Source organism: Chelmon rostratus, chromosome 10 (assembly GCF_017976325.1).
Source record: "Chelmon rostratus isolate fCheRos1 chromosome 10, fCheRos1.pri, whole genome shotgun sequence".
Lineage (NCBI taxonomy): Eukaryota > Metazoa > Chordata > Actinopteri > Chaetodontiformes > Chaetodontidae > Chelmon > Chelmon rostratus.
In genome coordinates this window covers 9,832,731-9,901,025 of record NC_055667.1, presented here as the reverse complement: position 1 = coordinate 9,901,025, position 68,295 = coordinate 9,832,731, and the positions used below count along the sequence as shown (strand labels likewise).

General features: G+C 43.0%; 3 protein-coding genes across 5 annotated transcripts; 1 reads left to right on the top strand and 2 right to left on the bottom strand.

The window, feature by feature from the left end:
* The first annotated feature begins 17,644 nt into the window (after positions 1–17,644).
* gnat2 (guanine nucleotide binding protein (G protein), alpha transducing activity polypeptide 2) lies at positions 17,645–24,840 on the top strand. Its single transcript, XM_041946019.1, has 9 exons — positions 17,645–17,952; positions 21,487–21,529; positions 22,056–22,197; positions 22,348–22,505; positions 22,648–22,776; positions 22,885–23,014; positions 23,111–23,264; positions 23,423–23,634; positions 24,000–24,840. The coding sequence occupies exons 1-8, from the start codon at positions 17,847–17,849 to the stop codon at positions 23,611–23,613; spliced, it is 1,053 nt and encodes a 350-aa protein (XP_041801953.1). The 5' UTR covers positions 17,645–17,846; the 3' UTR covers positions 23,614–23,634; positions 24,000–24,840.
* A 1,178-nt stretch (positions 24,841–26,018) lies between these two features.
* gnai3 (guanine nucleotide binding protein (G protein), alpha inhibiting activity polypeptide 3) lies at positions 26,019–41,991 on the bottom strand. The gene is made up of 9 exons (XM_041946768.1): positions 41,391–41,991; positions 32,891–32,933; positions 32,249–32,390; positions 31,998–32,155; positions 30,609–30,737; positions 29,516–29,645; positions 28,773–28,926; positions 28,150–28,357; positions 26,019–27,067 (listed from the first exon to the last, which is right to left on the bottom strand). Exons 1-8 carry the CDS (start codon positions 41,506–41,508, stop codon positions 28,167–28,169), a joined length of 1,065 nt encoding a protein of 354 aa, XP_041802702.1. The 5' UTR covers positions 41,509–41,991; the 3' UTR covers positions 26,019–27,067; positions 28,150–28,166.
* Positions 41,992–44,429: 2,438 nt separating this feature from the next.
* Positions 44,430–51,494, bottom strand: gpr61 (G protein-coupled receptor 61). 3 transcript variants are annotated; one of them, XM_041945823.1, is made up of 2 exons: positions 51,460–51,494; positions 44,430–49,345 (listed from the first exon to the last, which is right to left on the bottom strand). In XM_041945823.1, exon 2 carries the CDS (start codon positions 49,092–49,094, stop codon positions 47,676–47,678), a length of 1,419 nt encoding a protein of 472 aa, XP_041801757.1. In that variant the 5' UTR covers positions 49,095–49,345; positions 51,460–51,494; the 3' UTR covers positions 44,430–47,675. The 3 variants fall into 3 exon arrangements, with proteins under 3 accessions (XP_041801757.1, XP_041801759.1, XP_041801758.1); XM_041945825.1 differs by having other exon boundaries at positions 51,346–51,464; XM_041945824.1 differs by lacking the exon at positions 51,460–51,494 and adding an exon at positions 51,357–51,453.
* Between the last annotated feature and the right edge of the window lie 16,801 nt (positions 51,495–68,295).

The window sequence follows — 68,295 nt, the reverse complement described above, 5'->3', positions numbered from 1 at the left end:
TCAACATGTATTCACAGCGACCAAAACCGTCTGCAGGAGCTCGCTGTCAGCGGGCCTTCACACAGCAGCGGAGGTCTGAGCTCAGCGGCCGTTTGTGCCTCACGACACAATGGACCATTCAGGTGGAGAGCCCATCAGCACATACACCGGCGAATACCCTCCATTGTTGCCATCGAACAAGACTCAAGTTTTACACAAACCCAGTTGTCATGGAAAGCCGAAGGGAAAGCGAAGGGGGATGGTGATTGAAGAAACACTTGGGACAAGGGCGGCAGTGAGTGGACGCAGCGATGAGGAAAACAGAGAGGGTAGACATTCATCTGTGAGAAACAGAAACAGTGAGGAGAGACAATGTCTTCACTGCTGTTCATCCCCCCCCCACGGTGTATATTTAGTAGTCTGTCTGCAATGATATTAATCTTTCCCTCGAAACTATGCACCTGTCACTGAAATATTTATCATCCTGCTAAATATTTCATCCCGTGTGTGCTAGAGTGTCAGTGGGCCTGTTGCCTGCCAGTATTTATACACCATACACACACAAAGAAGGTCAAAGAGGGCGTGCTGTGCGATAGCTGCACTCTGTGTCTTTGTACTATTGTACCCCATCTAAATTAAGTCTGACTTATTTAACACAGCTTGTCTGAGTCTGTGTGCTCTGTGGGGACGGTAAAGGAGACCAGCGAGGCCAATTAACTGGGCCGATTAGGACTCGACAAAAAGCTTCATTAACGGCATGAAAACACTCGGCGAGGCAGGCAGGACCGTAGCTATAAAGAGAAAAGAGGTGATGGTGTAATCGCTGCCCGGGCCACAACTCACCACGTGTTTATCACCTTCTGCTTAACACTGTCCAATCGACACATCCCACTCAACGCGCTGAACGAGTCTGCCTGCACCACAACACCACAAGTGTCTCGGACTGACATACTAGAGCGAACACTGAGGGAAACACAAACTTCCTCAGTGTATAAATATTCCAGTGAGCTCATGTCTTGACCTTTTAATGGCTGAATAGACGAGCTTTGAGTCTTGGTCAGTTAAAATCAAACAAATGACACAGAACTAATGATGGAATTGAATGTACATGGAGATTATTTCTACCTAAATAATATAAAGGAGGAATTAAAGGAAGTGTTATTTTAACGTAATCAGAAGAACAGTTACATAAATTAGGACCCTCATACAGTATTGTATTGAAAATTGACCTTGAGATGTTTGGTAGGATAAAGATTAAGTGAGTCAATCTATGACTTCGTTCAATTTCAACATTGACTGACAATTGGTTTAGTTAACTTCCTCAGTCGGTGAATGGGCTTCAGTACTGAAACTATTATTTGATTACTTGAACCACAGAAACTAGTCTGAAAATCGAATATAAGTTATTTTCAGATACTCAACTCTCAGGATTTGCTGATTTTCTGGTATTTTATCATTGCAATCTTAATATTTTGACATTTTCTACAGCTGGAGAAACAAAACAAGACATTTTAAGACTTCAAACAGGTATGAAAGGAAACATTGAATACCGGATAGTTTACAGATGGATAATCAGCAGACTAAAAGATAAAGAAAATGGCCCAGCTACAAATTCTAATGTAAATGAAGAAACATGTCATCTGCAAACACTGTGGAAGACTGGACACATTTGTTAAATCATATATATGAATAAGAAATAATACAATTGTAGGAAAACTGCCCTCTATCCAAAGCAAGCTTGAATCAATAAAAATGAAAATAGTGCTTTGCCAAGTCCAGCCACAGATAGATGCTCCTCTGCTGATAGGAAGGAGGGTGTCTATGTTATGTGGTTGCCAGCTAAGATGTCATCCCTGCTGTCGGTTTGGGGCATATCAATTTGTCGTGATAACAGCGGACGCCGGCGTGGAGGACAGGAGGCAACCAGCGGCAAAGACATCCATGCTGGGCCACAGCAAAGCTGAGCCTAGCCAAGCCTGCCGGGCCCGGAGCTAATCCCCTAATGGCTGCTATATTTGGATCAGTAGCATCTATGGTTACGTAACAACTCATCTCCCCACAGTTGGAGTGCAAACCACTCAGAAATTAAATTCAGCCATGTTTCACTTCGACATATACTACATAATCTGGCTGGTTGAAGATTTTATTGATCTAATAGGCGCAGGAGGAGAGCAGCTGGAGGGCTTAATGCAACATGAGTGAAACAGATTCTCCACACGCTACCAGATGTCTAACATAAAAACAATCAAAGACAATACAACACCACCATCGTTCCACTGAGCCTCAAAACGAGGTCAAATAGTATCATCTTGCCGAGGGACTTCCACTGCATGCATATTTCAACAGCAATACAGAGTCCTGACTCCGGCCTAACTCCAACCGAATGCTGCGTTGAAAAAGGTCCTGGGGGATGAGATCACAAGTCATCTGAAGTCTGCAGGCCAGAGGGGAGCAAGAGGTCAGGGTCAAGAGACTTCCTGTGGAACTTCATGTACAGCACTGCATCTATGTTTTCTCGCCTTTGTAAGAAAACCTGTCATGTCTTCTCAGAGACGAAATCCCTGTCCTGAATGGAATACAACTTCAGCAGAAACATACACACAATTCTGAATGATTAGACTTAAATATCAAGAGATTCCCTTTCCCCTATCCCCTCCGCTCTCCTCTCTCTCTCAGGCAGGCCATGCATCATCAGCCACTGTCTACCTGCTTCCATTGACTATGCAGATTTGGTATTCAGTCCACAAGAAACGCCAGTGACTCACAGCCTCTGTGGCAAATGTTCACATAGTTACTCACAGCTCACATGTGTCAGTGCTGCTGAGAAAGGAGGAATACCAGGGAATGACTAATGTAAACAATGCTGTGGTGGAGGTCTTAGTGAGATTGGGTATCCTCTGAAATTTTTCAGTACTAGTGCTCATACATCATACTGTCAGTACAGATACCAAAAATCATCTTTCAACACATCATGTTGAGGAATATAATGTTTTTCTGCAAAACCGTTCATTTATTTTAACAAAAAAGGCAAAGGTCTCAATTATTAGACGTTGTCTAAACACAAGCCAGCTCTCAATATTTGAGAGTTTTTTATATTTTCTGCTTTGGATGCATTTCCTTCGATATTAAGAAAACTGTCCAAGTTTAATATGTAGCCATAGTTTTGAGTAGCAGAATTATTTGATGGAAGCAGTTTGACTCCCACAACTAACACACCTGTAAAATCATATACACAAAATTAGATCAAACATAACTGAACATATTGAAAATTGCAGTTATCTTATGCTCCAGTGTTTCACAAGGAAACAGGGAAGACACACAGTTCAGCAAAACAACAGTTCAACCTGGCTGCTCACTATCCTCTCTCATGGGTCTCATGGGAGAATGCAGCAGGATCTAATGACACTCCTGCTCCTCTGATGGATGCCTTCTCCTCCAGCTTCTCTCACTGGGTCTGCATCAAACAGCTGACATCTCACAAGATGTGTAATCAAAGTCTTTCTATGGCCAGACTTTGCAGCTGCGTGCTGGTGTTCTGGTAGAAACTATGCTCTGTCCTGTGTTTCCTTTACTGCTGTCAGCCTCCTCACTTGAACCATAAAGAAATGCTAAAAATATCAAGCCAAGATGCCCACTAGCCTTGAAAACAACCCTTTCGATCAAGTTACAGGTATAGTCAGCACAACTTATCGATCTGCTCTGCTTCTTTGTGCACAGTTGCACCATTACACCTTCCCCAAAAGACAAGCAAAAGCTCGTTTGTGGGACAATCAATCGACACACATTCTCCTTAGACAGCACCGCTCAGGGCTATTACACAAAGCCGTCAAGGGACAGGCAGAGGAGAGTGGCAGTGAGTGTGAAAGAGGGAAAGAAATGGGGTGGGGGGAGGGTTAGAGGGGGAGAGAGGAGAGCGTTATTTGTGCTTTTGCACAGGATGAGGGTAGTGGAGCGTACCTGTCTCCTCACAGCCTGCGTTAACCAGCAGCTAGCAGGGCTGAGCGGGGAGAGAGAGACAGAGACAGAGGGAGAGAGAGAGAGAGAGACGGGCTGTCCTGGCAGGGAGATGGAGCATGCCAAACAGCAAATGGCCCAGGATGCCGTCTGCTGTCCTCTCAAGATGGGTTAAACGTGATGGGAGCGAGGGATGGAGAGAAACAAGAAAAGTAACGCTTCAAACACTCAGTCTAATGACAAAACTGGCAAACACACACACATATACACACTCACAGAGTCAAAGAGTCATCTCCTCTATTTCCTTAATCTGTCCCTGTCATACATACAAAGAGCTGGTCCAGCAGATCCATGAACTCCCCCCTCACATCCCAGTGTGTGACCCCCCTCTGCTCTATGTGCCTTCTGGTTCAGGCCAGCTGTCGCTGCACTAGCTGCCTCTGGAGCTGATCCTCCTCATTTAAATGCCTCTGACATCTATGTGGGACGTACCACAGGAGGAGGAGGCGGGGGGGCACGCAGCCTACATCACCAGTGGACGTGGGCTCTCCTGCTGCGAGTTTCTCTCTCAGCACCCCCCCTCTTATCTTTTTTATCCGCTGTGCCTTGTTTTGAGGAGACCATGTGTTCGGGATGTTTGTGTCATCTGCGTGAGAATAAAATGGAGCTGCCTCAGCAGTGAGGTTTGAGATGTTATGGTATGTTTTTTTTTTTTTTTTTTTGCCAGCTGAATTGCAGCAGTCTGAGGGAGACGGCTGTCTAATAAATGAGACCTCGCCTCCATCTCCTCTCACATGAATGAAATTAAAGGGCCAGCACGTTGTCCCCATTATGGTTGCAGCTTTCTGGATGATGCTTTCCCATGCTATAAACACAGACCTGTGTGTATGCTAAAAATGCTGGAATAACACATGAATGATTCAGTGTTCTCATGCAGTTTCACAACGAACAACAGAATTTCCCTGCATATCATATCTCTCTTCTTATCATGCTATTGCACTGAATGTAAATTTGCTCTGGATAACAGCTGCATGTTTAAACAGCAAAACAATGTCATGAAAAATGTGAATATTCTGGACAGGACTGCAGTTTGCTTTGGCTTTGTGTGAGAATACATTCCATGAATTCAACTCAGAGTAACATCTGGATAAAAATGATGAGACATTTCCTTAATCTGACCTTTAATTAAGTCAAGAGAATATAAAAAAAACATCACTGTATTGTTCGCTAATTGAGCTTTTCAGAACGTGACATAAGCCTTGTAAATGAAACTATGTTGATTGAATCTGTTGTTAGCTAAGAGTTAATTAATTTGCAACCAGTGAGTAAAAGAGGCCTTTTAAGCTCAATCAATCATCAGTTTGTGTTTGCGCCGACTATCTTATCTTCTCTTGCTCAATACTGTCTAGAGTTCAACTCAAGTTGCCTTTACTTGGAACAGAAAGCTGAATAAGAAATCTTCACCTTTTTTAACCCTAACACACAATCTTATTTAAGCATTAGTGCTATTTTCTTACACTTTTATATAAGATAAGATTAGCCACATTGTTTTTTGTCATGGAATGTAACTAAAATATGTCTCTCTGTACTTACTGTACATACTGAAGATGTGAATGTTTAAAAGTGTGTCTCAAATATCTTCTCTCATTCTAAAAAAATGCAAAACAATTTCCTAAAACAGCATGTTTCTGTCGTTTATAGCCAGTGTTACTCCAACAGAATTATAGTAGCATAGTATATAATATAGTAATAGTGAATTTGTTGGGGATTAGCAAGACTATATATATAATAAAGCAACCTGTCACTTAGTGCAACAGTGTGGCTCTATGATTAGTTTTAAATGTGTTTTTTGGAACAGTGGAGCTTATTAGGATTTGGCCACCCAGGCGATACTTTCATTGTTGGTTTTGGTCTTTTCATGGAATTTCTTGACAGTAATATGAAGATACAGCATCATCAGACTTACCCTTTAAACAACCATTTCAGAAGCGGTTTTCATCATCCAGTAAAAACAATGTGCATAGTCCTCTTCTATGAACACAGGCATCCAATCTGAATGTCCATACAACTCCATAAAAAGCATGCATACAGGTACAACTATATGGAAATACAGTGTAAATATAAACCAGTGGCTAAAAACATCCTGACTGTCAGAAAATCAAATAGTGAAAAAAAAACAAAAAAAAAAAACACAAATTTTTGTCCTCTTTTCAAGCATATGAAGAGAGCTGCTCTGAAACTGGAGCAATCCAGTTTGAAGAGCACAGCTGACAAACTGGACAGAAAAAGTGGCCCGACTGCAAACAAATTACCACTCAGCCCCATAAGGTTAAAACAGTGTGTGTTTGTTCAAGGCACTCAAAGTCAAAATTGCTCTCAAGAGGATTAATCAAACTGTTGTGGCCCCTGGGGGAGCACAATAAGCAAGACTGCTGTTGATTCATCAGTGTGGCTGCATTTGTTCAGACCAGGCTCCCTCTGATGGTCGGACGCTGCATCACACACACATCAGCACGAGCTTGTCGTAGTGTAAAGCATTCAGTGAAAGAACAAATGAAAACATCTACCCAACCTAAATTCATTCAGAGCACAATCAGCAGCAGTAGACGTACACAGACCATAGTGACAAGTCCTCACCATGCTGAATGGTCCCATTCAGAGTATATATTGTTATATACAGTATATTATTGGATTATTGCTATTGATACGCTACCTTGTAAGTAGTTTTTTCATTTTGTGGTATAATATAAGTATAAATATTTCCCACTGAAATGTAGTGGAACAGACATTTAGACCAGCATCAATTTGAAATATTTATACAAGTACCTAAAATTTGTCCTTTGGTACTTAATCAAAGGACCCAATATATTTCAGCCATTTTTGATTTCATGTAAGATTTGGTCCATAGCAACGTGCACAGTACCTTTCAAACAAAACTCTGGCTCGCCACAGGTCGATGTGTTGCGAAGAACAGCTGGCATCGGGTGCTTCTATATCTACTGTATCACCACACCATTAAGTATGAGCAACAATACAACAAAGAGGTGGTTCCACCCACAGGGCACAAGTCCACAAGACCTCTAACAGAGCAGATGTTGGCTCATATGAGTAGCAGAGACACAGACAATTAAACTACAGTACATAGTGTAGATGCACATGAGCAGTGAGTGACTGATGGTTATCAGATGAGGGTGTGTTGGGGCGGGAGTCCCAGACCCCCCAGGTCAATCATTAATTGCAATTTGAGCTATTACTGGTGTAGATTGCATCACTGTGGGGAGTGACAGGGCTTAACATTTAACCTACAGGGTCTCTCTCTCCTGTAATTACTGTATTTCTTCATGTCACAGACCCTGATGCTGGGGAATGTAACAATGACAGGGTGTGACACAACCGACTGAGGCGTGCACACGATGTGGGCGAAGTGCAGTGTGTTCAAAAGTCCATCGTCAGCCTACCGAACAGTATCGATGATCATTTTAAATGTCAGTCTGATTGGAGACATGGAAGTGTAGTGATGTGAACTATGATACTATAACACTGACAGGAGCATTTCTGTGGCATAGCGAGTACTTTAGCTACTGCTAGTACTTGGAAACATTTAGATTTCAAATGACAAATTGACTTGTAATAGAGTATTTATCTACAATTACTCAAGTAAAGGATCAGAATATTCTACCACTGCTGTCCTGGATGCGGGAGAAGCTAATTTTACAAATATCAAGTATCAAGGAAAACAACGGACATACAGTATATTTTAAATATACATATTTTTTTCAAAACTACACATTTATCATGATTTTATGTACTCTTGTGAGTAGTTATTACTCACTATTGTTATGTGTATGGTTGTGTTTGAAGAGTTGTAAAGGTTACTATTATTATCATTGTGTTGTGTATGTGTTTTTCATATATATACTATAGTAATAGCTTGCGGAGTACGAAGCTTTCATCAGTAAGCAAAAGGCTACTGCTGCATAAACGTCTTCTCGTGTGATTTAAACGGTTCAACAAGTGTGAAACAGTACAAGGCACAAAATAGGCTAACTGGTGAGTGGGTGGTGCTCTAATCTCAGAACTAGCTTTTTCACAGCCAGAGAAGTGAATCACCCACTGCCGCTCCTGCTGAGTTCACTCTACAAACCCTGCAATAATGTGCTAAACATGGACAAAGCTGCGCCTCAGCTCAGAGCAAAAGGCTGACTGACACACATGCTGCAGTATATTACAGTATGTGCATATAGGGGGTCTTTAGCCTTTAGAGAAAGTCAGGCTGTAAGTGATTAAAACTCATTCAGTGCTGATGAGATACTGCTGCAGCCGTCCACACCTATTCCGCTGCGCTGTGCTGATTGATCATCAGAGAGCTCATTAGACCGGATAGAAAGTTCAGGATTCTTATTAGAGCAATCTAACGAGATAAAGACTCTTAACTGTTGAGCAGGAGAGAGACGTCAAAATGTCACACGATCTATAATTCATGATCCTGTGAAATGATCCTGTTTCTGCTGCGCTATTTACACAGACTGTACTGTACAATCTGCCCTAAACTAGATTAGTGCCCTTTTCAGGGGGAAAAAACAAAACAAAAGAAGATGAGTCACCTAAATGTCATCTTTGCTTACTCAGACGGTTCCCTGGATGCTTTAACAGCATAAAACGTGAACGCTGTCTTCATGTGCTTCTGCAGAGACTCTCTAAATCAAACCCCAGAGGCCTCAGAGCAGAATCACAGCTGCACAGTTGGCCTTCCCTCTACATCAAAAAAACAGAGATCTGTCTCTGTCGAATATAAAGGCCGAACTGCCCCTCATCCTTCCACTAATTATTCCTCCCAGTCTGAGACTCAATAGCAATTTTTCATAACAGCTTGGAGGCTGTAAATGAGGGTAATCACAGAGAACATCCTCGCAGGAGGAGGGCAGGCTGGTGAATCACTCAGACCTCCAGCTGCTGTGTTTATTGTCAGGGTAACAAATCAATCTCTGACTGTCTTGAGAGTCATTGTAACGTCACAGCAAGTCACTGTTGCCCGTACGTGTCCTCAGTGGAAACATGACCTGAGTGCAGCAGATCTTTGAAGATACAGTGTATTTTTAAGGCAGCCTTTGTACATATTATGTAATTCTAATGTTTAAAAAAATCTGCCAATAGAGGAAGATTATATCATCTACTTCCAATCCAAATAAATGTCAAGATATCGAGAATCACGTGTCATTTTCTTGTCATTACACCAATCTGTCTTGCTCTATCTTGTTTTTAGGATGTTAATGTTCACAATTGGATATTTTTTCTTGCTTAATTAAAGATAACCATCTTTAAGGCTGAATATGACACCAAACGAAAGATATTTCCTCATTTCTAACCAACGACGTGACATGAAGACAATGACACTTCTGTGCTGCTGTATAAGAGCATCAGCATGATATTAACATAATCTGAATGAATGTGTTTTATATTCCAGAGAAAATGTGTTCAGGTCGACACAGAAAGAACAGAGGGAGGGGTGGTGTCTCGTCATATGGTCATTCTACACTCTTTGTAGTTTGGATGAAAGGCTGATCAGTGTGCGCATCAGAGTGGAGGCTAATCCTCTCATTCAGCGGGGGATCAAGTCCTGAGGTACCAAACCTACATACTCTCTCCAGGCCACATGCTGCCATCGGGCGCAATGAACAACACTGGCATCATGTTTATGTAAGCAACACATCGATGCTCTCAAGGGAAAAAAAAAAGAAAAGATAAGAAAGGCATACGTTTAGGTTAAACCTGCTTCTTCTTTTTTTCACTTATGCAACATGTTTTGAAAGGATTTCAAAAGCTAAAAGGTCAGGAGCATGAAAAAAATATGAGTTTTCACCTGGCAGCAACAAGTTATGCAACATTTCAGCAATGTCAAAATTGTTCCTGAGCCTGCTGCAAATTAACATTGAGGATCTGACTGATGTGTGCATGTATGTTGTGTCGTTTATGAAAAAGAGTAAGCCTGACAAGAAGGGATAAAAAGGGAAAGCTGGATGCCTGCACGCTGACATGAAACTGCAGGGTATGAATGCAGAAATCCCCCACAAGCAGAGAGCATCCTCTGCTACACTTCCCTAATCAACAGGTTTGCATTTTCCCAAACTACTCGCAGAGAAAAAGTACTGCGCTGTGTGTCTCCTTCTCTCACTGATCCTCATAAATAACCGGATATATAATTGTTCAAAGAGTCTGGATTCATGTAACAGTGCCCAGTCAAGAGCCAGAGAACCTCAGGCTCCGCTCATGTGAGAGTCCTCCTTCTGTTTCAGGACCAACACACTCAAACCATCCTCCCCTCTCCATCCCCAGGCTCCCTCCACTCACCTGTGCTGGCCGTGTACTGCAGGCTGCCCCGCTTCCTGAAGGGGGAGAGGGGCTTGCTTTTGGCCCCGGCTGCCGTCCCGGGGGGCAAGTTGGAGGACATGTTCCAAGGCGTCGCGGTTCAGCTTGGCGAGGAGAGCTGAGTGAGTCAGTGCTGCAGAGGACAGAGCGTCTGAGAGCCACAGAGAGAGGAGAGGAGAGGAGGAGAAGGAGGAGGAGGAGAGTAGAGACGGAGCACAGATGCCGGGAGCTTGAGGGGGTTTGGTTGCAGTCGGCCTCAGTGTGTGTGTATGTGTGTGCGTGTGTGTTCTACGTGCCTGTGAGCAGGGATTTCCAGACTGGTTGGTCCAGCGTGGGGCTGCAGAGCATCCCTCTGCAGAGAAACAGGTCCCGCCCCCACCGAAACGCTCTCGTGCCTGAGCTGCAGCGATGATGGAGGCTCACACGTACAAAACACACACACGCACACACACGCACAGTATAAAAAAAACACACACAGCAGCGAGCAGTTCTGCTGTTGCCATGACAACCGCAAATCTATGAGTGGGCAAACCAATGGGGAGAAAAGTTGTGTTTACAGTAGAAATTACATAGTAAAATTAAATGCTACAAACAAAAGTTAGGGAAATCTTTGTGAGCAGTGGACTTATCCAGAAATAATAATCATTATAATAAGAATGAAAAGAAACACAGTCACTATGGTGAAACTTAAAAATAAAACAATATATAAAAATTATTCACAATCCATTTCTCGCTATGTTTATGCACTCATTCATGGTTCCCAAAGGATGGATCCTACTGACTTTAGTGGTCACCTGACTTTTCCTCTAGCGCCACCATCAGGTCAAAATGTGTTTGCTACTTTGGTTCACGGCCAAATCTAATGATATTACCATAAGCCTCAGCTGTAGGCCTACTTTTTCTTTAGTGCTACTTAGCACATTTTAGCATGCTTACATGCTCAAGATGGTGAACAGAGTAAATGTCAGCATGTTAGCATGTTTTTGTGAGTGACCTAGCAGGCTGAAGTTAGCACTGCTGTGCTGAAGTGCAGTCTCACAGAGCTGCTAGCATGGCTGTCGAAGGAAGATTAGATAATTATGATTGTCCAATTTTCTATCATTAGGTGGAAGAAAAGAAGCATTAAGTGACAAAAGCTGATGAAAAAGCTATTTAAAAATATTCAGCGATCATGCATGTATATAGTATTCCGTTTATCATCACACAAGATGAACAGGAGCAACAAATCCTCATAGCGGAGAAACTGCAACCTGAGAATGTTGCTTGAAAAATGATTTAACGATTAATTGATGACTGAAATAGTTGATTAATATTCTGTCGATCGGCTGATGGACTTTAAATCATCATAATCAAACAAAAGAACATACTCAGTGACCCAAACACCACGTAATACTGCCTAAGCAAACCTTGAAAATTTGCTGCACAATTAAAGGATTCAAGTATTGTCAAGAGTGATTAACATGACGTCAATGGAGGATGTGTTGAAATTCATGTTTCATTCCAGAGAGACTATAAATGCAGATGAGAGCACGGATGGAAATCAGTCAGACATCCTTCTCTCCTTTCTACAGGATTTCTGGGTTTTACATGACAATGGCTCTCTGAACACAGACCAGAAGCTCACTGATAAACATCACAGGATGATGGAGACTCCATGTCTGTCCAGTCCTCATATAATCACTTGCAAAACAACCAGATGCATGTCAGTGTCACCTAAAGGCTTCAAACCACAGATATGTAAAACAATGACTATGTACAGTTCTCCACTTTTAAAAATAGAAAAGGAGAAACTGGCAGCAAACTGATTAATTTTGTTACAGTTGAAGACTGACATTTAATAAGAGCACTGCAGCAGAGCTGTGTGAACCGTGGAGCCGGCGCCCTCTTGTGGGATTTAAGGGGAAGTAAGTGAAACTGCACCACAACACCATACTGCAGTCTGTAAATCTTAGCATGACAGGCTGCACAGTGACATCACTGAAATGGTGGCACAGAGCTCACAGCATTAAACAGGGACAAGGGTGTTGTCCCCAGCCCCAATAAAAAAATAAAGACACTGAAAGACCACAGTGAATATATCCCCAGAATTATTATTCCACATATAAATCCAGTAGAGAATTATAGTATGTATGATTCGTTTTTTTTTTTTTTTTGCAGGTCAGTGTAATATTCATGATACTCAGTGTAAATTATACCATATTTATGAGTAACAATGGTCGTTGATGATTGGCTCAAATCTAAATGATAAACATAATGTCTCATAGGGAGAAACCACACTGTCGAACCTTTATTGTATATGAAGCAGAATTTAACCAGAGGCAAAGATTTCAGTGCTCACACATATTTCTACAGCTTTCTATTCCTGTAAAGTGTGTGTGTGTGTGCGTGTGTGTGAGTGTCCCCCGACATGAAAACCTGACTGACAAAATAAAACAGAGTTAAAAAAGAGTTTTAATGGAAAATGAAAAAAATGTTTATCCCGCTAAAAGCCATGTTATTACAGTAAATAGACTGATACATCCAGTCAGTATTTTATGTTAAACACAGTCAAGCACTTAGTGTCTTCCCTCAGAATATTATGCTTATTTCAGGCTCTGCACACACACACACACACACACACACACACACACACACACACACACACACACACACACAGACACACGATTTATGGCATCGTGATCATTTTACAAACGAGACAAACAAAACCTACATCCTCACATCCAAACTCACAACCACCCACATCCGCACCCACTTCAGAGAGCAATTTCATGATTTCTCTATGTATACACATGGCTCTGTTATCCTCAAATGTCCAAACATGAGACACTTGAGTGTCACAATGAGTGATGGATTTTTAACCCATTTCTCAAGTGAATCTGTTTTTTATCCAGGAAGCAGCAGGAAATGACACATTTACGTTTGTTTTGGACAACACAAGAACTATTTTTTATTATTGACATGTTATCTTGTTTGAAGCCATAGAATAATAGAAAGCAACAATAATATAGACATGTAGTCATGTTTGGTTCAGGTTGTACAAACTGAACAAGGACACGTCTACCATCTTTGTTATTAAAAAACAGAGTCAAGAGCACCTTGGAAAGCAGGTTTCTTATTGAACAGATGACAGAATATTTATTCCATCCAGAGGGTTAAAAGAGTCTTTAAGGATTAAGGGTTTTTCAAAGACCTCCAGGTCTTTATCTTTAGGAAACTCAGCTGTGTGACTTACAGAGGCACAAACTGAGGCTAACGTCAGTCATATCAGCAGATGATCAGATGATACGAGACATGCAGGGTCACTGAGGGTGAACGGGCCCAAACACTCGCAGTGAGCGATGTTGAGGAATCCAGAGGAGTTTGTGGTGTTTTGTAGGAGAGCTGAAGCTGATGAGATGATGGATGACTTCTAATGCGACAACATCGTCTCCTGAGGACACTCAGAGGGAGACGGATGTGTGGGTGAACAGGCTCGATCAGAATTTCACTGCGGTTTCATGCAGCTCAGTGATGGAAAGCTGCAGACAGCTTAAGACAGAGTGGTGACACTAATTGAGGAGTGAATGGATGAATGGGGACGAGGAGTCTGATGTTCTGCATCCATGTCCACTGTTGTGCACCATGACTGCTTTTCACTTGTTGCCTCTGAAGTTAATCTGTCTGTGGTTAATCCCTTTTCAGCTGCAAGGAACGTTTACGTTGACCTTGGACAGCTTCCTCTTCAGGCAAGGACACATCTACACATGCAGCCACTGAAGAGAGTATTAGGAGAGAATTTGGATATTGTTCTTTTTACTGTAACGGGGAGGATGAGCATCACTGTGCAGACAGCAGGGAAACACCCTGCATACAGAAGGAGGCCAATCCATTACAAGATATAAACAAACAACAGTTGACTCGGAGATGTGTTTTGGGTTGTGGGAGGAATGAAGGTGGATGAAAACAGACAGACGAAAGAAAGACGGTGTGAAGTGAGGCATCATAACTCTGTTATTGCTTTGCAGTTTGGATGAATTGAACTCAGAAGTTCTAACTGCGTTCACATCTGCACACAAAGACCATATGAAAAGTGTCCATTTAGCTGTGTAATGCATAACTGGAAGTAAATAACAAATAATGCAAATAAAAATGCTCACAATCAACCTCTTTTTTCTGCTTTCGTTGATTAAAGGTTGCTTACTTTTTGTTGACACATATAATAAATATGTAATTATAGAAATGGTTCTGTTTTTTCTTGTTGACCATGAAGTAGGTTGACATATGTTTTGGAAATTTGAATAAAATCTTAGAAAAACGAGAAAACATGCTTCATAACAGTCATTCTGTACGATTTGTCAGAGTTAGTGGTAGTTATAGCTGCAAAATGTTTTGTGTTAGAGGATGAACAGTGAGCATCACAACATGTGTAAATGCTACACTATGGTGTCACCAAGGTTCGTCCATGGGTCACCAGTGGGAGTACATTTGTTTATTTTGCAGACTTGCAGGAAATCTAAACCACATGAGCTCATCTGTGGGTGGGAACCTCTCGTAACGGAGCCTACAGAGGCTTTATAGAGTAACATAACCACATGTGACACCAAGGAAAGTAACGAGGGTTCATCTGCATCTCTCAAACTCAAATTCATGTTGCTTTGTTCCTGTCAGGGGAATGAGAATAATAATAATAATAAATTTAATATAATTGATTCAGCAGAGATCTTCATCAGACAGCTTCTACAGCACAGCCTCACTGAAGGTCAGCTCTTTCTTGTGACTGTAATGTGAGATGTTTAAGATTTGTGAATGAATCAAGGCTCAGTGTGATCAAAAAAGCAAGTGTTAGTGTTTTCCTGATGTCGACAGCGAAGTCGGGCCTCCAGCTTGACCTTCTTGAGCAGATAAATTTGAGAAAGATCTCCATCCTCATTCATCCTTTCTGGATAATATTATGTTGGTAAAAACACAAGTCGATCAGTTTCCCCGCTCTCCATTGCACCCAGAAAGACGACGTGTTAAGCCTCTGCCTCTCGAGTTGATCTGAGGCTCTGTGAGTAATCTCATCAACAGATCAGAGACGCGGGGACTGAGCACAAAGCGGGCCTACACCATCCTCCACCTAATGGGATTGGCCGCCATCACTAGATGTGCTACTCTGATTAGCCTGCTTGGAAGCGTTCGGGGATTTAGGAATGGAGCATCCTGCCCCGGGCAATTAGCACCACGTTCTTAGGCAGAGTGACGTGAGTGTAATCTCAGGGCAGAACTGGACTCTGTCATGGTGCTGAGGAGTGAGCTGGTATAAAAGGGAAAGTGCTGTTTGGTTTTCTGATGCATTGTTTGTGGATACAATGTGTGCGCCTAATAATCAAAGCTGTTTTTAAAGGATTTTGAAACAGATTCTGGAGTGAAATCATATATTTTCCCCAGATGGGCTTTAATGCTGGACTTACACTATGGTCAGAAAGTACTTTCACCTTTTGAAATAGGAAAAAAAAAGATCATATAAGGAGGATTTAAAATCTCTTGAAGCTACTATGAAACTTCCTAAAACATCACTCACGTGTCACATTTTGTCTTTTCAGAGGTCCCAGTCTGTCAATCCTTTAGCTGTCCTCTGAGCCTATTTGACCCTGACGTCACTGAACTGCATCTCGGACTGTCTGGCTGGCCGAAGGACAGACTCAACTTATGTTAAACCTCCTCCCCCTGCAGCAAACCTACAGAGAAAGTTCATATGGGAACAATATATGCAAAGTTTACAAAAGGCTTTTTAAACAGCCAAGATCTCCCATCGAGTTCAGGCTTAGCAGTCGAGGCCTTTAGCAGGTTTCATGTGATGAAAAAGCTTTTATGCGGTGATGTGGGCGACTGTGTGGTCCTGGGTGTGGCTGGACTGACATCTGCTGCTGAAGCAGAACACAGAAAACAAACACATCTGCGATCGCTCCGTTTGGTCATTAAGCAGCTGCCTGATTTCAGCCATATTTCAACATGACACACCATGACCACAACACAAAGACACCAAGCCTCACAGGACTGAGGACGTTTCTGTCTCAACATGCTTGCAGTCACACAACACACGGGTGCTGGTATTCATATATCTTGTAGCCATAAAGGTTTTGTCATATTCTAAACAAAACCACACTTTCCTGATTGCTACGCCAGCAGCACACAATCAGACACACCGACCACCATATAGACCCTTGCAGATACTAGTTTAAAGAGGCTACTGACCAGGACACTCTAGTAATCAAAAACGATTAATGCATTGATCACGCCTCTAAAATGTGATGTCAAAAGTATGTACCATCAAGTGGAAAGTAAAAGATGAATTAAAAGCTTAACCACTATTTTAAAACGGAGGCCCCAAATGCAGAACATGCAAATCAGCTGCTTCACCTCTGCTGGTTTCTGACGCACTTTGTTGGCCAAAATATACCTGTCTTCTGACTGATTTAGTGACCTCAGATACGGTATCTCAGCGTAAATCCTCCAGCACGCAGGGCGGGCACATCACAGTCCTGAAGACAAGGCCCACTGACCTCCACCTATCACCTATCAGTGTCTTCCTGTTCCGAGATCAGCTGCTCCAATCTGTCACCGTCTCAAAACTCCTGCTGTGGCCGGAAGAAAGCATCAACGTTTTTTGAGATGATTTCAATCTGACACAAATGATGTAACTTGGGAAAAGCATTTAGGTCATGTTATCGCTGAGAACCCACTAAACAGCAGAGTGCAGTGACAGTTACTTTATTTAGCAGGCAACACACCACCTGGGATTTAAACGTCTTAACCATAAGAAGGTTATGAGGAGTTAATGCCTCCCTCCCTGCTCCGTCCATGTGACTGGCACAGAAGTCAAGAGTCCAGGCAGGAAACGCAGGAAGGATGAAGAGAGCAGCCTGTGCACACTGACTCCAAACCACTCATCTATTCAAATGATGAAGATGACATTTTGATCTCAGTCAGATCTTTGTCAGGTCACACCCCCAACCATGTATACACCAAGAGGCTGGCAGGTTCTGTGATCTACAGTGTGTGATGTTTTCCTAATGAACACACTGTCGGAACAGTCTTTTCCAGTGTTTTTCCTATAGTCACACACATCTTTAGACTTTGTGTATATGGACACTTTAAATCAATTAATTCCAGCTGGACAAACTGATGATACCAATGACTCTCACTGAGCCTGTATATCTGAGTGTGTTTATTTTCTCCTTTTCTTTACATCACTCATTATTACCCTCATTAGACTAATTGGATTGGCTGTCCAATCAGGAAGAGGCACCTCCTAAGTCAGGGTTTTAAGCAAAGGGAATTAAGAGGTGGATCTCTGCTTGCTCGAGCTCCTGAATTGATTTGATCCTTGAGAGGGTCGCATCTGATCATCTAATCGAAAGAGGCCAACGAAGCCAGGAAGGCTCAAGCACCTCCCTCCCAATCCCCTTCCGCTAGGAAATCGCCTTTCAGCACGATTAGTGTTGCACCCAGTTCTCTGCAGCTGCTCACAGACAACCGTCAAAATTTCCATCCTTGAGGATCTTGAGTTTGCGGAGGAAGAAAGCATGGGTGCGGGAGCAAGCGCGGAGGACAAAAAGTCTAAGGAGTTGGAAAAACAACTCCAAGAAGATGCTGATAAGGACTCTAAAACAGTCAAGCTATTACTGCTTGGTAAGTGGACTCAAGACGGGCGGTTGCATCAAGTTTTCATTTTATTCCCAGACTGCAGGTGATGCAAAGTGCTCAGATTGACGGGTTTTTAATTAAGAGTCAGAATTTTACAAACTCTGACTTTTACATTTCCATCTGTGATTGAGGAGAAGTTTCTGTGGAGGTTCAGGTCTGCAGAGCAGGGCACAAGTCTAGTAGTCAAGCCAGCAGTCAACATGTGCAAGTGATAGATTAGAAAAGCTCAAATGCATGAAAGAAAATGGTTTAATTAGCTTTCACTGAATGCTGAAAGGTAAACAGTTGGTTTTAAGTTTTAGGATGAGAGTAAGTTTATGTTACAGATCATTTCATTCATATCGCTGTACTCATAAGTTAATGATGGGAGTTTATTGACTGCTTTCCTGCATATTGTTCAGATCTTGGATATGAGCCATCTGATGTGTGCTAAAGTGCTTTGACACGCTCTGCCAAGTTAGATGTAAGACACGGTCCCATCTGGGGATTTGGAGGCTGCGCAGATGATTGGTTTCTGAATAAAACCCTACATTAGTTTATTAGAAAGATGGGGACTGTTTAAGCTGTTTAAGCAAAACTGAGAGGGCATTAGTGAGAGCAAAGCAGCAGCAGAGGGAGATAAGAGAGATAAGTTTGCAGGTTGAGCAGTCAACACAGAGATGGAGCTCAAAAAAGAGGAATATATCTGAAATTTGCACTGCAGAACTGCAAAGTAATTATTTGCCTTATTCTAAAATATGGCAGAAACTAAACATTAGTAACAGCTTTTCATGTTAACTGTTCATGCACCGTATAAATCCTGCACAGACATGTGCTTGTTCAGATGTTTTAAGTTGTGGTTTTACCATTACGGTGAACTATTTTAAAGAATCCATAGAAAACCAATGAAAGCACTGGAAGCAATTCTTGAAATATCTGACAAATACATTCAGTCTGGAGAAAAAGTGGCCAAATGTACTTGTATATTTTCTTGGCCGTGTCTTAGAATGAAGAATGACTTTTCAATTCTGATGGAAGGACACTGGTGCTTAAAATAATCATAGCCTCTGGTCTAAATGAATCACAGCACAGCAGTGATATGTCAATCCGATTAGCTAACTGGTTTAGTGCAGATCCACTTGGTGAGGTCTTTGTTGATCCCTCAACTCACACATACAGAATAAAATGTCTTTTTATTACCATTTCAGTGGTAAGAGCAGCATTCACAGTGTCAAGGTGCTGGAGAGCATTTGGATGAAAATCTCGGTGACAACGTTAAACGAAAAGTATTAAAAAGGAAAGATTATTGCTGAGTTTATGTTGGATGACTTGGAATTTGTGTAAGAAATACAAGAATGAAAACAAGAATGCATTGATCAATTAGGATCTGGAGGGGAAAAACTTTGTGCCTTGCAAGTAACCAGTCTTTGCAGAACATGGATCTCTGTGCTGCTGCTCTGGTGGCGGACGTTGAAAATCATGTATGAATGATTTTAATATAAAACCTAAACCTGCCAATTAGTGCACTCGTATAAATGCAGAAGTCTAATTTTAGTTTTCACAATTTTGAACATAAAGTAAATACTATTCAGACACTTAATATTTACTTCCAGTAGATCTACAGAGGAGGTGCTTCTCCAGCAGTGAATTATCACAGATCAGACAGTAAGGAGAGCGCCCCCTTGTGGAACTCTGCAGGATTGTATTTGACCTAAACATGTTTGCAGCTCATTTCGGTGGTTAGCTCATTGTGTGCAGGTGTACTGAAACATCAATGACGTGTTACATGTTTCAGATAAACTTTGAAACTCCTTGGATGAATAGATAAAAACTGATTTTGCAAAGGCTTCCGTGAGGAAGTGAGACCAAAACACCCTGATGTAGTTAATTACAGGGAGCTTACAAAAGTGTTACTCTGCAAGTTTTCTGCCTTTCAGAAATCTGAGCTGTTCGCTCTGAAGAACAAGAAAACTGCAGACACCGATTGTTCTCCAACTTCATTAACTGAGATGGTTCAAAGAATATTTCCCCTACAGTTCGCATGTCGCAAAGGAAAAATGTCTGCACCATTTCAACTGGTCAAATCTGTATTTTCATAGGAAGGTATTCTCCCTTAATCTCCAGAGCTCCGTACTGAATCACAAACCTTAAAGATCTGTTGCAACATCTATCCTTACATCTATCCATGGTATCTTCTGCAGGATAAACATGGATCTAGAGATCCCCTTTAAAGTCCAGATATAATGTCACTGCAAAGCCTAAAGGCTGACTGACGAAAGAGCGCGAGGAGAAGAGAGGGGGACTGTTCATGCAATCATTACAGCTGATGAAAACCAGTCATGATACTGTGACAGTGCCATCTTGACTACCTCTGCACAAATTAGCAAAAACAAACATGTTATTGACATACTAATGACTGCTAGCAGGAGAAAACCATTGCTTTCTCCTTTGACACAGCCACGTGGGTGAAGGCGTGGCCTTGTTAAAAGCTCAGCGGTAAATCTGTGGATCTCAGCAGGACAGCCAGCTTTGGTCTCTCTGTGATGTGATAAATTTCTTCTGTCCTGAGTTAGCTCACGGTGCTGCAGACAGCCTGATCTGCCTGAAAGCTTTTCCAATCCAATTGTGACATTAAAATTGTACATGTATGCACAGTCCACGTTGTGCACGTGTGTAGCACTGTACACACAATTAATTCAGGAAAGCTGTTCCCCTAAAATTAAATTCTGCTGCTATCTCGACTGCCTCCGCTCAGAGCCTCACTGTGATTTGCTAAAGTCTGGAGAAGTCTACCAGCACGACAGAGCTCAGTGGCATTTGTCACAGCATGAGGTGTCCAAAAATCGGAGATTACTTGCTTATGGAAGACCAAATTAGACAATTTTATAGCTCAGTAAGATTGAGAAGCCGAGAGGCTTGTGTAGCGAGGAGATTATGTTGTTTCTGTTGGCACAGCCTTTAGCCAGCTCAGTGTCCTCGATTAAACCATCACAATGATCCACATGAAACTGAGCCAGAACACTTCAAACAACTTAATGACCACCATCATTTCACAGAACAGCTGAAACTAAACAGAAATGAACGCAAACATTAAAATGTGTCCTCTGCACCGCCACAGACAGCACCGTCTGCTCACCTTCACCTGTATTTCTTCCTTGAAGGTGAAGTTAAATGCCTCACATGTATGTTTCACTTATTTGCTCTGCTTGCTCTTTTGTGCATCTTTATGTGCCTCTGTTCTACTTGAATTGTGAAATCTTTGGCTGGAACGAGAGTTGCACAAACCACATGCCACTGAGTTTTGTTCCTGCGTGCTGACGGCAGACCCCACCCTGGTTGTATCCAAACAGACAGAAAACACTTTGGGTCAAAGCGTCATGATTTGTGTCTATTTTGGCCAGACTGCTCCTTTAAACCGACAGCATCACCAGAGCACATTCTTTGGCTGTTTATGGCTGACAGTGTGTTTCTACTCAACGCCATGTCAATGAGAAACACAGCAGATCTGGCGTCGTTGCTAACCTTTTTCTTCTCTTCCAGGCGCTGGTGAGTCAGGGAAAAGCACCATCGTAAAACAAATGAAGTAAGTACAAAAATAAGTGATAAAATCTGTGTCGTCCACACCACGTCAGTGGCAATCAACCACAGTGCAGCTGAACCTTTGTTTTTTTTTTTCTTTTAATCTCATCAGTCCGGCACACAGCCAGCAGGCCAAAGCTCCCTCTTCTCTGTCTGTTTCTCTTGCAGTGAAGCCTTTTACAAAAGGTCAACAGGGCAAACATCCGCTTACTCTGATTTGTCAGCACTTGTTTTGTGCAGTTAGTTGGCTGCATGAGCTGAGTGAGGTCAGAAACTCGCCACAGGGTGGCGCTGTGTGCCCTAGCTCCGGTAGTGATCCAGGTGCTGTGCTGTATGAACTTGAATGGAAAATCCAAACTGATCATATAATTCCAACATATTAGCATTTCTCTTTTATTGTAATGGTCATAATATTTCTAATACTATTGCACAATTTCCTACATACAGCTTAGAGGATTAATGCAGCAACATATGACAACGTTTTCCTTGAACTAAAACGTGTTCCCCACTACTCTTTCACCTGTGTCCAGGATTCTGCATCAAGGTGGTTACACAAAAGAGGAACAAATGGAGTTCAGAGCTATCATCTATGGTAACATCCTGCAGTCCGCTCTGGCTATCATCAGAGGCATGGAGATGCTGGGAATTGATTTTGGCTCACCCTCTTCTCAGGTCTCATATGACACTGAAACGATGTTCACCAGACATGATTAACTTGTAGAGTTCATTTTCACTGACGTAAAATCAAATTATAAACAGTTATTTAAAAAAAGCAATGTGACGTTGCTGATGGATCTTTGCTCTGTGTGCATGAAACCACAGGAGGATGCACAGAAGCTGCAGAACTTGTCAGACTCCATTGAAGAAGGCACAATGCCTGCTGAGCTGGCTGAAGTAATCAAGAAGCTGTGGAAAGACAGTGGTGTCCAGGCCGGCTTTGAAAGAGCTGCTGAGTACCAACTGAACGACTCTGCTGGCTAGTGAGTCCACGTCTGCTGCCGACACTGATACAGTAGCTGGGTCGCATGTAAAATCAAAGAAGCAGCTAGCTAAACTTTTATAGATGAAGACTGTTTCATAACTGAGGCCTGATTGCTGTACCATTTGTTCTGCCATCATCAGCTACCTCAATGAAATGGAAAGAATCTGCAAGCCAGACTACCTCCCCACCGAGCAGGATGTGCTGCGATCTCGAGTCAAAACAACTGGTATCATTGAAGAACAGTTCTCCTGCAAAGAGTTGCACTTCAGGTAAGTCACAAAGAGGCCTCCAACAAAAAGTCTGACACACTGAACCTTACAGCAGGGTTATACCCGTCGACTGACTGACTCTGTTTTGACTTTGTGTACGACGAACAGGATGTTTGATGTGGGTGGCCAGAGGTCAGAGAGAAAGAAGTGGATCCATTGTTTCGAGGGTGTGACCTGCATCATCTTTTGCGGAGCTCTCAGCGCATACGACATGGTGCTGGTAGAGGACGACGAAGTGGTGAGTTGAAACTCCGCTACCCGGTTGTAGAGCGTAAGACAGACGCGTGACCTCTGTCAGTAACTCACCCTCTCTGTCCCTCTCTGGCCTTTTCAGAACCGCATGCACGAGTCGCTCCATCTATTCAACAGTATCTGCAACCACAGATTCTTTGCGCTGACCTCCATCGTGCTTTTCCTCAACAAGAAGGATCTCTTTGAAGAGAAGATCAAGAAAGTCCATCTGAGTATCTGCTTCCCAGACTATGACGGTAAGACCAGCTGATGCTGCTTTAAATATATTATGATGTGATTATATTAAACGTACATCATGTCAGCTGACCAACAAAGTGATGCACATGCAGAGAGTTTGATGTGTGGATCAATTTTACACCTCATGGGTCCGCCCCCCACCCTCACTTTCTTTTAGGCCCCAACACATACGATGATGCCAGCAACTACATCAAGACGCAGTTCTTGGACCTGAACATGAAGAAGGGCGTGAAAGAAATCTACTCCCACTTGACCTGTGCCACAGACACGAAGAACGTCGAGATCGTGTTCAACGCTGTGACAGACATCATCATCAAAGAAAACCTTAAAGATTGCGGTCTTTTCTAAGCAGCTCCAGAGTGAAAAGAGGTGAACACATCGCATCACTCCCGGGGACTTTGTTGACACAGAGTAACAGGGTCCAGATGAGACAGACCCCTGACAATTTAACCCTCGTACAGCCAAGTGACAATGATAACATGAGCTCACACAAACTGAAGCCAAACAGACAATTTAGACCTTTTGGGTCTGCAGAGGATGAGGAAGATAATGAGAAACAAAAAGTAACCCCAGTAATGGTTTGTGATAAGAAATCGGCTCCTCCCAAAGCTGCAGAACAAGCTGACTTTTTGTATTTGAGCACAGCCCAGCAGAGTGTTCACCTTTTATACATGATTTAAAGTGATTTCAACATGTCTGAGATTGATTTTTTGGATTTTTTCTCTATTTTGCAGAACTTCCTTTCCTACCTTAACCCCTCACACATTGGCATTAACTGAGAAGTGTACTGAAGGAGCTCAGAGGATCCTCAGTTTGTCGTGTTCATGCCATCGAGTCCATGCCAAGTCCTGGTCCTTGACTGCTCCTAGCACATCACCGTCTCCAACAGTTCATCTCTGCAACACAGTGCATGTCCGGCTGGGTTGAAACAACTATCAAGTCACCGTATTGTTGTTGTGGACAAACAGCTTTCTACAAGATTCTTCAGTTTTTCTCAAGTACAGTATTTGTCTCACGCCAGAAGCTGCTGGTTTGAAGGTATGAAGATGAAATAGTTGCTCATTCGATCCTCGTCGCTTCCTTTTGACTACTGTGTTGTGAGTAATATCTACTATTAAAACGAAGCTCTGTAAAATAATAAGCCGATAAAACCCGGGGGAAAATATTAATATTTTGAATAGCAACATTGCAACCTTGTTCTTGTTTTTGAGTACAGTAGTCTCTGTGGTCTTGATATTTAAACTGTAAAAAGTTGCTGAGAAAATATCTCAGATATTCCCAGTGCTTGCAGTGTATCCAGATTACAAACCAAATTGTACATGTATCTAATCTAAATAGTGTTAATGTATTCAATTCACTTTACATTTAAATGTGATGAATAAATTTCAGAAGGTCAAACATGGTAGAGGAACTTTGTACATAAGAGTAGATAATTCAATTTATTTTGAAAGATAAATCTATATGGAAATATACGAGAGAGAGGGAAACATTAGAGGGATGATGATTTATTATGAAAAGGGAATGAAAATCTACTGAGTATGTCCTTTCTTATGAAATGTAGAGGCATGAAATAAAGATGCATTAACTTCACTTGTGTCTCCTGTTTCTTTGCTGCAGCATCACACTGTCAATCACTGAATAAGGTCCATCGAGTTGTAGAAACAGGTCTGTCTGCGCTGAGCGATAGCCTCAGGCTGTTACTTGTTGGGGACAATGCTGCTGTTATACAAGTTCCCTGTTCTAGTCAGAGGGGAAATGGCAGCGTATGAAAGTTCATTAACAATAAACCTACTGACGAGAAATCGAGATTTACTACGTACAGACCGATTTGTCAGCATCCAAGGACCAAACGGGGGGAAATCAGCAGTAGAGCCTCTTCTGCTCTTTTTGCTTCTTACCGTTGAGGCCGTTTCAGACAGAAATTACATTTAAAAATAAAGAAAAAGCACAGGGTCTAAAAGATAAATGGAGATAAATGTCATCAGAAGACCTTAAAGTCTAGTGAGATTATTTTTCTTACTGTCAACAAATCACATGAAAACACCAAAATCAGTAATTAATTTCTGAACATTATTCTCCTAAGTCATAGACCTCCATTGTTGCCCAGAACTATTAAAAACACATCAGCGGTTGACATGTTCCTATGATGAACTTGGCCACTTCAATCCACATCGTCACGCAGCCATCACCAGCACACCTAACGTGTATTAATCCGCAGCTGAAAACAGTCTCCAATTTGCTAAAAACTGCAGTAGCCAGCCAATTAAACTGTACACTGGTGACTTGTTTTTAAAGATTCACATGTTCAATAGGAACAAATGGGGGCTTGGGGCTGAGAGAAGGACCAACACGCTGCCTTTTTAATGAGATTTGTTGAGAAAAACAAAAGTATAGAATGTCACCAGCGTTATCTTTTACACTGAACATGCACACGCTGAGAACTTTGGGCTCAAATGCTGCTGGACATGAAGTATTATACTACAGAGACAATATACATGGTAGGACGTTAAGGACATATTGTGAGCAGTGGTGTGTGCAGCAGCTGGAACACAGCGAGAACTCAGCTCAAGCATACAGATGTGTCTCTGAGGTCTAAAAATACTGCTTCCAATGTGCATGACCTCCTTCCTGGCGTGTTTTAGGTGAGACTGGCCCTTTAGGAATCTTCACAGTGGAAAACATCTGGTTGGCATTGCCTGTGGTAAGATTTTCAAATTGGTTTAGAGTTTAAAATTGAAGAAAGGGAAGACAACGTTGTGCCATCATTTAATGATGTTACAGTGAACCAATACAACTACAGAAATGTAAAGAGAGGCAGACATGAAAAATGTTAATGTTTTCTACCAGGAAATGACTGATCTAAGCGTAAATGTACTCCACTACAGTATATTACAGCAACAGACTTCCCCCATATTATGTTTAATGCGTTTATATATCTTCACTGATATCCATAGGATTAAGAAATGACCTTGAAAAAACAGGAAATTCTATATTGACCACCACTGAGTGAATATTAGTTATATTCAAACTCCTATGGAAAAAAACCCAGAGGGAAATCAAGCTCTCCCTCCACAAATTGATGCAGTGATGTGTCTCATGTATAAAAATATTGTTCAATACTATGTTGAGTTAATAATTAAAATAAGTGTGTAGACAGCCGTGTTGCTACTGAGCTCATTAGACTCTCGCTAACTAATTGCAGACCCAAAATGTTACGTTATATACATTAAAACTGCTCACGCAAAACACTTCTCCATACATAAGTTATGGCATTCACGCATTCAAAAGTGGAAATGCTATATAATTGCAACTCAAAGTATAACAAATGCAAATATTCAGTAAAAGCGATGTGATTCTGACTTAAGCTAAGACAAGATGCAACATAAAGAAAAGTGAACAGACTTTACATGTCAGCCGTGAAACGGTGAATGCAGTAATGTTTGTCTGTTTTGGTCCATGTGCACATGACAAACTATGAATGTGTCAGAGACATCAGAGGGGCTTTACCTGCCAGCCCCTGAGTGATGGAAAGGTCTTAAATATGATTGGACTCCACAGAACTCACAGTGATCATTTCACAAAACGTCCCCCCACCCCCCAACTTATCACTTCCTCCCAGTATGCTCTGAATCGTAAAATCTGTTAAGACAAAAGTGATCATAGTGTCAAGTCCCCAAATCGTTGAATTTAGGTCCTGCATGCAGCACGGCCACGAGCTCAGTCCTTAGTAACACCTACTTTCCAATTCGTCCTCTGCAGATAAGACATACCAGCCCAGAAGTCCTGATTCCCCCCCGGACACCTGCAAGGAGATAATAATCATTAATATTTATTGCTACAGGAAGTACTGACTTCACACCATGCATCACTATGAAAACATACCCCGAAGAAATATCATTTAAATTTTCACTCAAAAGATGATTTAAAATACTAAAATGTGTTTTTAAGACATGCTTTTTCAGATTGTTCTCCTCAGCCTGTCTGCTTTGCTAAAGTTAGCATGCTAAAATGCACACAGCTAGCATGGGAACATATGAGAAACATGCTGATGCTCTTACAGTGACATTTAGCATGTTAGCATGCTAATGTTATTGTTGTTCGGTATTTCAGTGTTTAGCATGCTAGCATGTTAGTAGTTTTCCATTCACGCACAAATACCTTTGTGTGTTTATGTTAATCCTTTAGCTTGATAATATTTAGCACATTAGCATTTTTACATGCAGGGAAAATATCTCTGCCTTAATTTATACTATCTTGTGTAAAATCTTAGCTTACGTATGTTCATTTATAGTCTGCTTTCATGTGTGCAACAGTAAAAAGTCAACCATTGTTTGCTATATTTAGCCTTTGTTTTATTAGCACTTCTGCCACTGTTTTCTAGATGAAGGGAGCACATTAGCTAAATGTAACTTTGTAATGTCCAAACTGTCTTTAAGCTATGTTTTTCCTTTTCTATGTCACAATGCTGATTCTGGACACATCATGACAGACCACGGGAAAGGTGCTTGCTGGTGACTATCTGATGATACGCAGAAACCAAATGGCCATCCCAGCATGGGGGAGTGTGGAAGGGAACACCAGAGTTTAAAAGATTTAAAGGTTCTTAAGCATAGAGTAAATATAGTACACAATTGTACACAATAGTGCAATTTTCTTGTAATTTTTCTTTCTTCATTGGAATTCATCCAAAAAGCTTTTTAACTGTCTGGACCAAAGTGGACCCAACAGACCACTGTCATCACATGAGTGAAATCACAGAGGAGGCTTGACTGTTGTCTCTGGAGTGGTGCATTTGTCATCATGCCATTCTTCTGTTGGGTTGACAGCACCAGCACCACCATGTTGCCGCATCTCTGCAGTGCAGGTGAATGTCGGTGTGCTGACCTGCAGGGCCTGAAGCTTTAGTAGAGTCCGATCTCCCTCAGGTTGATCTTGATGATGACGTCGGTGACGGCATCGAACACAAACTGCACATTCTTGGTGTCTGTGGCACAAGTGAAGTGGGTGTAGATCTCCTTGGTGTCCTTTCGTTTATTTAAGTCTTCAAACTGGCACTGGATATAAGCTGCAGCCTCCTCATATGAGTGCCCACCTGCAGGAAAGAAAAGTCAGTAATATTTTACATGAAACAATCCCGCATGATCTCAGCTCAACTGTTTTTGCAGGTTTTATTTCATTCTACTGGTGCTTTGAGCTTGCTTTGATTAAAAAGTGGAAAAACTGGTGAGCAAAACATTTGAAATGCAAACATAGGCACTCTTATGGATGATCTTTGAAGGTCATTTTTTGCACAGAATGAAGAGGCATTTTATATTTAAGGCATGTTTAACATACGCTGCAACCTCAAAACTGGCTCTTTGCAGCAGAAATAAACAGTATCCTCGAGGCTTTAGGAAAAATAAACTGACAGCAAGATCACACATTTCCAGGAAGTTGCTGCTCAGATACAGCAGATAGATGAATATTTCCTCAACGTGCGACTAAACACAATCTGACATTGGTCTCACCAGAGTATTCGGGGTAGCAGATGGTGAGCGGACTCCTGCTGATCTTCTCCTCAAACAGGTCCTTCTTGTTGAGGAAGAGGATGATGGAGGTGAGCGTGAACCACTTGTTGTTGCAGATGGAGTCGAAAAGCTTCATGCTCTCGTGCATGCGGTTCTGAGGAAAGAGTAGATGTGAACTTCCCCATAACTGGCCTTTTCCACAGAGGACAGTTTGATATGCCAGAGCAGGAAAAGCGCAGGTGTAACTAATCAAATCAATGAAAAATGAACTGCTTTGGTTTCAGGGTGCTGGGGAGCGCTCCAAAACTTGACCTGGTGGCAACTGGGCGTGCTGTCTAGTCCATTTGAATTGGAAGACACAAAACAGCACATGCCGCTCATGCTGGCCTGAACTACAGGCTCAGTGTGGCACACAAATGAAAAATCACAGTGGCATCATAAAGGGCACAGACTAATAAAAACTAATTTCACACGACTTGCAGTGGCTGAATCCAAATGGAAAAAATGCTGGTGTGTCTCTGCCAGCACTTACAAGCTATAAAAGCAGGTCCTCTGTCACACTGTCATGACTTACTGAGCCATTGTTAATATTATTAGTAACATCTGTGGTTTTCCTGCTATGACAAGTCAAAGCATCCACAGCGAAAGAGGCCCATCTGAATATTTTCAACAGAAAACATAAAATCCGCTCTCAACTATATGTACAAACAGGGAATTAAAAGCACAGCGTGTCCATCACTGACCATCTCCTCATCCTCAGCCAGGACGAGGTCGTAGTCACTGAGCGCTACACAGAAAATGATACTCGTGACTCCCTCAAAACAATGGATCCACTTCTTCCTCTCTGAGCGCTGACCCCCGACATCAAACATCCTGCAGAGGCACACACACAGAGTAATGTCAAATGAACAGTGAGTGCCCTAATTTTAATTGCAATGTCATTTGAACTTCAGTGGACGAATGTCCTCATAAATCCAGGACAGGAGAACAAACACGGACACATGTTTATATGTGTCGCCTCTGTCTCCACCTGAGGCCCTCAGAGGCAAACTGAATCTATACTGAGCTGTTTAACTCACACAGAAATGAAATGAAAGAACGCTGTGTGCTGCAACACCAATTTAGTGATTACACATTTCCAGATCCTGAGCGTTTTTTTTTAACAGGGTTACAAAGGCAGGCTGGGGAAGCTATTAAGTTATTGTTTCACCAATATTTATAAGTACAAGAGCTAGACAAAATAATGTAAAAGGACAGAGGCGATGTAATTACATTTACTGCTACAAAGCTGGGTCATATTAGGCTGAATGCCAGTCGGCAGCATTTGTGAGTTATAAAAGAGGCTTGAAAACCAGCATTTCTTAAAGCCACATGAGGCAACCAACGGAGTTCCAAACAAGCCCAATGCAGGTGCATCAAGAAATCCTACAGAATTATTGAGTAAGATGAGGATAACATGCAATAAACACAGAGAAAATGTGCCCACTGGCTGGAGAAAAACCAGCTTGTGTATGGATATAGGATACAGTATGGAGAAAGCTGAGATACTGCACATGCATCTTAACGTGATCCACCTCCATACATGTCTTTGCAATTAAGAGTCAGTTACTTCAAAGTCATTTTTTTCTCATGTTTTCTCATGGCCAAATATTCAATATTCACTATTTCCTACCACAGTAATAACGCACATTTTAGGTCCAGACCTCCTGGTTGGAAAACAAAGCTATGTCTTATAATGAGGTCATCTAGTTAAATCAGGCCATCACTGTAAAGCACAAAAGGCACAAACAGCCCACCTGAGGCCTTCATGAGCAGATAAATCACAGCTATACTAACTTGAAGTAGAGATCTTTGAAGGTGAAGTGAGTCTCCACGATGCCGGTGGTCTTCACCCGCGTACGCAGCACGTCCTGCTGAGTCGGGATGTAGCCCGGCTCACAGATCCGGTCCAGGTCATTCAGGTAGCTGAGCGACAGGAAACATGGGTGTGTGAAGGTGAGCCCAGAGCTGATGCACACGTGACGGCACAATTTTAAATTACGTGCAGCAGCATCTGCAGCACAGGCGGCTCCCAACATGTGTTTCATGAAAACAGATTAACACCATGTGTGAAATTAACATAACACAAAGCAACAGAATGTTTTTCGGCCACTTGTGTCTGCTGAAGTGGAGGCTTGCTCTGCAGACAGACAACCGAGGACTCCACAGAATGATACTAAATATGGGCTCATATTTTGGTGCGTGATAAACACTGGCTCCTTGTGGGTTGAGTAAAAACAGACTAACTGCACTGGTTGCGCTTGTCTCGTAGTGTGGATAAAGTGCACCTAAAGCCATGACAGCTCGGCTGTTTTCAAAACAAAGAGCGTGTCCTTCACACTGAGCTACTTTCTTTCAGGGCGAGTGTGATATAAGCGCTGCACAAACAGGGAACCTTGAGCTTCATCCATATCCGATTGGTAACGCAAGACTCGGCTATATTTAGCACAAACTGCTTTGTTAGCATTTTAAGCTTCATCAGACAGTTGTAATCAGCGGCTGACTATCACAATTAAACTGAAACCATGTTGTCAGTTGTCAGTTTCTCCTTCAAGTTTCTCCTTTTTCAGGAATGCAATTAACTGTGCGACAAGCTGCCACAAGACTGTGATGGACAAGACACGTCTTGCCTTCTTCTTTGTTCCAGGGGAAATGTTACAGACACGAAGGCGGAAAACTGCTCTTAGTCAAAGCTCTTGTGACGAGGAAAAACAAGATGCCACGAAATATCTGATTTAAGAGTGAGAACATGAAGATGTTTGACACAATTTCAAACTTCTCTTTAAATCGTCACAGCAGTTTCACTTCCTTTGGGAATTTTCAGAAGGAGTTAATACGCTGAGTATTAGCTGAGAAAATGGTTCAGGAATCAGGGTGAGCTGCAACTAATGATTATTTTCTGTATCGAACTGATCCATTGTTTGGTCAAGTCTGGTCACATTAAATGTCGGGAAACAATGAAAAAAACCTACTTGTAATTTTCTCAGGCCTTCGGTATTGTCATCAAATCATCTTTGTACAAACAGTCAATTATTTAAAAAGTTACAAGTGAACAATCACTTAATTGAGTACTTGTTTTAGCTCTAGGATCATGTGACACATTCACACCACTGACGGATTTGCTGATGTTGTTTAAGACAAAATAAATGACTGTGGGGGTCTGCTTGTAGAGAAGTGAGTCCTCACTATGCAGCGGAGTCGTTCAGCTGATACTCTCGTGATCGATCGAAGCAGGTCTGAACGCCGCCATCGATCCACAGCCTCTGAATCACGGCGGTCAGCTCCGCCGACATCACGCCTTCCTCCGCCGAGCTGGCCAGGGCGAACAGCTGTCGGGCGTCGTCCTGCCAATAAGCACAATAACTGCAGCTGTTGAACGCTTGTTCTTGAATGGTGTTGTTGAAAGTCGTGACTGATGCAGACTGCAGTTAACTCACCGCCCGTGCAGCATCCCCAAAATCTATCTTTAACCGGCCCATTGCCCTGATGATGGCCATGATGGACTGGATGGTGTTACTGTACACCACCACTTTGTACTGCTTGCACTCCTCTTCTGAGTAGCCGTCCTCATGAATGATTCTGACACAGAAGCAAATTCAAAAACAGGCTTTCAGAGTCCAGAAAAATGTTTGACAGTGTGAACAATGGCTTTGGCAAATGTGGGACAAATTACAGATTTGAAACATTTCATGCAACGCTGTCATTAGTGCTGGAATTTGAGCTTCAGTGAGCATGCAGCATGCCTAATGTGGGAACTGGGGGAGTCTATTCATGTCCTGCCAGGCTACGACTGGCCTCTGAGACCATTGTTTAACACATTATGTAAAAGGGTTCCTCCTCTGCCCGAGCGGAGTGAAATGAGGCTCCTGCTTTGCTTCCACAGTATTTCCACAGAGATGAACCCTGTTTGTAATTACAGCTCTCCCAACACTATTAACCTCTGACTACACGCTGAGAGTGGGAGCGAAGAGCTGTCGTTCATCAGTGAAACAGTGAAACACAAAAACAGAGCCAGAGTTCATTACAAGATGTCACAGTTTAATATGTCCTGTGCATCAGTGTTACAAGCTGTAACTTACTTCATCTGCTTTACTATTGTGCTTTTCCCAGATTCCCCGGCACCTGAAAGACAGGGACAGCTGTTAAAACCACACCACAAATGACAGCAAGCACAACAAACACCTCCACAGAATATGTCACAGTTTCAACCCCCTGTCACGTGGACGATGGCTCAAACCAGCCTTTCATGCCGGCTAAACCTAATCTGATCTCAATTAATCACAAATCACACAGTGTGCAGTATGTTTGTAGGAAAACACCAAAGAGGAAGCAGCCTTGTGATTAATGTCAATGGCAGACATTTATGTGGGGCCTGAAGGAGCGTGCACAGTCATGAAATACTACTTTGCATTGCGCAGTGATGAACCACCTGCAGCACTGCGTTTTGTGTGTATGAGTGCATTCATTCTGCCTTGAGAACGTAGTTATTTGTCATAGGTCGCAGAAAAACGCAGGCACCAGTGTCATATGGAGAAATCAGATACTATCTGCATACCTTGAAATGTGTACACAGTACCGCAGCCAGGAGCTTAAGAACAGAGAGGATCATGGGGGGAAAAAGTGTGTGGTGTGATGAGCTGGGGTGTCTCTTTAGGAAGTGAGAGCTCTCAGTAATGTCAATCTGTGACAAATGATGCACTGATGATTGGCACGACTGATATCAAAGCCTCACAACACAGGCCATTTTAACAATGATGAGCAGCAAAAGGATCTCACTTGAGGGACTTTTACAGTATTTCTACAACAATCATCCAAACAGGAAACAGTTGTCACGCTTCTGGCTAAGCCAGTGTTTTTCCACTGGAGAGACAACCCCAGATATCATGCTGCTCTGGGCGTTTGAGCAGAGGGGCCATAAAAACACCACATATGACTCCCAAACAGTCCATCTGCAATCTGAAGCCCCACAAAACACAAACTCCAACTTGCACACAGCTGACCGAGCTGTAGAGCGAGGGGGTCTGCTCCTTCTCTGTTTTTGATGCCAGAAATTCTCTTTATCGACTGATTGTCTCTCGTCATGATATCTTATTTCCCTTTAACAGAATCAAAGGGCCTGGAACATCTTTAATGATAATGGACCTGATCAAATCAATTCCTCATTGTGATGTTGGCAGTTGCCACTTGTTTTCGTTTTGCTTTTTGGACCAGACAGCGAGGAGTGTCACAGGGATGGTTCACACTGCCCTGCCGTTTTGTGTTGAAGGGCAGGAGAGAACTATTTTCATCAGCTACTAACCTGCTGATTAATTAATCATTTGATCCATAAAATGTCAGGAAATTGTGAAAAGAGAGAGGCAGAAAATCCTTGAGAACCGACGAATGTTTATACATTTTTGTTAGAAATACTGACTTAACTAATTATCTCAATAGTTGCTGAGTAATATTCTATTCATCGACTAATCAATTGATAGTTTCAGCTCTACATGGATGTATTACAAGAATTAGATATCTTCAGTATACCGTACCTCAAGATGCCACCCAGTCATTTTAATTAACATTGCTCAGATTGCAACTGTCACAAAAGTGTTCCCTTTTCCTGGTTTTAGCCTGTTTCCACGCTGCACCACTGACTTTACACTGAGATGAAGAGAAGGACAGTCTCTAGGAATATTAAAGGAAATACATTTATTCACTTTTTATTGGCAAGAGTTATATAAAAGATCAGTTCACTCCATTTGAAGCAGGAGCCAGCAGCCTCTTAGCTTAGCTTAGCATAAAGACTGGAAACAGGGGGAAACAAGTAGCCTGGCTCTGTCCAAAGGTGCCAAAATGACTAGTAGCACCTCTAAAGCTCACTGATTAACATATATCTTGTGCAGATATGATGCAGAGATATGAGGGAGTCACTGCACCTGGACAAGATATAATAACACCCTGCAAAACCCAAGCCCCATCTTCATGCTAAGATACAGGAACTGTCTTCTCGCACCACTTTCATATTTCTCATATGGTATCAATCATCTCATCTACTGCAACTCGCTGCAACAGAGCAAAGCAGCAGATCTCTCAAAATGTCAAACTTTTCCTTTCACTCTTCATAGTTTAAAAAGTCTTAACTATGGAGAAAAATGCTTTCTGTGCTGCAGTGCCACAGTCGGCCTCTGGGACTGTGACTGATTGGTTGCGCCATATCCAGCCCTCCTAACAGACAGATGGATGCACGACCGAGCCACTGCTGGGACCTGTGGTGACGAGCTAGGGCTCTGCCCCTGTGCCACCCACTGACTACCTCTGGAATCAGCAATTTTTCATAGCTGGAGTCTAATTAAAGAGGCTTAAAAACATGTGTGCACATGAAACATTAGATGCCAAAGTCATCCAACCAATGAGAGGTTATTTCCATAAACATCTGGGGTGAGTTTATACCGGCAGTAGAGCCTCATTTTGCTTAATATAACTGCAATAATTATCATCAACCACCGAATGAGGATGTTTTCAGGCACTGGAATTTGAAATATGGTTACCTGCTTCTTTTTTAAAGCAGCCAGGAACAAGTCTCAATATAAGAACACTTTAAATAAGGATATACATTGTCTTAATATTGCTGTTCCCCTATAAGGTGGCGAGACACAACCCCACTGCCAGTCAGGAATCCTCAGCAGATGAATTTTGTCGAGGAAGCTTACAGTAGAGCAATATTTTCAGACGGCCGGCCAACTAGAAATAAATCCATGAATTCTTTGGTTAAGATGTCACCAGTAAAAGAGATTTACGCTCGCTCACACAGACAGGCAAGACAGAACAAATTGTGTTGATCCCTTTCCTCAGTCCTGTCAGTCACCAGTTCTCTCATTCGTGGCATTTTTTGGCTGATAATCAAGCGTGGCTTCCTGCCAGTTCACAAACCAACTTTACACAAGCATTCACAGAGTCGTCCAAAGCCATGCAGGAGTCCAAACTGAGCCTCATTTCACAAGAATCTCAAACGCACATTTTTTATGAATCAGTGTTCGTGGTCAAACAGGAGACAATTTCCATTGGAAGGGTGCGCTGGCTCTCCAGCTTTGCGGTTTGGTACAGCCGAACTCCACTTTGTTTTCCCCCTAAACTCGACTGTTCCAGCACAGACAGGGAGTGGAGGGCACTGCCTGGAAAAATCGCTCCCCCCCCTCAGCTCCGTGGTCAGAACTTGGAAATGAATGTTTCCATACAATGAGATTTTAGCACTGCATTGTGATGTCGTACCAACCACATCAGCCTGAACTTAATCCTCACAGATGAGTTAGCCGCTGGTCCGACGATCACATCCATACAACTACATGTGAAATCTATTTCAGGTTTCACTTCTGTCACTATGCTCAGTGCTCAGCTACCTAAAATAGCTCGTCTTCTACACAACAAAGCGATGCAATCAGGCTGCAGTCTGTCAGCAAGACAGCGGAAACAGTTCGATAAAAATCACCTCACTCACAGTTGTGCATACAAGTGGCTGTGAAATGGCAGGAAGTACCTGGCCTGCTTTTGTTCTTGTCATATCTTCCAGATGAAAGTACAAGAAAAACCACTGCAAGCATAAAAGACAGGCCGCTGATGTGAAAGCTGCCTTTCATTCTGAGAAAAATGATACTATCTGGATCCAGAACACAAGCAATGAGGAGAAAAGCAGGAAAGAACAAATAAACTAATTCAATTTGATTGAGATTTTCAGATACTAGCTTTACCCCCGAGTGATGATAATCAGCAAATTAATTGGTGTGTTTGGCACACACTGTCTTGAATAATGTTAGAATCACAAATTAAAATGTATTTTATTGGGTTGGATGTAAACACAAAATCGTCCATTATTTTGAAAACATTACATGTTTTTCAAAATTATTCACAAATAAAAATCAGCAAAAACGCACTGAGAGCATCTGTATTCAAATCCCTAACCAAGATCAGGTGCAACCAGGTTCCTCCAGAAGTCACAGAATTGGTTAAAAAGAGTCAAACTGTGTGCAATTTATAAATACACCTTTTCCATTTGTTAGAGAACATTACCAAACAAACACCATGAAGACGCTGTCGAGAGGTACAAAGCAGGGTTAGGTTATAAAAAGCTTAGAATATCTCACAGAGCACCATTAAATCCACCAGTAGAAAACAGAAAGAATATGTCACAACAGCAACTCTACCAAGAGAAGGCCATCCACCTGCAGAGCATAAATCAGAGAAACAACCCAGCGGCTGATGGCAACTCTGGAAAGATGGAGCAGGAAAGATCCACAGCTCAGGTGGGAGAATATGTCCGCAGGACAACTACTGAGCTCCACCCTTCACACACCGGCCTTTATAGAAGACAGGTGAGAGGGAAGATGTTGCTGAAAGAAAGAAAGCCACAAGAAATCCCACTATGCTGCAGTGGTTTAAGGCAAAGAATGTTAATGTCTTAGAAAGAGCCAGTCGAAGCTCAGACCTCAATCCAATAGAGAATCTGTGGCAAAACTGTTCACAAACAACATCCATCCAATCTGACTGAGCTCCAGCTGTTTTACCAAGAATGGGCAAAACCTGCAGTCTCCAGTGTGCGAAGCTGGTCACACTAAATTATGATGTGATTTCACAGAAAGGTGAACTCCACTCAGGGGAGTGAACACTGGTGCATCCAGCAGCTGTCTGCCTTTTTGTCTTAATTCATGTTTGTGTATTTCGCACCTCCGAAGCTGTGTGTTGCGTGTTAATCAAATCATAGAGCGACCGATAAAATCAATTTAAATGCCTGGTTGCAACACTGCAGAGGGTGGAAAAGTCCTCATGAAAAAGAACTGAACCATGACTGACTTATAATAACATGAGTGGTAATAAACACCTTCCACTGTGAGGAAGTAAGTCATGTCATGTGGAGAATTTCCCCGTTAAACAAAAATGATGCGACCTGTTGAGACAGAGCCCTCTGTGCACCGTCGGTACACGACGCCTTCAGGAAGTCCTGCTGCATGAATGATTATTTCATTTCAATGACTAATTTAATAGCTGCATCTGAATCCCTCATTTAATCAATTACACTGTGCTCTCATTTACTCCGGTAACATGTTTCAGGCCATGTTTAATCAGATTACATCAGATCACATTACAGGACAAATGAAAACATCAAAGTGAGGACTCCACACGCTGAAAGGTCCTGGTTAGTCAGCTGCTTCTTAAAACTTCAGCTCGCATGAAGTCCCTGTTTTTCTTCATCGTATCATTCATTTGGTGCAAATTGCATAACACTGGCAATGTCTCAACCAAAGCCTTCAGGAGCATTGCGTTACAACATTGTGTCAGTGCAATAGGCTCGAGGCAACACATAGCTGATGATGCACAAGCTGTTCGGACAGTTTCTGTGCACTTCACTGTACTTTCAGCTGACATGTGGGTCAGAGGTTTCTGCTTCTTTTTTTAACTTTAGGACGACGGGTCCAATAAGTGCTCAGAGAGAAGCTTTAGTTCAGCAGTTCCCCAGCTTCTTCTGCCACGCCCCCCTTCAGAAGCTGAAAAAAAGTTCACATCCCCACCCCAAAATTCCTGTCAATGTTTAACGAAGATAGGAAGCAACAAATACAAATCCAAGCTGAATGTTGGTGAAATAAAGGTCAGCCTGATAGCATCAGCAAACTCTTGTTTACTGTCCTGTAATCTCAAACCATCTTCATGCAGCTTTGTTTCACTCTGTATTTCTCCCCTGGTCATTTGGCAGCCACTGCTTTAGTCAAAGCTGCTGGATAGACCGTACATGAAAGGGTTTGCTTGTAGCAATAAACCAACAGAGAACTATTATCAAACAGCAGCTCCCCTCAGCTCCACACAGCGATTTATCTTATTTCAGCTCTGGTTTTGTTTTGATTCACTCTAACATCAGTGTCATTTGTAGCTCTGAAAGCTCCAGAAAGCATCTGTAGTCTCTCGATAGTGAAGATTCTAGCAGCTTATGAGCCAGAGAGAACAAAACGGAGCTAAAAGACAGCGATTACTGAACTTATATTCATCAGTTTGCAAGAAACAGAACGTTTCTCCGTATCTGCTGGATGTATTTAAAATAGGCAGCTGTTTGCTAGTGTGTAAATGACAAAAAAAGAAAACCATCAGTTAATGCAGGTTTAGGGAATATTTACAGGCCTGTCACTGAGGAAACGCAAAACTAATATGTGTTTATGCATTTTCTGTCATTTGGCACTCTGACAGTTTCTCACTGTGGGAAAAAAGGCCAGCTGTGCGCGTGCGTGCACGTGTTGTGTCGGCTACATTACTTATGACCGGCAACAATCAGAGAGAGCTGAGGCAGAGCAGCTGGAAGACATCACAGGGAAAACCAGAAAACACTTTCTCTGTAAAATATGTTCCAGTTTCACCAAAATGTATGGTGGTGTGTGACGAGGTGCCGTAAAGTGCGAGGGAGGTCGTTAAATGGCGCAAGAACAGGCGTCCAGGGCGCAGAGTGGGATCGAAAGAGGCGCCATTCTCCCTATTACAAGTCTGTGTGCCATCAAAATGATTTTAAAGCTTTTTTTTTTTTAAGGTAAAACAGTTGGATAATGTTGCTTTAAAGTTTCGTCAGACCCTTTTTGAAGGAAGTATAGTCTTGCGTAATGGAGACTCATTTCTCGATCAGAATACAGTCGCTGACTTGAGATGTTGACCTCTCAGCACCACAGGAAGTGTGACAGACTTCTGTCTCTTGCTCAGTTGTTTGTTACTTACAAGTAAGTTATGAACATATTCTAATTTTTCACACAAGAGTGTCATCGGGCCAAAGTCGGACACGTTCAGATCCTACACATGAGGGCTTTAATTGTTTTCTAAAAAGCAAAATACTGACAATTCTGATTGCGGTGAGTCAGACGAAATAGACCATTTGAAGAGCTTCGATAACTTGTGATTATTTCATTATATCATTATTATTATTATTTTCTAATTATCAACTACTGCAATGGCATAAAAAGTGCAACACACAAAGAGCACACAGCTGTCTGTCAGACGGCAGTTCCTCTGCTGAGTGTGATATCAGCCAGAGATGTTTCATTACACATGCTGTGTATGGACCAGTGGTTCCCAACATGGAGGTCCGGGCACCACAGGGGGTCTCTGGAGGTCTCAAATGATTGCTTTAAACTTTGTTTATAACTTGTAAAATACTGGATGTTTTCACTTCTACGGGCCTCTAAAATGTCATCAAATGACGATTCATTTCAGGGGTCAGGAACTACAAACGCTGGGGACCACTGGTATAGAGGACATACAGTACAAACACATTTGCAGCCCGGAAATGGGATGACGAGTTAAATTACTTTTTGCAATCTGGCAGAGGACATTTACGCTGAGAGAGAACTTCCTGCCAGAGGGAGCAGAGCATGCGAATGTTGAGCGCCGCTGGTCTGGGGGCATTTAATCCCCCTGGCATGTCTGTGCAGTCCACACCCACAGTGTCAGTGCCACAGAGTGTGTGTCACCAGCGCAGCTACACACAGCCAGCGCTCAACACAGCCATGAGAAAGTGTTGAAATGCAGACACTGACTTCAGGAGCGGCCGTGACACTGAATCTGGAAATCAGTATCACACTGTTTTGATCTGAGTAGATCTGCAGCAACCCAAAGCTTCATCGAATGGCAAACAAAGTCTTCAATTAAGACTGCAATTAAATGACGATATAGATGAGCAGGATGAAGAATAACGCATATACCCTGTACCTGAAAACACTCCAATTAGCTGATTCATCAATTACTGATCGATAGAAAATTCATTGATTCATTGTTTAAGTGATTTTTCAAGCAAAACTTTCAAACATGACCGAGTTCCAGCTTCTGATTTGACGCTTTTACATGTTCGTAAACTGAGCTGCAACAGATTTCATGCAAGTTTGACCAAATGATTAATTATCAAAAGAAAACATAATGATCAGCTGCAGCCCTCAGAATCATGATGTACAGATACTCATCAGCCCTCATGTTGAACTTGTGACGATATGAACTATTTCAGAAGTGGGACACAAATGACTCAGAGATTGTTTTGCATTATTAGGTGAGACACCAGGATTAAGTGAAACAATTGCACAAATTAAGTATTCATACTGGTTCCACAACAGGTTTACTTCCTTTTTCTCAGCACTCAGGTCCTTGAAAACGTTGACCCAGATCAGTCTGGCCAGGGTCACCGTTTCCCTGCAGCTGTGAGGTGTTGTGTAGGCCCTGAAGTTAAACAGGCCTGCATGAGTTACTGCGTGTTGTGTGACAAGTGTCAACACTTGTTAACAAACGGTCTCCTCTGAGCACGTACTGAGCACGTACTCCCAACCTTCAGCTTCAGCAGCTCACAAGTGACAGAGCATGAGCCCCCCCACCACCAACATCTGGTTTACTTCTGCAAGCTGTGTCAGTGCACAGATGATGAGCCACAGCTGCATTAAACCAACACGAGGAGGAGGAGGAGGAGGAGGAGTGCATGGAGTCAGATAAACTGAAGACCACAGTGAAAAAGTGAACGTGAAAAGTGGACTAATATTAACGATGATTAAAAGTGATTTCATGCATGAAAAAGAGAGGCAGAAACACAGTTCATACCGAGCAGCAGCAGCTTCACCTCCCTGGAGGACTTCTCTCGGTCCTCCCGCAGGTTTTTATCAATCATTTTACTCCTCTCCACCGCAGCTTTGTCCTCGGCGCTGATCGTGCAGCCCATTTTCACTGTAACAACTTCTTCAGAGTCGGATTGTGGTTTCAGTAGCTCATGGGTTGACGGGAAGCGCCGTCAAACAGCCTCTGGCACGGTGCGAGCTGAAGTTTCCCAGCCGAGGAGAAGCGCAGAGAGGGGGGAAAGGCGTTGGCACCGGAGGCTCGTCCGTCCAACTGGAAAGCCGCAGTCTGGTGCGGGTCACGGCGCTTCAGCCCACACGCTCCTGTCCGTCCAGGTGACTCAACACGGCACTTAAAGCGGAAAAACTCCCCAAATAGGTGTTTTAAATATCTTTATCCAATTTATCCGTAGTTTACACTCTTAGGAGAACATACGAATTGGAAAAGAAGAAACTAAAACACCTGAAGTAGAAACTTGTGTGAAAGAGGCGCATAATCCCGCTTTTTTAAAGAAACATTCGCACTAAAAGATCACCGGACTTTCCCTGTAAAGACTGCTACTACTGCGCAGTCGCGCGTTCATCCAGCTGATCCAGCTGCAAACCAAGAAAACGCCACCGAAAAAAGGGAAAAAGATGCGGCGCACAGGGCTGATGGGAAATGTAGTCGACTCTAAACTACCAGGTTTTTTAAACTCAGTCTGTGCGGCCCACATGTCGCTCAGGGACGGGCAGGGACTGATCTATTCCTCACGAGCCTTGGTGAAATGGGGAGTGATGAGATTTAAAACGAGCCGAAGACACATGAGTAAGTTTTCTCTGCAGTTCGGGTTCATGTGCAGTCAGCAGAGAGCAGCAGGGGTTTTATGTGGTATGAGAGCGCCACCAGTGGACTCACCGCGGAACTGCAGCCGTGGATTTGATGGATCTACTTAAATTAGAAGAATTCAGTTTATTACGATTTTAAACCTGTTTGGTTCTTGACCGCCTAATTACGAATCTAGAACTTATATCGGATCAGTCACCTTAATGCAGCAGCAGTATGAGCAACTGATTACTGGATATCAGGTGATGCCCTGCACTCTTTGGTCAGAGCTCTCCTGTCATGTAGAAGGTGGAACACATAGATTTAGGTAAGGCCGTTTGACATGATGTTTCCGTTGCGAGGAACCTTTCATAACAGGGACTTATCTTTTTGTTTTTCCTCCGCATTGGCCTTAATGGCATTGTATTTTCACAACATCCATGGTTTTAATCCTTCAGCAGGTGTACACCTCCTGCACCTATCAACACTGTGAAAACATGTTCTTTGCACTGTTGATGCAGCTTTCTGATGGAAGATTCAGGACATGTGCAACCAGAGATAATTCAGCTAAAAATCATACTGGTACCACTTCACTTTCTAATAAGACACCCTTTATAAAGGATTTATAAGCTGTATATTGTATTACAAATAGTGAGTAAATCATGTATAAATGCTTTACAGATCATTCATAAGTCTTTTGGAACATATTCCGAAATCCTTTGTATTGTAAAAATAAAAAGGTTTTTTTCACAACCCAGAATGTGTTCTTGTTGATGGCCTTTATTTGATCTATAAAGCATTAGTGAATGATTTATTAAACATTATTAAGTCCATTAGTTATAGCATGTAAAGTCCTCATATAAAGTCCTTCCATCATATCATACATTTACTCGATGTAAATGAAGATAATCTGAGTTGTAGCTTTAGAAATTTAATTCCAAAACCACCAAGTCAATAATTAATAGACTGATCATCCTCTTGAAGGTCCCTAGACCTCATGTTTTGAATCATAGTACTGTTTGTTTATAATCATATATCATCATCATCTATAACTTTGCTCCTTTTGTCTGATCAGCCCGTGCTCCCTGCTGTCCTCATCAGGTTATCAGCAGTCAGGATTTGGAAGTGAGAAATTCATGTGAGTGAACTCATCTCTGCTGCAGTGAGGGAGCCTTTCCACTGCAGACAGCCTCCACACTCGCAGATAGACGTTTCATCGTTGTTGGTTGCTGCTCTGGGAGCTGGGATGTTCAGTTTATAAGAAACAAACCCCACTCATCCACTGAACGACCGCGCTGTGCACCCAGTGGCCCTCTAGAGCGACACGATGGTGGCGTCTGTCCTTGAAGACTTCCACTAGACGCGTTGTGGCCTGTCACAAAGGTCAGGCTGTTTGAACTGTTTCTGAGCGCTGCGGGAGGCGCCCTCCACGGCTCAACATGAAAGCTATGAGTCACTCTGTCCAATGGGGAGCAGCACAGGAGAGGGTAAATTAGGAAAATCAGAAAATGGGGGATGAGCCTCCGGTGCTGGTGGAATCTGTGTTTGGATATTTCTGGTGTACAACAACTGCCAAATCAGACATTTTACCTCCAAATAAAGCTGCAAATGTGCATTATAGCTTAGAAATATTGAACATACAACAAATGGGGAGATTGAATGAAATATTTATTTAAGGAGGCGAGTTGAATTATGCCTCATGAACAGGAGGATGGTTTACTTCACTTTAGTAATGACATTGGCTAGATGCTTAGTAGTGACCGGCTTAAGGGCTCAAGGGGTTTTAAAGCAAAGCTCAGGGAGGGTTTGAGAAGGAGGGACAGTTGCATTCCGAACATCTTGAACCTTATTAGAGAAAAATGATAAAAACTTCACATTTATAAACTAAAGAAGTGATTTGTGGTGTGGTTGATAATATCAAAGAGACATGTGAAGTTAAAAGAATTACAAGCAATTTTAGCGTCCAAGTTAGTTTTTGTCATGAGCTCCTCCAGTCTGTCAGGATGAATGGAAAGTTTTGTAGCCCTCCTTTACAGTAAAGTCTCGTTATCAAATAGGGTCCATCGTTAATCCGTAGATGAGCTGGCATTTTAAGCTTTTTAAACCTAACAGGAGCAATATTATCTAGACTACTGACACAAGTGGGATTGAATGAGTTTAAAATAGCTTTATTGGCTTATTGAAAAGAGTGAATGTCCCCAGTGTTTTCTGCATTTAGCACACAAAGTTGAGGTGTTTTTACATTGTGTGGAGCCTGAAGTTGTGGTCAAAGGTCAACCAGGGAGTTGGGTCAGCGTTCTGTTATTGAACATTACAGTGCCATTCACAACCTCCCCCCGCTGACTGAGCTTCAGCATCCTGCCTTCCTCCAAATGTCACTCCTCTTTCATCCTGTTCTCAGTGCTTCATTTCACCTCTGTGACGCTGCATCCTCTGTCTGCACACACACACACACACACACACATGCACATACACATGGAGGAGGCAATTAGAGGGCAGGAGGGGAAGAGGTGATTGATGGGAGTGAGATAGATGTGGTTATTTATCTGAAAATGTCTAGTAACTAGGCTACGACAACAACCATGACAGTCAAGTGAATCTTCTTGCTGTGTCTTTAATCAACTGATGGGTAACCAACACACAGGGAAATCTTCACAACGGAAAAACAAACCCTAATAATGAAGAATCCAAACAGTGTTTTCAGCTCAAGTACAAAAAAGAAAAAAATACAGATACAGAGAAATAATGAACATATCAAGTAACTGTGGCCGTCAAGTTAGGAATATTATCTGCCTTCACCTTCAGAACAGCTTATTTCTTCATCCTTGTGATCAACAGATGGTGGCAGAAATAAAGCTTAAAGCATTTAATAAGATTGGTCTTGGCAATTTTGCTGCTACGGTAACGGAGATCCACCCAAGTGCAGGGCAGATCGATCACTCTCAACATAAGGGCTTTGTAATGACCCCAGACTGTGTGAAATAGTAGTGAATTTAATACAACAATGTGCCATAGAGAGGAGATGATCAATAATGCTCAATGTGGAGAGATTAGAGATTATTTAAAGCAGGGCTGGCAAAAAGTGGGGGCCACTTGGAGGTTTGATTTGGCCTGCCAGATGTTTCTACTGAAAAAAACAAAATTATACTATAAATGACTGTTCATGCTGTTTTATTTTTTTTGAAGGTAAAAATGCTCTTTTTTCATAATCTGAGCACAGCGGTCAAAGTGATGCAGGAAGTCAATTAAGGGAATTTGGGATTTTAGGACCAGTTTGCATCTTAACAACACAATACAGTGCAATATGTGTCTGCTTTTGGCCTGTGGCTGACCAGTAAACCAGTTTTTTTGGCCCTCAGAGGGAAAAGGTTTGGGCACCCCTGATCCATGGAGATTAAACCCCTGTATCTGTATGCTGGTGTAATCATTCAAGGTAGATATATGTTACTTCATAACATAAAATCATATATCAGTAATACTTAGTGTGTTTTGTGGTTTTAATATTACTGATCAAGATAAATTGAAAAAGCATACATATTGGATGTAGATTGCAGCAGTGATATCGTCTTGTGCTCACTGTTTTATTTTATATCCACTCAGCTAAATTTGGGCCTCACATTACTGCACCATCTTTTGACTCAAGAGGAACATTTAAAACAAGATGACATGACGACCCCATCTGAAAAGCGGTCCACAACAAGGTCATATTGCAAAGAAAATTAAGAACATTATGTCCCCCTCCCCCCCGACAAAAAGACCTTTTTGTTCTGACTCCCAGCAAAATATGAGCCTTCCCTGTGCGCCTGGTGTTGTGGAGTCTTGTGATCACGGCAACAGTCCACTATGAGGCAGTTCAAAATAGATGAAGGCAGCAAGAGAGAGAGCAAGTATAAAAAGAGACCCAAAAAAAGTGTTTAGTAAGAGATTTGTGCCTTGTAATTTTCTTTGGAACATTTGTCACCGCTCGTGTGACGTGTGCAAACTGTTTGTATTCCACCTGAGATCAGAGAAAGTATCACCAGTGTTTTCCATTTGTTGCCAAATGAGGCCAAAGGCAAAGCTTGCCATGTGTAAGCATGGTCTCACCTGTGTGCTGTGTAGCCACAACAAGCCTGGTTGTTTAAAGCACAAACACAAGAGCACTCGCACTGCGCCTGTGTTTACCTGTAAACAGCACAGACAACTCGGGGTAACGGGGACCGGTCGCGGCGTCCCGAGTCTATCCACATCGAGCCTTATTTCAGCAAACCGGCGGCTTTCGTGCGGCAATGTTTTCGCAGCGCTCAAATGAACTCCATCACTGTCGTACAAATGAAACCACTCACAATGTTCTTCCTTGAGTGGAAGGGGGTGAAATCACGAGTCTACCAATGTGAGATGATTTCGGTGAGGAGGTGATAATCACAAGACTTAGAACAGATAAACATGATAATAATGTTCCTGGAAAATGGCTAAAAATACACTGGTGTGTCAGCCTGTTTATTATAAATACCAGCAGCAGCACCAGCTGTGAAATGAGCCTCTTCAACACAATGAATATTTCAAATGGAACCACAGTTTGTTTCAGAAAATGGCTCAGAGCATGGAATAAATGCGCATTGATGGAAACAGAGCCTCGTCTTAACTCGCTTAACAAACTGGCAGGGACAGCTACAATAACTGACAACCTTTTGTTCTTTTTACCCCCTCCTCAAGTCTTTCTCCCAACAAACAGCTCTACACAATAACACTTTGTTGGAGATGAACCTAAATGGTTCTGGTGTCTGTTTAGTCACGTAGAAAGAGCTTTATCACTGAATCGGTTTGAGCTGATTGTCATGGGGCTTCTTCAAGCTTTAAAAGACAAAAAAGAGGCAATATTTTGCCATCTGATTGGCAAAAAGATCCAGAAGAGGGAAAATACAAATGGAAGTACAGTATTTTTGATGGAGTCATGATGATGTGTTATGGCTTAGTTTGTACTGTACATTATATTCTAATGTCTGATGAAGAACCCAACTTTTAATGAATCGTTAAAGGAAAGCTTATCAAAACTACACGTTTCTGTCTTCATTTAAAAATGTCTTGTAATGGCTCTTGTAGTTTTCCATAAACCGTGAAAACTGTGTTCCACCTGAAGAGTTTCAGCACTTCTTTATGTTTGTGCGATGTTTGTCCCTCCGCTGACCTGCGATCAGCACGAGGGTTTAGTGTCAATCTATTAACATCACACAGAAAACAGCCTGACACTGTGTGGCTCTCAAAACATGTAATGCTGCAGCGTCATGGCTTCTGAGGACTGATGGGAATATGAAAGCTACATAACTTTAATTCTTCAAAGGAGAAACCAGGTTTGCAGTTCACTAGATGTGTAGCTTAAAAGCACTGCTGCAGCACGAACAAGATTAATTCAACACATTTTAGAAAATGTGAATAAAACTAAGTATATTTATTGTATCATAGATGGCAGGGACAGTACATGAGAGGCAGCTACAGCTCCGGTACAGTTTTGCAGCAGTTCTCTGATACATGTAGCTCATTGTTCAGCTGTTGCCGCTGTATGAACTCTGAGGTTTCCTCGAGGATCTGCCCTGGGATGTGGAAGTCAGCTGGCGTGTTCTGCTGAACAGCTGATTCGGGACGACCCTCGGTCTCCGGCTCCTCTGGGCTGGCTCTGCTGTGAGAGTTGCAGGGCTCCAGATTGCATCCCGTACCCTGAAGGAACTGCAAAAAGTTCTCCTCAATAGAGGCCTCACGGCTGGGCAGCTGCTCCCCTTCGCCGGGCCCAGCCCGCTTGAAGAGGCAAGCCAGGTGGCGGCCCAGCTCCTCGCGAATCTGCCGGTTCAGGCAGCCGTAGAAGAAGGGGTTGGAGGTGAAGCAGAAATAGCCAATCCATGTGACCACGTCCTCCAGCTGGGCCAGCGAGACGGGAGAGGTAGACGCCACAGCCGAGTAGAGATGGAAGGAGAAATATGGCAGCCAGCAGCAGAGGAACTGGCCTCCCACTGCCACAAGGACCACGGCGGCCTTCCCGCCACTGAAGGTCCTCTGAGGGGTGGTGCGGGCACCAGTTCCGCCGAGGCTGGCTGCCATGGTGGAGTGGCTGCTGATGGACTCGGACCTTTGTCGCGGTGTGTCCATCCAAGTGGGGAGGGGGCCGTGCTGCATGGCTGCAACTCGCGCCACCTTGAACATGTTGCAGTAGACCACCAGAATGATCAGCATGGGGCACAGAAAATAGATGAATGTAAAGAAGACCATGAAAAGCAGCCGTGTGGTCCTGCCTCCTGTCCAGTGGAGGGAGCAGCGTCTCTGACCCTGAACGAGGAATGAAGTCGTCCCCAGACTCGGGTTCCCCTGGAGCAGCCATCCCAGGAGAGGCAGCACTGACATGACAACGGCTTTAATCCAGATTCCCACAAGCACCATCACCACCACCCCCACTGTCATCTTCACCTCATGACGCATGGGGTGGATGATGTAGTAATAGCGCTCCACGTTGATGGCACATATGGTGAGGATAGCAGCACTGACAAGACACACGCTCAAGCAGAGGTAGCTCCGACACAGCGCCTCGTCCACCAGGATCCGGTCTGACAGCATCCCCAGAGGCATCAACACTAGCGCTGCCAGCAGGTCCACCAGGCAGAGGTGGAACACGAAGGCAAACTTGTGCAGCTGTGGAGTTTTGGTGATGACAATCATCACGGCCAAGTTCCCCACCACTGCCAGCACGTCCATGATGAGCATAGCACACAGCGCCAAGGACTGGTTCAGGTCCACCCCGCCTCGGACGCTTGCGACGGGCGGGGTCACGTTAGAGATATTCGGGTGCAGTGAGGCTGGAAAGGTGGAGAGGCCGGAGAGAGAAGTGTTCCAGGAGGGGCTCGGTGTGACAGGATGCTCCATGAGAGGATGGGATAAGGAGGAGAGAGGCCGCTGAATTTCACGGGCCCATCACCCATCCTCCCCTGTCATAGGGTGTCACTGAGAAGCTCAGGCGGTGTTGTCTGTCATGGCGGCTGGGGCTGAGCGGACCCTGACCCCGGTAGACTTCGGGGTGGAGCTCAGCAGACGATCACAAGAGGTTTCACCCAATTCCCTGTATCTTTTAGTGAAGGTGTGCTCCTCTCTCCGATATGAGCTCCAGTTGTACAGATCTGAAACAAAAGAGACAGTCCTGTATAAAAGTAGGCACAAGTGAAGATCTGAGTTGCTGTGTGAGTGTGTTTCATGAAACATAACACTGACTAATAATACTAGCTTAGTAGAAGTAGTTTTCAAAGGTGTATAGCACATGTAGTTCACTAATTGATGAAAAACTAAATTTAAGATGATATATTTTAGGAATATTACGTAATCAAGACCGTGCTGAAAAATGATCTTACAGGTTGTAGTCTGGAAATATGAGATTTCTCATCCCAGAAAACACCTAAATAATTTTTGCTCACACTAGAAATACATTCTGCAAATGCCGAGAAGGAAAACCCTAAAAATCATCAGTCTGAAACTGTTCATGCAAACACTGATACTACAATCCTCCCGTTTTTAGTCTATCCACTCATCAAACAACATATCAGAGCTGACTTCAATGAATCCACAATGAATCTGCAAGCAACCAGATATTTGTCACTTATATCAAAATGCAGTCCTTTGTAAAGCATGGCATTAACTCTGCTGCTGTGATTAGAGCGTTGCTCTTGTGCTATAGCTGTAAAGCCATCAAACAGTGCAGTCTGCACTCACTTGTAGCGGGGGTCATAATTTACTACACATTTGACATCTGCATCCTCAGATGTGTGTTTTCAGGGAAGCCGGAGCCTCGGGGAGAGGCTAAAAGCGCAGAGTGGACCATATGTTCCCCTTAACAGAGCCGAGAGACTGGACGAGTGAGCAAACTGCGAAACTCAGCATTACAGAGCTCCCGGCTTTCTGAAGTGATGGGAGCAAAAGATCGATAAACACTCTTCATATTTTTACAGCAATGACATGAAAAATATAAATAAGCTTCCCTGGATTTTCAGGGATGAGGATGGGGATTCTTAACAATGCTCTTTTGAATAAAACCTTTGTAGTTACTTTCAGTTATGATACAAAAATCATGTAAATGGTGGCAGAGCACCTTCAGCACTGTTGGTGTGACCAGTGGAGTAGTCAAGAGGCCCCGCGCCGTGTTTACTGTCATAACCTCACCTGGACACAACCCCACACGCTGGAAAAGCCGTGGAACGAGCACTAAGCCGGTGGTACATTTCCATATGCTGCACACCTGCATGTGCAAGTTTTCCATTTCACAAGTGTGACAGGCTTCATCCCTGCAAGGCGCCTGCTCTTTCCTGCCTGCAAATCAAGCATGGCAATCACCTGACAGACGCAGGCGCAAGTAGGTGGCCTTTGCTGATTGGGTCAAAGGGTTACAGTCACCTTCAGTCCAATAAAATAACTCATAAACAACACCTCGGCTATGATGCAGCAACAACTGTGGAGCAGCCCTGTGGAGGTGCTCAGTCTAATCAGCATTGATTGTTTTATTGCTCTCTGGTGTCCAGGGTCACTTCGTGTGCACTAAGGACCAACAAAATGTTAATTCTTGCAGCAAAGGAAACACATTATCACCACCAGTGCCTGAAGTGAAATGTGGTGCCTCAAAGAGCATTTTATTACATTAAAAAAGAAACAATAAAAAGCATCCAAATTTTATTTTTAAGTTTTATGAGGTCCAAACCACCCAAACAGAACTATTTAAACAGTTAAGGGGGTAAGTGAGGACTTAGTGGCTCACATGCAGCACAGCCTCCCATTTAATGTCATCAGATCAATGAGATTGTCCAATTTGTAGTCAAACTCTGCCTCAGATCTCCAAACAAATTCACACAAAGCCATAGCATAGGGTTGCAGCTGGATCTCTCCGGCTGCAGACTGGAAACCATATGACCCTTTAATATGCACATGACACAGTGTTTGCTGCGAGGAGAAAACTACCCTGTTGTTCCAGTGTCCTCTCCATGACAAAACGCCTCAGCAGCAACATGCAAGTGAAAAGTAATGAACATACATGAAATGCCAAAATGCCTCTAACCAAAATGTAGTCATTTTTACGTGGCTACGCAAAGATAACGTGCTGTGTGATCTGGCTCATGAGTCAGATTTTTTTTTTTACCCTTGTCCCACCTTTCCAGCATCCTAACTTCCACCCAAGAAACAGATACGCATCTGCCCGCGCACACGCTCCGCTGGCAGGGCAGGTGTGTGTGGTGATCGGTCGATGACATACCTCAGTCTGGAGAGGGCTGCTTCCTCCTGCGCAGGTTCACAGTGTACTGAAGGAGAGCCGACCTGTTTCTCTCTCTCTCTCTCTCTCTCTTTCTCTCTCTCCCTCCCTCTCTCTCTCCCACACACACACGCACGCACGCGCACACACACCACGTCACACAGAGAGAGAGAGAGGAGAGGGGCGCTCAGTGTCTCCTCCTCACCTGGTCCCTTTCATCTCGTCATCACCTCCCACCCCACCCACCCGCCCACCCACACACACACACACACACACACACACACTCCTCTTTCTCTCTGGCCAGGTCTTCGATCCAGGTAGGAGAGCAGAGGAGCACAGGAAAAGAAAAAATTAGGAGAGGGCTTCTGTCTTCAGCCTGTGATGACACACACACACACACACACACACACACACACACACTTCCACCTCACACACTTTCACACACACGTGCACTGGGTCCGGCACGCGCCCAGGGCAACTGCAGAGCCGTGGCGATTAGACAGGCAGTGGGGGGCAGCACCCAGCCTCCGCTGCTCTCCACTGGGTCTTAGTGCCCGACGAAGGGATGGCTCTGCTCTGCTCTGCACCCCTCCGGCTTGTTTTAGGTCACTTCAGGTCGCGCGAACAGGTGCAGAAGTGGCCAACAGTTAGGACAAAAATCACCTTCATCCTGTGGGTCAGAATTTCTGTAACTCTGTCTCCTTTTGCTCAAGATCTCCCTCGATGCGCAATCCGACAAAAGCCGTCTCACGAGGCTGGATTATTGATTGGCCGAGAGGAAAAGAATCCCAGTGGCGGATGTTAATGAGCTGAGATTAACGTTTACAAAAGCCGCACAACATACATGTCACAAGAGAAATATTTCCTGCCGCGATGAATGAGTGTGTTTACTGCGCTGGTGAGAATGGATTGTGCAATTCAGATGCTGATCTGTGTTAAGTCTAACTCCGTTTTCAGGATATTTTGTGAATATTAGCATTCATTTTATGAGGATTTAATCAGAGCAGAACAGCGATGAGAGCTGAAATAATGAGTCAGCCAATCATTTTGCTTACTTCTGCCTGTTAGTTGGACAATCAAGAATGAGTGTTACCCTATAATAAAGAACTTGGTTTTTGAATAATTTATGGACTAAATGATTCATCTGAAAATAATCAACTGGAAAAATGTGAATAAGTGTTAGTCGTAGCCCAATGAAAGCCATAAAAACATCACATAATGAAGCTTAAATGTCTTCAGCAGGACTGAAGGGATCTTGCTGGAGAGCTGTTTGCAATGCATTTCAATTAAAAGGTGCATAACACCTCCATGTTCCTAGTATCTTGAAATTCTAGCAAAAAAAAAAGCAAGAAAATGTGCAACTGCTTCCAACAGCACAGCACAGTAGAAAACACAAGACAGAAGATGTACTGCAGACCTAAAAGGTGTAGGCTGAAGCTGTGCCGCTCATCACGCCTACTCTTTTTACAACGCACAACCTGTTTGGCATCAAAAGTAACATCAGACTAAAATATCTGAGGTTAAGTAATGTTCGGATCGATCTCAGCGCCATCATTTAAATAAGAGATATGAGGTCATTTTTGCAGTAGAACTTTATCATGACTGATTAAAGAGATTTTGTGTCTTTAAGTGTTGTCAATTCAGGGGATATCCCATTAGCTTGAGTGTCTTACTTTAGGATGAAACCTTTGTAAAAAGGTTGGCCCACTGTTGCTGCCTCTGGCTCTTGTCCTCTGTGAATTACACTCATAGTAAAAGTGCCAAATGAGGTGATTAACAACAATGTGCTTTGGACACAAGAAGTAACCTTTTGATGTATGGAGGTGGCTGTTGTATCTGTCAACTCAACCCTTTTTCTGAATGTTACTGTATTTTACTGTGTTTCTCCCCTTTGTTGTCCAACTTGTTGTGCAGCGGCTTTATTTTTAGGCTTTCTTGTCTCAATTGATGCACTGAAATTGTTCATTCCTCCCTCAGGATTTGCATGAATGGACCACACGTCAGCGTGTGACATCTCTCTTTCATGCAGCGTGTTTCCTGAGGAGTTCATTCATCAGTGGAAGCATAGCTCCACAAACCCTGATTAGTTCATGAGTCATTGCTTCTTTTTGCTGGTAAATCAATCTGCAAATTGAACACACGCTCATTTATTGATGCAAGTGCAGTGTTACTGTTCAGATCAACAAAGGTTACCTGGCATAAATTGTCTTGCAAGCGGTATCTTTTGGGTGGATTTTGCAGCAGGGCCAGTTTGATGATCAGTGCTGCTGCTTCGGTCGCTCATGTGATCTGCAGGAAAAAAGGCTCTATCAGATAAGTCTCCCCTCAAATGAGTAAACTGTTACACAAACTGATAAATAGGGTTTTTGCGTAATCGTCCAAGATGTTATGATAGTGACAGAACACGGTTTGAAGACGGAAATGGAGTACAGAGGAGCCTTTGTTTGTCTTTGTTAATGCCTGTTAGTGTGTGTCCTGTGACTGCACTTGTGTCTGAGGTATTGAATAATGACAGAAATAGCAGATACTTGCTCATGCCAGCAGCACCAATCACAGGGGAGGGAATACAATGGTTTCCATGGCAACCTCGACTTCACCCCCAACCCATCCCCCACCTGCGCCCCACCATCACCCCCCAGCCATTGTATACAGCCACAGCAGATAAGAAAAGTGCATCAACCTCAGGCGCCCGTACACACAGCGTGCTTTACCAGGCTTTAGGAGCAGTGTTCAGTGTTCACGTTGGCTCGTGATTATTCACAGTTTTCCTTTTCCCTGTTTAACCGAACACAGGTGGGCTGATTCAAGCTCATTGAATCAGCCCACAGCTGATTACAGCTGCTGATCGCATGTTGTTTTACACTGTGATCTCAGATCTCATCAGTAGGGGGAGCTCTCACATTTAGTACATTACTGCAGCACCTGATAGCTCAGAAAATTCCCTTCTCATTCTGCTCATGGACACTGATTCACACTCACAGAGCAGCACTTGTAAAGACATTTAGTTGGTTATATGGTTGCACAGCTGTGTCATCATCATGGCCATTAAATGTATGTTTCCACACTGAAACCTTTGCCCTTGTTCAGGTGCACACGCTGCAGGTCTGGTAGAAACAGGTCAATCAATAAGTCAAGGCAAATTCCTTCAGTCTAAAAGATGAATGTGGTAGAAAGAGGCAGAAAAGCAATATGGGATGAAGGAAAAAATACTGGGATCTGTTTGTCTGTCTGTCAGTACAGTTCAGTGCAGCAGCTGACAAAGGATGCAGTGCGCACACACTCGTACAGGCACACAAACACACTGTTCTAGCAAGGAGAGATCATGTTTGGGCTGACGTCAAACCCTCAGGGCTGACTTGATCTGCAAAAATCCTTCAGCATTATTTCATACCGATTGAATTCACTCTGAGCTTCGTCGCTCCCACGACTGACATACGCATGTTTATTCATATCAAACCAGCCATGCAGTGGATGGATGCACGTTATTTTAAAAGCAAATGAATGGCAAAAATAAATGATGTCACACATTTATATTCTCTCTCTCTCTCTTTTTTTTTTTTTTTTTTTTGATATACCAGTAATGCCTAGTACACATTTAAACAGCATGTGGGTAGCAAGTATCTGACCAGAGTTAAATTAGCCTTGCTCCAGTTTTGTCCTCCCACGGTACTCCAGAGAATAAGATCCACCTGAAAGGTCACATCAGACTGATTACTAACACCCCAGCATACATCTCACCAGACGGGGGAGGGTGCACACACCTATTGGAGCTGATAAAACCCTTGGAGCGACACCATGCATCCTCACATATTTCAGCTATACTGCTGATCAGAAATTATGCAGATTTTTATTCAAATATGTGTAGCTGCAAGGACTTTGGAAAAGAGCAGTGATCCAAAATAGATTTCTCCGGGTGTGTTGAATCTCTCACAATCTACAGAGACAGAGAGGAAGAAGTCACTAAATGTTGATCTACATGCTCCACTAACTCTAAAGGAGTTAGTGGAGCATGTAGATCACAACATGTTTTCTTGCCTGGTTCTAAACTTTTATTCTGCAGCAGTGAGGAAGCAACACCTGACCAACACATGGATGAAATCTGCTTTTTTTGGAGCTGACTTAAACAATAAAGATCTTAAGCACAGTTTTGCTTGTAGCTTGCTGAGAGTCCTGGGACAACCTGCTCTCCGCAGACAGCAAGACAATACACTAACCAGTGACGGTAACTGGTTTGGTTTCCCAGACTCATGCTTTTGAGTCCAAACAGACACAATTAGCACTCTCTGTTGGCTCCAGGTTGGCACCGTCATCCTCTGCACACACTGAGTCACTGATGAGTGCCGACGCTCCTGGCCACTGGCTGTCTGGGGACGCATAATAACACAGAGCCTCAAAAAAGGAGCCAAGACTGTAATAAAAATAATATTCTGACGACAACAGGGCCTCTTGCAGGCATTTGGATCTGAGTCCTTGATGCTGATTCTGCAGTATCATTTGTTTTTATCACGGCTATAATATGTGAAAGCACATTGTGTTTTTTTTTCTTTTTCAGCATGTTCAGATTTTGTAGTGATTCAATTAAGATGTAACCTTTCACTGCTTGATTACTGACTGGAAAAACACAACGAGCCCGCAGATGCTCCGTGACTCTTTTCAGTGTCACACTTTTTATTGTGAGAACATCATGACTCCCCTCCAAGTCACAGTTTTTTATTCACTCACCGACTGTGAGTAATTTCATGTCATTAGGCTGATTCATTTATTAATTTTTGATAATCATAAAAATGTGTCTTTTCCGAGCCGACTGACTCATAAATCTACATAAAAACAAAGATTTGCATCCTGGCACCAGCTCACAAGCAGAATTGAAACTCTTCCCTCCTTAAACATTTGGGGTCTCTGGCTCTCCAGAGGTGACAGAGTCCAGGAATAAGAACATCCAGTTGCATTTGTAGCATCTGGCTGGTGGCGCAGTGAGGTGAGTTGTCCTTGGTTGAGTCACAAATGGCCTACGGGGGGTTTGGCGCTTTACACTCCAGCAAGATACGACCTTCGTTTGTTAAAGGACACACAGCTCAGAACCACACAAATGGGCCTGCTGAACCAGAAACACAGCAGGGGGACATCTGTACAGTATAATTTAATCAAATACATCAGACCTGGCACATTCATTCCCGTCATTCATGTTTAAACTATATCAGAGTGATAGGATTCTCAGAAATGTGTTAGATTACAATATACAAAGTGTTTCTATTATTTTGTCCATCCCCTATTTGTACACGGCTTGAAGAAAATAATGATCCCTCTCCCTGTAAGGACGAAGCCCTCAGATAAATAAATACATTTTAGGCCACCTACATTCTTTTTCAAAGAAATCACCCACACAAACTCATGACACATGAACACTGTGGTGCCTTTACAGCATCTGAGGTGCGTTAAAACATTCAAGACTTCATAAAATGTTTGGGAAGAAGATCAAATTGTCTCAGGCTCTCTGAATCTGTTAACTCATTCAAACGAAACCAGTACGTTTTAATTGAAAAGTAGATCTCCATCAGCGGGTGTTTAGACAGTTGTGTCACGTTTGAAAGAATATTGACATCATTGGAAATGTGCTTATTCACTTTCTTCAGTATGAATCTACAGCCAGCAGTCGTGTAGCTTAGTTAGCATAAAGACTGGGAAGTAAAAAGACATCAATCTGTTTATGAGGGTGTTGTGTGCTGGACTATTTCTTGGAGGGCACCGTGATTCCAGGAAATAGTCCAGCATATAAGTGAGTTTAAGGGAATTTTACCAATTATAATTTTACTGCATGCAGTAACAAAGGCTCTGTGTGTGTCCCACAGCCGCAGATCAATTTTCAGAGAAACCAATCAGTGCGGTCAGTCAGTTGATTAATGGCTGTATCATCAAGCAGAACCGAGGCCGAGGCCATCGCTTCCCCTCCCCTCTGCAGGTTACACCCAGCACATCACTCTTCTCCGCTGGTCAGGACGGGATATTTGATTTTATACTCTTCTCTCCTCGCTCACATCAGGAAGCTTGAACTCAGCGGTATTAGATAGAACATCAATATCCACCATAAATATGAGCACTTAGAGTCTTTCCTCTGAGTGAGCATCTGCCCTAAGTGACAGTACAGTTGAGGCCGGATGTTTCTTCACTTAGGCCACCCTTCATTTGCTGGTTTATCCATTGCGATGTTATGGGAATGGGCGTAATCTGTAAACTTAACAGAAAAGGATTATTCCATCTCTCTCTTCAGAGAAAATGTGTAGTTACATAACATGTGACCTCATTGTTTTTCCTTGTTTTGTTTATCATAGTGTAAATAGTAACATGGAAATCCAAGATTACCTAAAACACAGGCTGTCCAACATAAAGATCAGTCTACCAACCTATGGAATCATTATTGTGTGAATACAAAATATTTACAGAGTTGATGTTTGCACGTGGCCCACCCAGATCAGGGAGTGACAAGCATGGAGGCTCAGAGCCTACAGGTGGATGCAGGGGTGGAGGTAGGAATATTGAAATGCTTATCGAAACAGCGGCTGCTGCAGTGCTAGAGCAGCCTCTATTGTACAGAGTGGACTGGATACATGTTGCAGTGAACTGAGCATGTGTGAGCGTGAAGCACTTCAGCATTTTGTGTGTGAGACATTTGTCTGAAATTTGGTCCTGATTAACAAATGAAATCTTGAGTTATGGCCACAAAAGTGATTTGTGCAGTCATGGTGACCTCTGACCATTTAGTCCAAATGTGAAGAAATTCCCTCAAGATGTTCCTGAGATACTGTATTCACAAGAACGGGATGGACAAACGACCCAAAAACATAATGCCTCCAGTTGCGGCTGTTGCCAGCGTGGAGATATAAACATTTGGGTGGAGGAAGGATATACTTAAATCCAGCAACATAAGAAAATAAAGAAACTTCCTGTGAAAAATGAGTAAAACTATCAAATTAGACAGAATACACGGGCTCATTATAATATCAGCTACAGTGAAACAAACAGGCTGTATTAAGGCACAGCTGTGCTTTGAGCTACATGCTAATATCTGATATTAGCATGTAGCTCTAATGTTGTGCAGGTATGTTTACTGTGTTTGCCATCTTAGTTTAGCATGTTAGCATGCTAACATTTGGTAATTAGTTGAAAAAAACAAAGTAGCGCTGAGGCGAAAGGGAATAATCATAAAGTTAATCTCTATAGCACTTATTAAAATCAACCAAGTGCTTTACAGAGGGAAAACATATGGCAATGACATAATTAAAGTCAGAACAATGAAAAATGTAGATAGAAATTGTTTTGCATTTAGCATTTAGTCGCAACCTAAAGTGGCAGTGACAGCAACGCTGATAGCATGAGTAAAAGTAAAAGTCAAGAGCCACAAATTGTGATTTTTATTAGAATGTGGAAAAAAAATGAAAAAAAAATCAACAAATGAATTAAAGCAAAATTTATGTTTAAAATCCTACATTTCCCAAAGTGGAGGAAAAGTCAAGAGAACTTATATATGGTAATATCTTTCCATGCTAGCCTGTTTAATGTCAGTTTTTTTAGTAAAGGCCAAAGAATGAACAGCGAAATAAACAGTTATTGTGTGACAATACACTGCACAACCTATTCTCTGTGGTTTGACAGCTGATGAAAAAGCATTACTCACTCTAAGTGTCCAAATGAACATGAGGTGACAGATATAGTCATGACATACATATTAATGAGAGCATTACAAATGCCAGAGGTCTGCAAAAGTGAAGCATTGATGCAGCAACTTGCCATGTCTTCAGTGCAGTTTGTGAGCTTTTCGCTGGTTCTGTTAGCCGGTCGAGACACAAAGTGCTGCCGGTGATCTGCAGCTCCTGTGAGATATGAGGAGTGAAAGCCATCAGGTGCAGACTGCAGTCAGACGCCGGTGAAGTGCATGGAACAGCTTTTTACTCTCAGCCGTCATCTCAGTCTCTTCTCTCCACTGCAATCTTGTTCATGTTTTCTGACCTCATTAGAGAGAGCTGAGTCCTGCAGGCCGGGTGGGGAGGAGGAGGAGGAGGAGGAGGAGGAGGAGGTAGAAGGATGTGTTGTGATGTTGTGAAATCCAGACAGATGCTGCACACTTAATAATGCAAGACAGCTGTCAGCATTCAGAGGGGTGAGAAACTGGAAATCAGCCAAGCAGCCTTCAAGCTAGACGCAGTGGTTCAACAGCCTAAAACACATTTTGACTTCTGCCACAGCAGCATGTACACACGTTTACAGTGCCGGATATAAATCACAGAAAAAAAGAAGAAGAATTCCCCTGCTAACCAAAAGACGTCTCTAGTAGTGCTAATATTGTGACGAGCACGGGAATGGTATCAATCATCACCTATCAATCATCTAACGCTTTGCCAGAAAGCCTATGGACATTTTTCCCAAAATGTTGAACTGTTCCTTTAACTCATCGTTGCAGTGATCAGGAGGTGCACATTCACAGAGTCTTTGCAGGCGCTCGGTAACAAACAGCTTTATTGTTCCCAGCTCCTCTTTTATTACTCGTGGTCATGATGATGTTTTGATCATGCTTATCCTCAGGAAATATGTCTCTCACGTTCTGTTTATTCAGAAAAATAAACGGCATCGTACATAAATAAAAGATGACGCTTGTTTTCCTCGATGGAAAACAACTAGCATCAGCTGTGTAAAAACACCTGCTTCCTTCTTCCTTCACACGGCAGTATGTTGTGATGTGTGATCAATCATTGAAGCTAAAATGTTTTTTAAATGATTTATTATCATCAAAATAAAACTGCTATGTGGTTCTTTGTAATTAGCCAGTTATTTGCGTCAGGGACACCGTGTGTATTATCCTCAATATTTTTTTAAAAATAACAAAAAATAAGGAGCTTAACCCAAAGCCAAAGCATTTCAAATGGGATTCAAGCCTGGCCACAGAATGCAGAATAATAACACCATAATACAGTATTCAGGGACTGGAAAATAAATACTATGCTTGGATAGATTTACAGGTTCATTAGGGGAAAGGACAAATATCTGAAACTACAGAATTTTCCATTTCAAATAAGGGGTATTTCTTTGTTTACAGCTGGATCAGCTAAAAATAAACTCAGGAGCAGAAATCAATGAAAGAGGTGATAAAGAGGACATTTATGTAAAATCATGATTTCTTTAAAGATGTGTGTTGGTGTAACAGGAGGAGTTTTATATGTACTAGTCAGCGCTGTGACACTGACAGCAGAAAGAGGATGGAATTGTAATAATGACCCTGCATTAAACCACTGTTTCTCAGAAAACGTTCTCACACGACGGAGAGGAGAGAGCTGTGATTAATAGAGGCAACGGCAAGAGAAGTCTTTTAAATCCCTTAAAGCTTGCTGCGAGGCTGTTCCCGAAGCAGTGGATCATTACAGACTGACACAGGCATGAAACAAATCTGTTTAATTTACAGTCGCGCTCTGCCTCTCGTGATCCTCAGAGCGCAGGGCTTCCTCTCTTGATTGTGGTTGTTTTGGTTGCAGTGTGTAGGACGCCGCTGGACCCCAGATAGCCATTATCATGACACGGATGTCAGGCACCAAATCTGATGGTACCGAGGCTTAAGTAGCATTGTGGCTTTCCAAATGAGTCACCCGATGCCTCTGAAGGCCAGAGAAACCTCAATTTAATCACTGGGAACAGCAAACAAGAGTGGAACAAGAGGTACAGGCAGTGGAGAAAGAAGTATTCAGAGCTTTTCTCTTATTCGTTTCATCAGTGCTGTGTAGATGCAGTACCGGCTAAACACCAAACAGCAGACAGAAAAAGTTAGCGACTTTGTGGTGAACAGAGCAGAGCTTTTAGCAGCCAGGTATTTCCCTCAGATGCTGGCGGAGAACAAAAACAGAGCTAAAAGGAGAGGAAATATTGGACTTGCTTTCATCAGGTTTTCAGAGTCCAAATAAATTAATGCTACTTCTGCTCCATAACTGTCGGATGTGAAAATTTGGCAACTGTTTGATAACAAGTTTGTCATATCAACTTTAAGGCTGATAATATGTCTCTGTTGTGTTTACATCTTGTTTCTGCTGCCCCCAAGTGGCCAAATAAATGAGTCAATGCAGGTTAAAGCAAAGGTATATTATTGTTATTGAATTATTATATGTATTCTATTATTGGATTGTTATTGATGCATTAACACATAAGCAGTATTAGAATGTTAAAGTTATTTGATATGTGGCCATCTGCTTAATATACAGGTTTCTTTAACAACAAATCATATTTGAGAAGCTGATCATATGTTTAGTTTCATGCAAATTTCTCAGTCTTCAAAGTAATGAGTGTAACTGCAGCTGTCAAATAAATATAGTGGAGTAATTTAGTTGAATGTTGATGCACAAAGGAACAGTGTTTCCACCACAGAGCACCGGGATAAGAATACATCATCTCCATCACAGTCCCTCAGAATGACAAGACCACAACAGGCAAGCGATGCACATCCCACACTCTCACTGTATACATCTTATTAAAGCCATAAATTTTAAAGAATAAATATGCATAATGCCGTTATTTCCTTCAGCTGCGTTTCACATATGTGGTTGCCATCCTGTGTTAATTTAAAACACAGCTTCTCTTTCAAACGTCTTAGAATCAAAGCCAGCAATGATTTGTAAAGATCAGTATTTGCGAATTTCTTTTTGAGAGCCAGTGTCACACTGGGAAAAGCACAAGTGTAAATGATCAAACAAATGATGACTGAATTCCATTTAGCTGCCTCAGTTTCAGGGTCCTGGTGTGGAGCATGCTGGTCAGATTCATGGCTTACTAGGACCCTGTCGTCATCATTAAAGTTATTAGTAACACCTGTGCTTTTCCTGCTATGGCAAGTCAACATGTCTGCTGTGAAAAAGGCCTACAATCATACATGCTCTGGTACATTTGGCATGTTAAACTTTAAAATGGATGAATTTGGGGATTTTTTATTGTTTATAGATTTATAGATTTGTCTCTAAAAACAATGTTTCTGCTTCTTGAAACTGAGCTGTGCGCCAGTGGAGGAGTGCTGCACCGCCACGCTCAGCTCTTTCACCTCTGACGCTCGTTCACAGGCAGTAAGTGTCCGGTCTCAGCTGGAAGATGGGCACATGGGAGAGCACCTGCGGGCGAACCCACATCTGAATAATAGATAGATCCATCCAGCACCAAAGTAACTGACTCATTCACTCCCTCATCATATGCTGCCATCAGCATCAGCAGCCATTATATAACAACTGCAAAGGCCAGGTCCATCTTAACACGGAGCAGTCTGTCTGTCTGGGGCTGATGCTGAATTGGCTTTTTGGGCTGACTTCTCACTAGTGCATTGTAGGATGGACCAAACTACATGCTGACAGGATAAAGCAAAGAATGACAGTTGATGAGATAGGAGGAAGTCTAAAACCTGTTTATAAAATCCTCTTACTCATATTGGAGTGACTGCAGTGCGTTCATGCGTGAGGCGCATGTCTTATGCAATCAGGGCGGTCAGGTTTTGTTTTGGCTGGCACTGCGAAGGCCAGATTTTGAGGGGGCGGGGGAGGGGGGGAGGGGCAAAAGCAATGCTCAGGGGAGGGATGACCTCATCCCAGTATCTGATATTCAACCAGCTAATGATGGGAATTGAGAAGGTGTGCCTGAGTGCTTTGAGAATGAGGACTAAATTTAGAAGCTGCAGAGAGCATCGACGTGGCCATCAATCGAAGAGGTGTACACTCAGTTACATTAGTGCACACACAAGTGAGACACACACATACACACACACACACACACACACACACACGCACGCACACACACATATGTACACACAGCAACAGAGTGTGTACAATTTGTACTTTTCTTTCCATTTTTCAATTTTTCTTCTTTTCCGCTGCATTTCAAAACATGTGCCCAGGTCATAAAAAAAAAACAACTACAACTTTAGGAGAACATTAAAATGTGCCTTAATGCATAAGTAATAATAATAATCCCATGATGTAACAGTAAGAAATGGTGCTTTTCTGTCACCAAGAACTTTAACTTTTCATACTAAGTACATTACGCTGCTAATGTTTCTATCCTTTAACTTAAGTAAATTAACAGAAGCAGGACCTTTACTTGTAATGGGGTTTTTATGTAGCGTGGCATTGCTATTCTTAATTAAGTAAAGATCTCAATACTTTTTCCGCTGCTGGAGAATGACTGGTTGGGTCCTCACTTCTGCTGACAAGGAGCCTCCTGAGTGTGTGCTCCATTATTCACAGCCCAGGCCTGAATAAATAAAGGCACACAGTAAACAGCCCAGATCTCATGATGCAACGGGACACTCGAATCAGAAAAGGACACTAAGGCTGACTCTTTCTCGCTCTGCCGCCCTCCCCTCTGATCCCATCAAAGATCTCCCGTTTCAGCCTGGCAAACGTCACTTCCTGCTCGTGATGCGGCCGTTTGCTTCACGGTTTGAGGAATGTTTCATCAGCATTTCGCGCAAATGCGTGACGCCTGCGTGTTTTCGTGCTCCTTAATCCCTCCTGGGTGATGACTTGAAAGGTATATCCACTTGGCCTCTCAGTTACACTCCCTTCTTGTATCATATGGCACTCACCCCGTTATAATGTGATGTTTCCATATTTAGCTGCCTGGGGTTTGTGAAAAATGATCCATCATTAAGTACGAATTTATTCATGCAAACTGAGAAAAAGCATCCTCGTTCCATTCTGTTTTTCCCAGCATTGTTAGTCACAATTCAAACTGTATTAGTGTGCTGTACTTTGCTGCATCTTTTTTTTCAAATGAAAGAAAATGTGTGTCTCAACATGGCAAAAAAAAGCTATTCGAGACTGCACCCTGTGACTTCCATGCATGCCTTCCTCTCAGCCTCATTACTGCACTCCACTCCAAAACGCAGATGCAATTTTCTGTCTCCCCTGGAGCACAATCATTGCCGTTTGACTGGAAAGCAGCAGAGAAGACCTCTTCATCCAGGCTTGATGTGCCACTAGTGGCCACAGACACAGTCGCTGAGAACTGAAAAGTGAGGAGAAAAAAGGAGCGGAGCGTTCAGTAAATAAGCCCGCAGGTCAGCGTTTTAACCTGTCCACTCTGGCTTGATGGGCTTTTAGCAAAGATAACGAGGATGACTCCGGGATGTGCACAGACTCAGTAATTTGCGAGGGACGGTGAGTCCTCTCTGCCAAGTAATGGGCTCTGCGTTGACTGCTGCTGCCTCGCCCGCAGCACCCCTTTGACAGGCTCCCGAAATGGCTCGAGAGCAGGGTGTTGAGATACGCTGAGTCAAAAACCGAACATGAGGAGAGAACACAGAGGCACATGTGGCTGAGCGCTGAATACACGATGTGCTGTGGGCTAAAACTGCTGCTGTAATTTCTAACTAGCAGCACATCCATCCTCATCACAAGCCAGATTTGAAGTCTTCTTTCTGACACAGGAAGCCAAACATTTTCGAGGCAGTGACTCACTGACTATTTCGAGTCTTTTCCTGCCTTCTCCAGGCGACTTCATTTTATTGGCCGAGTGCAGGGGCACGACTCTTATTGCAAAGACAGAGGATTATCAGTGTTTTTCCACATAGTTAATTAGCAGAGAATCATCTGTTTCCTTTGGGAACGCCCAGCATGCATGAACTCCTTTATCTTTGCCCCGAGGGAACGGATTAACAGGTATTAGAGTAACAGACTGGGAAATGCCTTGTTTTCCGATATCTCTCTCTCGTTCGCTCTCTATTCAGAATATCAACAAAACAAAAGTAGATCCTTTGTTTTGTCTGTCTTTATGGTACACTTGGTTGCAGATTTAATATTTCCCAGATACAGCTTTGAATAGATCTGCAATAGGTCATTGGCTCACCTGACAGAGGAAATCATGTTCAGTTATTACAGCAACGCTTGTAACTGAATTAGTGACAGCTTTAATTAGTGTGTGAAAACAATGCACATCCACTGCTGATACTCACACTGGCACCTGCAGTCCTTTCCCTGTAATTTAGAGTAGTGGCCTCCGCCGTCGAAAGTGCACATGGCTAAAGCACGGCCTGTTGCTAAGCGATGGGAGAATGAGACAGGCCAAGATTACAAACAGCTTTGCTTTTATTGAAACATGTGCCATCCATGTGGGCTTTTTCTCTGAGATATGATTGTTGAGTGACCTTGTTTCATCTCTGCACTTCTGATCAAACACAAAACTGAAAGTGTTGCCATGGAAACCAAGAGCAGTCCAGACGTAGGCTACACAAAGATTACGGTTATATCTTTTATTTCTTTTTTCTTTTTCTGCTCTTTCCTCTTGGGACCATTCCTGCAGTCTGCACATCTCTGATTTCTTGTCGAGCCAGAGGGACGTGATACTGCAAGACGGGCCACTTGACCCCCGATGAGCTAAACACCTCACTGAGCTACAGTTATCTGCGTCAGACACGCTACAGTTTGACTGATTTATTTAGAACTAATCCATTATTAACAATGTCTTTGGTGCAAGCTGTCCTGGTGTTTTCCTGAATGATCAACACCAGATGTAAAATAATTACACTTCAGCCCATTAACACCTTCAAGTGAGAAACTGACCCATAAATTCATCTGGAAGCAGTTTTTAATGTGTAGCAAACAGTTGGAGATTCACCATCATGTGTGTTTACAAACCATTCAGTGTTTTACATTTCAGTTACTTTAAAGCAGCTCTAATCATTGATGTTGTTAATATTTCTAAAATAACATTGCAGGATGTGACACTGGGGTCACTCATAATGAGGAACCTACAGAGAATTATTATCTGAATGTGCAGCTCCCCTCAGTGTTATGGTCAGGGCCACTGAACGCAGCAAAAGGCCAAGTTCGCCCCTATTCATTTGCTCCGGGACACAAGCAATTCGCTCTGCGAGTCACTGTAGGATTCCAGGCGAGGAGGGACCAGCGCACATAGGGGAGGCCTGCCTTCAGGACTATCTGCCAGAAAGCCTTTCACAAACATGGGACCTTCAGCCAGGAGACCACAGTTTGTGTGCAATGTAAAACCAAATGTCAACACTGACTTATTTTAAACCTCATTATCTTCTCCCGAACCTAACCTAGTTTTGGCCCCTAAACCGAACCAAACTACTGCTGAAAATTTACAATTAAAAAACAAAACAAAACTGAAAGTATGTCTATTAACTAATAAGTCGACATAGACTTTTGGTTTCACACAAGACACAAACCTCAGTCTTGTGTGTGAAAGTCTGTCATGTCTCGTCAAATCTGTTAAGTGTTTTTGTTCACTAGCGTCATGTCTTGTCATACACTTCCTGTCTTATTGTGAAACCTAACTCTCCTCTCGTTTCAGGCCCTTGACTTCCCGGTGTGTTTCCCGCCTGTCTGATTGTCTACCCCGCCCTAATTGTCTCCACCTGTTCATTGTTACCTCGTGTATATATAGTCCGCGTCTCCCTTTGTCCTGTGCCAGATTGTCATGTGCCTTGTCTCGTACTCGCCTTGCTCTCTAGCGTCCTTGATCCTTGTAAGTCTAGTTATCAGTATTGCCTGTAAGGTCTTTTGTTTGATACTTTGCATCTCGTCTAGTTTGGTATCTTTGTTTGTTACTTTGTTATCGCCTCAGCCTTCGAGCTTGATTATTCATTTTCTAGTTTTCCAGTTATCCTTAGCGTTTTCTGTTGTACTTTGTATCTCCTTCAGTTTGCCATTCATTGTTTATCCTGAGCGCTTTGAGTTAATAAACCTTTTTATTTTGAATACTCCGCTGAGCTGTCTGTGGTCTGCATTTTTGAGTCCTCCTTATCTGGTGCCTCCGGGCCTGTCAGTACAATCTGGCCAACCATGGACTCAGCAGACCCTAGCCAGTTAAGAACAGCTCTTACAGCTCAGGGCAGCCTCCTCCACCAGCATGAGGATCAGCTGCGTAATATTCAGCAGGGAGTAAAGGATCTCACAGATAGACAGAGCGAGTTACAGAGATCAGCCATGGCACAAATTAATCTCCTCACAGAACAATTCCACCGGATGAACATCCACCTCGCTAACGCCGCCTTACCTGCCGGAGAATCTCATGCAGAACCGACCGCCATTCCGCCGGTCCGTGACCAGGTCTTGGCCGCTCCACGCCTCGCTGCTCCGGAAAGATTCTCGGGAGACTCCGGTGGATGCCGATCTTTCCTGGTGCAGTGCGATCTGCACTTCAAGCAGTATCCCGGTGCGTATCCGAATGAACAATCCAAAGTGGCATTCATTATCTCCCACCTGTCGGGGCGAGCTTCAGCCTGGGCCACAGCCGAATGGTCCAGAGAATCTATGATGTGCCAAGATGTTAAGACATTTTCCAATATGCTATCTAAGATCTTTGATCATGAGTCGCCAGCCCACGATGCCTCTCGGGCGCTGCTGCGCCTGAGGCAGGGCCAGCGAAGAGTTGTTGACTATGCCATAGACTTTCGCAGACTAGCCGCCGACAGTGGGTGGAACAGCCCGGCATTAAACGATGCCTTCGTCCACGGCCTGTCCGACGCACTGAAGGACCAGCTGGCTCCGCTGGACCTGCCCTCGGATCTGGAAGCCATCATATCGACGGCCATCCGAATCGACTCTCGACTATGCGATCGGGAGAGGAATCGCCGGGAGGACAGCGCGCGCCGAGGAGACGGCTGGAGACAACCTCCGAGGGAGGAGACCCGCCGCTTCGGTCCGCAGTCAGTGCCTCCGCCGTTCACACCCACACCGCCGCCTCCTGGAACGGAGGAGCCCATGCAAGTTGGGCATACCAGGTTGACGGCGGAAGAGAGGAACCGCCGCCGTAGGGAAAACGCCTGCTTCTACTGCGGTGAGCAGGGCCACCTCTTAGCAA

Excerpts from the sequence above, each read along its gene's own strand:
- gnat2 (XM_041946019.1), top strand. The coding sequence starts at position 17,847 with ATGGGTGCGGGAGCAAGCGCGGAGGACAAAAAGTCTAAGGAGTTGGAA. Across the intron at positions 21,530-22,055 it reads ACCATCGTAAAACAAATGAA|GATTCTGCATCAAGGTGGTT; the intron begins GTAAGTACAAAA and ends ACCTGTGTCCAG. Across the intron at positions 23,015-23,110 it reads TGGTAGAGGACGACGAAGTG|AACCGCATGCACGAGTCGCT; the intron begins GTGAGTTGAAAC and ends TGGCCTTTTCAG.
- gnai3 (XM_041946768.1), bottom strand. The coding sequence starts at position 41,508 with ATGGGCTGCACGATCAGCGCCGAGGACAAAGCTGCGGTGGAGAGGAGT. Across the intron at positions 32,391-32,890 it reads ACAATAGTAAAGCAGATGAA|AATCATTCATGAGGACGGCT; the intron begins GTAAGTTACAGC and ends CTTCTGTGTCAG. Across the intron at positions 32,156-32,248 it reads TTGGGGATGCTGCACGGGCG|GACGACGCCCGACAGCTGTT; the intron begins GTGAGTTAACTG and ends GCTTATTGGCAG.
- gpr61 (XM_041945823.1), bottom strand. The coding sequence starts at position 49,094 with ATGGAGCATCCTGTCACACCGAGCCCCTCCTGGAACACTTCTCTCTCC.